Genomic DNA, 70,696 nt, shown 5'->3' on the forward strand with positions numbered 1-70,696 from the left:
AATGGTTTTGTGCAAAGTCGTCAGGAGTTCCACAATGTGAGGAGAGTTCTTAATATAATCCACGAGTGTGAAGAGTCCCCTGACACCGCAGTACTATCCCTCGACGTGGAAAAGGCGTTGGACCGAGTCGAATGGCCCTATCTCCTTGAGGTGCTTAAGCGTTTTGGATTTGGCGATTACTTTCGTAGATGGGTCGAAATTTTGTTTGATGATTCTTCTGCATTGGTATCTACTAATAATCTCATCTCTCAACCTTTTGAATTATTCCAGGGCACAAGACAAGGGTCACCAATTTCGCCTCTACTTTTTGTAATAGCCATGGAACCATTCGCTATTGCAATTAGATCACACCCCTCAATCCATGGTATTAAGATTGGGGACATGGAACAAAATACAGCAATGTACGCTGATGATACCATTGTATTTTTATCACATCTTACAGAATCGTTTCCATCTCTCTTAGAGTTGTTTATTCAATTTGGTACAATCTCTGGGTTCAAAGTGAACAAAGAAAAGTAATCTATTATGTTCTTAAATGTAAAGGAAAGGAAGAAACCTGTAGTATCCCACCCATTTGTGAACGCCACAGAGGGATTCAAATACTTGGGCATCAGAATAACCCCAAAGATATGTAATCTTAGTTCAGCCAATTATGAGCCCATGGTAGTAGAGGTGTCGGAAGAGATCACTTGGTGGACAACACTACCGCTTTCTTTACTGGGAAGAATATACACTGTAAAGATGACTATACTACCTAAATTTTTATATATTTCAGTCAATCCCGCTTGCCCCGCCTCCTTCTTTTTTTCCTAGGACCAGAAAGCTCCTTTCTAATTTCATCTGGAATAATAGGAAGCCAAGACTCAGACTCTCTCTATTATATTTACCTTATAATAGGGGAGGGCTACAGTTGCCAAATCTAGAATGGTATTATTGGGCTGCGCAGTTGAGAGCCACAATGTTTTGGTTTTCTAAAGATGTTTTCATGCTCTGGATAGAGATAGAAAAACTATCCTCAAAAGGTTTGTCATTGAATAGCTATCTATACTCAGCATCCTATAAAACATTAAAGAAGAGTACTACTAATCCTTTTGTAAAAAAAGATATTGTTGTTTGGCATGTAGTTCAAAAAATGTTGGGGGACTCCCCAGGGTTGTCCTGTTTCTCCCCAATATGGGGTAATGATCACTTCGCTCCAGCAAAGAACAACATGGGTTTTAAAGCATGGCTGAACAAGGGCATAGGAAAACTACAGGACGTATATGACGACTATACTCTAATGTCATTCAGTGAGATAAAGGCAAAGTTTGATATACCGCAAAAACACTTCTTTAAGTATTTAAAACTTAGAAGTTATATTCTGGCACACTTGAACAATTCAGTCCAACAACCTCCATTCTCCATCTTAGAAACACATGTAACAAAAAACTGTTTGGGTAAAAAATTCTATAACTTCTATATAAATTCTATAAGTTCTATAACATGTTGGTCGAAAACCATAAGGAAAACTCTGATAGTAAGAGACAGCAATGGATACAAGACCTACAAGAAGATATTACACTCAATGAATGGAGTGAAATATGTTTAAAAATACACACTCAAACCATCAACACTCATTGGAGAATTATACAATTTAATTGGATAATGCGATCATATATCTCTCCTGTACAACTTAATAAATTTGATCCTAATATACTTGATCTATGTTATAAGTGCAACAATCACCAGGGTACATTATATCACTATTTATGGAAATGTGAAGAGATTCAAAAATTTTGGAGCTCAGTCTTAAAGTATATCTTGCTCCCCGGGCGCTTTCATGGCTGCCCACCGCTCCAGGTTGGCATCTGTCTCTGAGTGTGTGACCCTGTGCGTGTGTGTCAACAGGTGCCAACCTGGATGGGTTAAAAGCGGAGGACCAAATCTACCTTTGGGTATAAATAAAGTCACTTAACTTATCTCTCAGATCACAACTTTCCCTATACCTTTATGTCCTGAGGTATGTATTTTAGGTATTTATCCAGATGGATAAATGGCTGTTTTCCCTGACGCCTTTCCCCTGCGTTCACAGTGGCACTTATTTTTGGTGAGAGTGAAGTCTCAGATGATGTGCTTTTTGAAAGTCTTCTTCTGTATGTAAGTCAGTCAGACAGGAATCTGATCACCACTTCCTTAAAAGAAGATATTTCAGAGGAGGACAGGAATGAGCTGGTTGACCTTTTGGACCGTTTAGATGTAACAGCACTTCCGACCCAACAGAATTTAAAAGGCATCCTCCTAAAAGTGGCACACAAGCAGTTGATCCAAAAGCCAAGATATGCATCAGAAAAGATGTCCTTAATAGCTGGTTCCTGCCTAAAAGAAGCTTTTGTGAGTCCACAAGATGTCTTGCACATGTATGAGGACAAAAAGCCAACAACTAAAAAGCTTTTGAAGTTACTAGATGCCTCTCCTTCAACTCAAGCAGAGAACCGAGCTTTCGTTACCTGCAACAGTACATAAGAGGACTGGATGATGCAGGTCTCAGAAGCATGTTAAGATTTGTCACAGGGTCAGATGTTATCTGTGTTAATAAGATTGAGATCATGTTCACTGCAGTAGATGGACTGGCACGACGACCTGTAGCGCATACCTGTGGTCCAGTTTTGGAACTGCCATGGACATATGCTTCCTATCCCGAACTACGCACTGAATTTGACAGCATACTGATTGCTAAAAGCTCCTATAAATTCAGCATAGCATAGGTTTATTATGCTGTGCTCATCTCATCCGAAGACAAACTTTAAAACAGATAGTAGTAGAAGGTTGATATTTTTGAACATCTGAACAAAAATGGGGTTAAATCAGCATTTATCTGTCTTTTTGTTTTTGGGCATACTGTTGGATGTTTTACCTGTTAGAGTAATATTACCACTGCAACATATAATGTGTTTCTCTGTTGGATGTGCACATAATGTTTATAGACAGAAGAGTATTTTGTCAAGTTTGAACAAAACAAGCCTGATACTTTTAACATGTTGATGAGTTCACAGAGACAGCAATGTGATACTACAATGGTTGATCTACATGTTACTACAAAATAAATTGAGACTGGCACTCATATCCCTCATTTTTTCATTGATTATAGATTGTACCTTCATGTTGGGAAACACAACAGTTTATTTTGTGTCAGGTTTAAATCTGTTTTATTTTGTAAAAGCATAAATTAAAAGGTATCAGGAAGAAAGCACAAGAAAGAGCCCTGGAGTTATGGTGTGCCCCCTCCCCTGAAGCACAAATCACAATGTACTGAGAAACATAACAACACTGAATTCGACATTCTGACATAACTTACATAACGTATGGAAACAAATTTAAATTATTTGTTGCTATATTCAGATGAGCAGGACGCAGCATTGCATGAACACTCCACTGTGTGGGACAGTAATGTTGCTCTCAGACACCTGACCTTTTTTGATAGTTTTAACTGTTCAAGAAATTAAAACAAAAACATCATGATTGTGATCTTGCTATTCCTCATAAATGTTCAAACTTAACCAAAATTAACAGTTGACAATATAGTCCTGCCTTAATACTCCAGAGATCGTGAGGTAATTTCTAAGTCTATTAGGATGCATGCTCTCAGGAAAAGATAGAGCTCTATAGCTTCATCTGCTGTGGTGGGTGAGTGTAAGAAGTTCTCTGCCATTAGAAGGCAACACATGCTGAATACTGTTTCATCACACGGGTAAGGTCCTCTCTGTTGGCATTCTTGTTTACAAGCCTCCACTGCTTCCCGAGAGACCCCTTTCAGGTGATCTTGTCCTCCAAATAGATGAGGGATGGTGTACATGAGAATCGGACGTCCACTTGGAGCTACTGCATTTCTGCTCATGCGGATGACATGGGTATTCCACAGATGTGCAACTCGCTGCAGTTCTTCCTGTATAGTAAGAAAAAATATCAAGGCCAACGTTGTTACTTACAGGCATGGGATTTTTTAACAGCTGCACTCTAAGGCCTACTGGCTGCAATATTGTGTAACCGTGGTGAAAACAAACAATAGCCCAAATGAGCTGGTATTGGCTCTTTATTAAAGCCAAACGTCAGGACTGCAGGTATTTATATCTATCCTACCATGGATACCGCTCTCTATATATTTATAAATGTTTGCATATTCATGACATTTTACATTATAACCTGGTTACATATTTATAACTATTCTACTTGACTACAAGCACCCTATCTTGTCACTTTTATTCAACACTTTATTTAGTCACTTGACACTTTTAAATAACGTTGTTGTTTTTGTTATGTTTTATGTTTTTTTTAGTGCCACCAAAATTTCTTTGTAGTAATACGATGACAAATAAACTTCCATGAATCATTGAATAAAGTGTGATTTTGATTGCCTGTTACGCATGCGCTGTCTCTGTCTCTGTCTCTCCCTCTCACACACGAGATGGAGCATGCATCTGTAGCCTTACCTGGATGATGGCCAGGCAGCTAAACAATATAAGCTGCTTTTCCAAGAAGTCTCCAGAGAAAAAGTCTTTGTCTTTCAGTTCCTGGAAACGATTCATCCAGTATTGGGCATGATGTCTTCTCAAAAAGGCCCACCAGCTTTGGATCCACTGATTGTGATTACTTGACCCAGAGATATACAGTAACAATTACAGATGAGGCGATGATCCGTACTCCATCGTAAGAATCTCTGCATTTCTGCCATTGTGACATTTTCTGTTTCCAAATCTGCGCGTATTCTCGAAGGTGTCCCCATCCTCCTCTCAACTTCTCTGATGAAATAACCAGCGATGATCTTGGGATTGTTGTTTGTTGAATAGGCATGAAGCCATATCATGAGTCTTGAAAAGCCATCAATTGCAATGTCAGAGTAATACGTCCAAGAGATAAACTTGTGACTTTCTGTTGTCAGTGGGTGGCGCTATGGCAATGACATAATATCGATATGGCAGTTTGTTCAGGAGCTGAGTGCGATCATGTGTGACGTTTGTTGCATGAGTGCATGTAAAATGTAGCAGACATGTCAATTTCCATTTTCTGGGTGAAACATCTAAGTATGACAGCCATGCCCATTGAAGGAAACTCAAGCTTTTAATAATATTTAATCACACATGTCTGAAGACTATTGTGAGCAATTTTCAGACCTTTATGATGAAATCTGTAGGAGGAGTTTGTTCAAATGTAATATGTGCTAAACGCCAAAATCACGTGTTTGAACCAAAATGGCTGACTTCCTATTGGGTTTAGGTCATGGGTCCAAGAGGATTTGCTGTTGGTCTTGACATGTTCTATGACTGTTCTAAGAAATTTCACGAGTTTTGGGCATGTTCAGGATCCATGTTATTTTGGGAGAACTGAAAAATAATAAATACTACAGATATAACAGGCCTGGTGCTCAGGCTTAAATGTTTAAACATCCAAGTATAACAGCTGGAAAGGAAAGACTGATAGAAGGTTGGCTTCTTTATCACCAAAATAAGTGAGTTCAGGCAGAGGCTTCTTCAGCTCTGCTGTGACAAAGACTGTTTCAAGAGGGCATTTCGGCCCATGCCAATAACTACACAATGACTTTTTTAATTGCTAAAAACTGTTATGATTCCTTTTGCAGCAAAAACAATTTTCCCATTTTGCTATGAATAAAGTATCATTCAATTAAACTTTGATTCAATCACTTGATTGATTTATGTTTTTCCAGAAATATAACACTTTCCTCCACCAACCTCCTCCCAATTATGATATCAGCAATAATATTCAAAGGTTTATTGTCATATGTGCAGTTAGAAACGTGTTTCCCTGTACAATGCAATTCTTTGCTTTGTTGCCCGCACTGGATGTCCAAATATAATAATAAAAGATAAGATAAAATAAGCATGCAACAACAATATTATAACAGGATTCTTAAATAAAATACAAATATAGAAATACAAATATAGAAATCTAGCCTGTGTACGTATTGGGCAGTAGTCAGCAGTAAGGTGGTTGTGCAAAATTGAAAGTACATTCATAATATACCATTCTCATGGTACAGCTTTGCCATGTTATCAGAAATTTCGATTAATGCACATCTTAACTTTGTTTATTCCTCATCAGTTTCTGATTAAAAAAAAGTGTTTCGAGTTTTTTTTAAACAAAAACGCAGAATAGTTCACAGTCTGTCGGATTATCTGATTTATATCTAAATGGCGGAAAAATATAAACATAGAAATATAAGATATGAACTAACCCTCGATGCCCTTAAATCGTTTCACGAGGGAGTAAAATTTTGGATATTATTCGAGCACAAGCAGTCGGTTGTCGAACAGAAAGTAAGTACAGACTCCCACTTGTCTGGAGGCACGTCAATGCAGCACGAGTCACGCGTTGTTTCGCTTTGAGAGCACAAATATGGCGGATGATGGAGAGTCACTGGAGTCTTGGCTTAGTGAGTACATACTTAACAGTTATTTCACGCCACTAACTCATGTTTCAGGTGTGCTGGTATATGCTGTGTTGCTGTATATATCTTTAATATTTTTCGGGCTTACGTCACATTGCTGTGTATGAATTTCAGAGTGCTAAATGTTCTGTGATGTCAGAGGAGGCTAACAACACAGCTAAAGGGAACATTGGGGGTTTTAAAAAGCCCAAAGCAATTTTGACATACAATTTACGCGTGTCTCCGGTCATATATTCCACATGCGTGTAAATAAGCGATTTACTCATTCCTGTTGTGGACGTGTTGTAGGCTTTAACATTTGCGTTGTAGTTGTACAAAGCACCAAACCTCTCAAAGTTCATACAAACTGGGTGTTGTTGTTCGGCAGGGGGAAAAAATGCCACCAGTTTCGAAGCGGATATAACCTGATACTAGTGCGTTCACTTAAATCTTTATCGTTTGTGATCACAAAGCTGCTGCCAGGGCCGGCCCAAGCCTTTATGGGGCCTTAAGCAGAATTTCATTTGGGGCCCCCTTACCATCACCTCAGCTCCAGATGCCTCATTCCATAGGCTACACTGTTATGTGTGTAATGGACCCACAACCATTTGCATTATTTGTAATCATCTTACATTATATAGGTGTCATTCTTGTTTTTAACCTTAAAGGGATAGCAAACTCATAAATATGGTTTAATTAACTTCTACATAAAGAGTGATGTATAAGTATGGCTCATTAATTTAACTATTTGAATCAGCAGGCTGGAGACTGCATTTATAGTAAACACGTTAAATAGTTTAATTTCTTTCAGATGTGCAATGGTGTGAAAAATGTTCAAAATCCAAATCCAAAATAGAATCAAATGACATTCACATTATCTTACAGAAAAATAAAGTTGTAATCAAAATTAAATATTTAAATAATAAATACAATACTTAAATAATTTTGCCCAACGGTGGCAGCAGCCAACAGGAGGCATAAATTAACCTAGTATTAGTATTTTGTCAAAATTATTATTTTTTTTTCTGGTGTAATACAATTTCGTTTAAATTATTCAATGTTATTTTAATTTCATGTATTTACTTTTTTATCACAACGTCTCGGTGCTCTCTGGGGCCCCCTGGTGGCATGGGGGCCCTAAGCGACCGCGTAGTTGGCATATGCCTTGGGCCGGCTCTGGCTTCTGCCCTCATTACATGTTCAAGGACGTAGATTAAGACTGTTCACGTGAAACGTGCGCTCGAATGCTCATTTGTGGTTCTCTCTTTCAGACAAAGCCACCAATCCCTCCAACAGACAGGAAGACTGGGAGTATATAATGGGATTCTGTGATCAAATAAATAAGGAGCTAGAAGGGTATGTCCACATTCAACAACCCCACTATGTCCTGTAACCTCCAATCAAAACGATCATGTGCTGTGGTAAATGCGCTGGGCTTCATGTTGCCTCTGTTGATGAACATTTGTATTGCGTCCTTTTATTATTATTATTATTATTATTATTATTTTCCAGTCCACAAATATCCGTCAGACTGTTGGCACACAAGATCCAGTCCCCTCAGGAATGGGAGGCGATGCAAGCGTTGACGGTCCGTAGCTCAGTCATTTCACTGTGGTTCTCATTCCGACGTCCAGAGGCGTGAAAATGATTCCGTTTGTCTTGCTTTGGAAGGTTCTGGAGGCGTGTATGAAGAACTGCGGGCGCAGGTTTCACAGCGAAGTTGGGAAGTTTAAATTTCTAAATGAGTTAATAAAGGTGGTTTCACCCAAAGTAAGTAACGGCAACGTTCTAAGTCCGTGTAACGAAGATCTTATTATCTGAAGTGATTCACTGAGTCATTGTAAGCTGTGCTTGTACTTTTTTTTTTTTCTTGGTTTTCCAGTACCTTGGAGACAAAGTGTCAGAAAAAGTGAAGAAGAAAGTGATAGAGATGTTGTACACATGGACAGTGTCTCTACCAGATGAAGCAAAGATTTGTGAGGCGTATCAGATGCTGAAGTCACAGGGTGAGTCAGACACGGCAGTTACAGCTCACAGTGTGCTCGCAGGTACCACTGTATAGTGATCTCTGCCTATTTATGCTAATTGTTTTCACCACGAAGCCCTGAAACTGTGTAACAGCTACTTTTTTTTTGTTATTTCCTTTTAGGAGTTGTCTCAGTTGACCCAGAAATCTCTGTTGATGCCACATTGATACCGTCACCTACTACACGGCCCAAGAATCCTGTATTTGAAGACGAGAGAAAGAGCAAGGCAAGGGAACTATTTTGTGGTGTTATTGTGGGAACCCTAGAGCTCACTTATGGCACGTCTCGCGGATGGATACAAATGTTGAGATGAACAGTTTTATTGGCGGAGCGTCCGTTGCAATAAACATTAGAGAGAAAGTGTGCAACACAACGGGGGATTCTGTGTAGTCAGGTGTGGTGCTCATGCAAGTTCATTCACTTATTTATTTATCGTCCAACACATCAGTAACGGGCCTCGTTTACAATAAAACAAAGTAAAAGATTAACAGAAAGTTTACGGTGGCAAGACGAGGTTTGCAACGACCAAGACTTCAGAGCTGATTACTCTTAAGCTGTGGGCTGATCTTTAAATCACAATTATATATGTACACAGTCTGTCTAAGCTGCAGAACCTATAAATACTTGTGTATTTTGTATCAAACGGGGCGCAGAGTAATAACTTACAATGCTGGCTGGAAAATGAACTATTCACCTTTATTATTATATTGATAGGACATCTTATCAGATATTTCTTGTATCTCACTCACAGCCCTCGACCTATAAGATGTTCAGTCAGAGGCTGTGACGTCTCCAGGAACACAACCTCTTTGCTGTTACATTACTTCTTGGAAGTTTTGATCAGAGGATTTTCTCGCTGTTCGTTTCAAACTTTAGAAGGTCAAAAGTGGTTGAGTCACGGCTAAATTTATGTGCGTCTGTGACACAGTTTGACTAACTCATTGGTTTCTGCACACGAAAACAGGTCACGGCCCGGTGTTTTCTTTGGGTTGACGGGATCTGATGAATGGATTAAGTCTGTGTTTCTTATGAGTGTGGGAGCTGGAATGGATTTACTGCTGGCTGTTTGAAAATACTGTTTGTAATAGTTTGTTTTTTTTCTTCTCCTCTTTTTAAAGAGATTATCAGAGCTTTTGAAGAGCAAAAAGCCAGAAGATCTTCAAGAGGCGAACCGGCTCATCAAGAACATGGTCAAGGAGGTGTGTCAGTACAAATTTCCCAGGTTTTCAAATCCCTGCATTTGGTTGGAGTTCAGTCAGAAAATGCCACCTGTTTTATGCGTTTCAGGATGAGGTGAGAGTGCAGAGAGCTGCAAAGCAGCAAAGCACACTGGAGGCGGTCAACAACAGCGTCAAAGTGCTTAATGAGATGCTTGTTCACTTCAGCCCAGATGACTCCACCGAAGGAGATAAGGAGCTCATTAAGGTTCGTTCTCTCTGATAAGACTCAAACGACCTTTTTGAATTGATGGACCCATTTTTTTTCCCGTGGTCATTGACCTTTCTGGAAACACTTACAATCCCAGCAGTGCCTAGTACAGTTTAATTTAGCTCTGTGTGAAAGTGGAATTAGATTAGATTAAATTAAATGAAATATGACAAATTCGTCCTTTTCTTCTTTTTTTTTTAAAGGCAGAGTTTGACCAAAAGCATCCAGTACAAAATAATTTCTTCTCATGGAGCTAAAAGATCCCTTTTAAAGCAATACTATGTAACTTCTCAAAAAGCCCATTATGGAGCTCCCCCTACAGGTTTGGAGGTAATGTACGGTTACGGTCTCTTGCTTTGTCGGCCTCTCTCTTTCTCTTCCTTGCTTCATCAGTCAACGTCTTCTTCTGTTTCTTCGGTGCCTCTGACATGATGATCATACTGACAATGTTGCGCTAGCTTAGCCTTATACCTTGGAGCGTGAGAGGGGTCTATTTGTTTTTGCGGTAGGTGTGCCAGAAAGCAAGTCGAAGTACTTCCGCTCAGCTCCCGGGCCGGTCCAGCAAAGTTGCATAGCGCAGTTTTTCCAACTCAGACCCCCGAAGGGCATAGGAGACAGGCCAATCGTAATATTAAAACTCATTCAAGCTGCACAATTTTTTTCAAACTGTTATTTTAAGGTAGAAATGTTAATTAGTATTGCTTTAAGCTCTGGGTCTTTTGCATTTTGTTTGATGGTCTAAGATCCAGGGTAGATCAGGCTAAAGGCCTGTTGAAGTGTGAAACATAAACATCTCATCGCTGCTGTGTGGCTCAGCTGCCTACACAGGGCAGCAGAATGAACCCAAAACCTTTTTGAAGTTGCACATTTTTTATTTATTTATTTATTTATTTTATTTTTTACTGGTTGTGGGTGTTTTTATTTGTGTCCTCCCAGCTGTTTGAAGCAGGCATTAAAAATCATTTACAGACCTTTAGAACTTCTCTCAACCATTCCTTATGGCTTTTTACTCCTTCCTTTTTACTTAAATTTAACAGATTTTAGAAGCCGTGGTGGAGATTAAACGTGACTGAGACTGAAAAGTTGGAAAGAAACGCAAATTACACAAACGACCATCATTTTTCTGGTGCGGCACGCCAAGGTTATTTTAGGCTAAATGCGTCCCCCCAGAACTCTGGTGTTAGACTGTGGTTTCTGTGTTGAAAATGCAACTTGATTGTTAAATATGTTTCAGAACAACTCCTTTTTATCAAAGATATTTAGAAGATATTTTCTGTGAAAAGCTGAAATTGATCTCCTGCTAAATTCAAATCATGCATTCATGCCAGAGATCCGCATTTCTCTGCGTGTCCTGTTATTTAACAGTTTCTCTCTGAGATTTATACGGAGAGTTTTCATTGTGTCTTTGTTTTCAGGAGTTGTACAGTGATTGTGACAAGCTTAGGCAGACGGTGTTTAAGCTGGCTACCGAGACTGAGGATGAGGACAGCAGCTTGGGTAAGAAAACCTGTAGTTTGATGCTCTTCACATTGATTACTTGCTCCTGCTATTTTTACTTGCTGAAAATGTTTTGAATTTCCCCCATTGGGGGATGAATAAAGTATTTTTCTAATCTATTCTATGTACCCCCCCACCCAAAAAAAACTTATTATGATCCTCCCCACTGATTGAATGATTTTAAAATGCACTTTTTAGGTGACATCTTGCAGGCCAGTGATGACCTCTCCCATGTCATCAATTCCTATAAGAAGATTGTGGAAGGGCACGCCATCAACGGAGATGCTGAAGTAGCAGGAGAAACACAGAACCCAGTCACACGAGGTAAAGTTAGAATGGCTCGGTTAATCTTAGGGTGCTTCCAGGTATGGGTGATACATCTGTACAAATCCAATGCCTGGTCCTCCCAGCTCGTTCACATTCTCAAATCATTGAAGTTTCACACCTGATGTTTGATCATCTTTCATCGCTCATGACATGATTCAAGCAGTATGTTTATGCATAGTAAAGATCTGCATCAAATACAACTGACACAACTCAAACAGGCATCAAATTAGCTGCCCCTATTATTTTCAGTCATAACCACACCAGAGGTGGTGGCCACACGATGGCGCTCTGGGTGCAGCTGCCCTGCGTCACTTCATTTTCAAGCAAAATGAAAATGTAAAGTATTCATACCTTCCCCGTGCAAGTACACCCCAGCTCCTGTCCCTTAGCAGCTTTTCTTCTCTGGTGCTTTACCAGTTTTCTTTTGGAATTTTCATGTTTTTATTTTTTTTTTTTAATGCTTTTACAACACCCAAACATACTTGTAAAATCAATGAGGAGATTAATTTTGAGGCTTCATTTGCAACCCATTATTCCCATCATTAAGGAAACTTAAATTGTTCGTCAGATGGGAAAGTCAAGTTTAAGTTTTAACTATGAATGTGGCTCAAAACATTTCCATGGTACACATTTTACTCTATCATATAAACTATGTTGGTTCGTTTTAAATCCCACAATATATGGCATATTTATTCCACCTGCTGTTTAAAGTGCTACTGAAAATGTCCCGTTTCTTGTAAAAACATAAAATGCACTAATATTCCATTGTGTTTGGGGTCCATGCAGTCATGAAACCACAGACATGTGGCAACTATGTAGGTGTCTGAAAAATGGATGTTTCCTTCAGTCTTGTGTCCTAAAAGCAGCAATGTATTAATTAGAAATGCACGACTACAATGGAGAAATCCGGTGACATCACCACAGAACACAGTTTGTTGACAGATTGGCTTTAACTTGTGCCGCATAGACGATCAGGACAATTGACGCCCTCGCATGCAGTCATCTGTGACTCAAAGGAGTGACGATATCTGTCTGCGTATGCAGGTTCCTGTGGAAACAAAACATTACAGACAGGGAGGCCTAAATAGTAGTTGACTTCATCTGGTTTTGGTACTATTTGCTGTTGCGTCTTAATTCATACCAAACAAGGGTAAACCAAATCTGGACCTGAGCTGGCATGTTCAAGCAGGGGAATCATGCCCGGGAACATTCACACTCTACAAATACTCTGGAATCTGAATTTATTGTTGGATTTGTACAGTACTGACGTCCTTTATTCTTTGGGTATCTAAACATACTAATGTTCAGATTAAGATTAAGATCAGATTTATTGGTCATCCATACACACGAAATTTGTCCTCCGCTTTTAACCCATCCAGGTTGGCACCTGTTGACACACACATGCAGGGTCACACACTCGGAGACAGATGCCAACCTGGAGCGGTGGGCAGCCATTCACAGCGCCCGGGGAGCATGGGGGTACGGTGCCTTGCTCAAGGGGCACCTCGGCCGTGACAAGGAGGTGGACTGACACCCCTCCATCTGTCAGTTCCACCAATTTTTGAGTGGCGAGAGTGGGAATCGAACCTGCCAACCTTCCGGTTATTGGACGACCGACTGAGCCACAGCCACTCAGTCAGCACTCCTATGAAAGCACCTTTTGGAATCTGTTGCATTGTGCAGACCAGACCTGCAAATGAACACTGAGTCTAATCTGAAAAAACATGAGGAAGCGCATATCCTTTTGATTATAATGGTTAATCAAAAACAGGATGTTGAGTTCAATGTGGAAGGTGTGTTAGGAGTGGTTAACTTTTAAGTAACTATGGAAATGTTGAATCGCAATGCCAGACCTCTGTCGTGTTTCCCTTTCTGATATGTCCTGTCTTTAAAGCCAAACAAAGTCAAAAGTAATATAATATAGTATCCCTCTGGCACCCAAATTAGAAATAGAAGGATAGAATAGAAATAGAATTATACTTTATTCATCCCCCAATGGGGGGAAATTCAAATTAGTCAAGTAGCTCAAAAAAAAAATTAAATTAGTGTGTATATGCAGGATTTTCAAATGTGGGTACACACTTAGGATGAGGTGATCCACTCCTTTCCCCACTGCCAGAGGCAGCGTTATCCTCGGTGTGCTGGGACCACTTCTTTCCCCTGAACACAACCCTGCAGAGTGCAGAAACAGAAAGAGACAGCATCTGACTATTCTACAGTCTGCGGTGGACACCGATTTTTGCTTGGCATGAGTTTTTAAAGACTGCACCATAGGAGTCCGAGGAGAGTGTGCACTGCCAATCAGTACACAAACTGTAAAAATGGATCCCCTGCATGTCTTTCTCCACGGTTTAGGTCTCACGTCAGTTTCAATGCTTCCTGTGGTTGGTGAATGTGTTTTTTCTTTTTTTTTTCTTCTATTTTTTAGACTCACTTCGGGGTTCTCTGCTCACTCTTGCTGCCCTTAGCTTTGAGCAATCAGCTAAAATGAATGCATTGCTGCAGGTCTTTAAACTTTGCATGACAGGTGGATGGAGACGAGTACATTCGGCATCTATTTGTTAAGTGCAGATGTTTTTCCTCTGTGTCTGATAGGCGCTGGAAGCACAAACCAATCAGAGATTCTCATCGACCTGGTGGGCCTTGACATCCAGAGCCCCTCCCAACCCAAGCAGGAACCTCCAGCATCTTCTCTGCCTTTTCCAGCTGACCTGCTTTGTGGCTTGGTAGCCTCCGACACTCCATCTGAGAGCGTTAGCGCACCCTCTGCAGCACTGTCACTGCTGGATGAAGAGCTGCTATCTTTAGGTATAAGGCGTGTTGTGTAGTTTAATCCTTTGAGTTTCTTATTTATTGTTTGAAGATGTCTTTATCTTTCGGTGACATATTTGTGTCCATTTACAGGCCACAATGAACCTGGCCCTGCACTTAGTGACTCAACACAAAGAAACCAGAGGAATTTTCCATATTTACAGGTATGGAAATTAACACCAATACATTCATATACAGCTCATGTTCTATCTTAATAGAAATAACAGTGTATTTTATGGCCATGCATTTCAGGGTTCCAGTCAAGATTTGGGTGTTTTTGACTCCAGTATGCCTACAGTTCCTACCCTCCCGACTCCTTCCCTCTTTCTTAATGCCCTCCCTACAACAATAGCCTCAGTTGATCCCACCAGAACTTCTACAACTGCCTTAAGTTTCCCTGATCCTGTCTTTCCCACGCCTCCAGTGTCTACAGCATCTGATTCTACAATATCAGTCATATTCCCACAACCTCTCAGTTCAGCACCGACAGCCAAGGCCCCGGCTGCTCTTCCTCAGTCGTTCAGCATGACGTCACCTGCTCCTTCAGCCACCTCGCAGCAGGCGCCCACTTTACCAGGAGTACTCCACTCGCCATCATCCTTTCTCAGTCACACTTTACAAGACCTTGCCATGTTGGATCTTGGCAGTAATGAGTGAGTAATACATGTGCTCCGACATAAAAGCGAGCAGGCTGGGCTGTGTAAATTATTGCTCTTTGGCCTCTGTTTTGGTAAAATCTCAGTAAATGGTGCATGTTTTTGTCTTCTACCTGTGCTCAATGGGATTTTTTTTTTTCTTTCACCATATGAAATTTTAAGTGCATGTGAAGCAGTACTTTCTAAATGGGTGACTGAAAATCTCCCTTAACCCCTTATTAGAAAGTGAACTTGAGTGAACCTACAGTCTCTTAAAAAGCAACGTTTGGTTCATTGTCACTAAGCAACGATATTTGCACCATATGGTAAAAGTAGATTTTGCAATACAGCGTAGATCATGTTATTTTATCAGGGGTACTTTGTGTTGTCACATTATAAGACACCAGTGGAAGAGCTAGAAGTGTCCTGCAAGTGGAATACTGCTGGAGGATGCTCGGAGTTGTGTCCAAAACATCTGTCTCCTCTGGTGAAAGGAGCCATTGAATTTATCCCACAAGTCAGTTTCACTCCTTCTAAGCAGTTTGGATCCCATTATTAGATGATGGGCTTAAAGGGTATTTTTATCCAAGGCCTGCCAAGGAGTTAAAACTGCAGTTGACAAACCAGCAGATGATGTCACAGTGACTGCTTCCAATTCTTGTATACAGTCTTAAAAAATTGAGGTTTTGAATGCTCCTGCTACTCTCTTCCAGTCTTGTTGGCATCTCCACCTCATCTGCCTCACTGATCACAGCAGGGATGCAAGGATTGTCTAATCCTTCAACTACCAAGAGCCAGGTAGATGACAGCGCTCTGTTATGCTCTCTGTCCCCGATTCTTCCTCTGAGCCAAGCCAGCCCAGGCAGGGGACAAGAGGAGTCCCTGACTCATGTGTTTGTCCCTTTGGAGGCCATCAAGCCAAGTGAGTTCCTGGAATTTCTGTATGTTTTAGTAAGAGTAATAGTTCATATGTTTTGTCGGTTTTGATATTCAGAAAGGCTGTACTTATAAAACACCAAGCATGTTCACATGATAGTAGGAAAAGAAACAATTATTGTGTTAGTCCTACCAAAATTATGTCCAATTGAGCTTTTCAAAATTTGGCCAACAAGCCCTTACAAAGGGGTTGGGGATCAAATCATTCTGCATGCATATGATTAACCAGACTCAAATCATCCTAGTTGCTCTGTACGTGCTCCAAAGTTTCATCTTTTTGTAAAAACATTAAAGCACAAGTGTATCAATGCAGCCGAATTCCCATTAAAGCTGCCCTCTCGTTCATTTTTCTGTTTATTTAGTCAGAAATTGGCACTGAAAAGGAACCCATCAGGACTAATTGTCAACCTGAAGCATTTTTAGTCTCCACGGTCCTGTCCCTGCATGTACGATGATCTCCCACAGAGAAAGTAAGAGGCGGCAGAACGTCTTGAATGTTTTCTCACAAGCCCACAGCAAACTTACTTAGCTCGATTCTGGAAATCAATTCTGCCCCCATGCATGTATACTGGGACAAAGAGAGTGGGTCAGTTAAATGGCCAAGTCAAGCTGTAACTGACTTACCGTCTATGGTTTGGTGGATGCAGGAGTAACCTGCTGAACACTAGATCTGCATGAACACAATGCACATCCCTGAATCGCCATCGACCAAAATCTAACTCGTATTGATGTTCTTTTATACCCTTAAAAATATGCTTTGTGCTGTACACAAAAATAAACAGTGATAAATAGTGATAATGTTGGCAATTAGGTTTTCCCTGCAGAGGCTTTCAAAACGTTCTGCAATACTACAAAAGCCATCAAGGTCCCTGCCTTTGTGAGTTGCACTGATGCAAAAAAAGACCTGCAGCAGTTCAGACAAGGCCGGCCTAATATAACACATAATATCCATCATCTATTAGGTCAGTAGTTGAGTGCAGTTCTACATGAGAAAAGGACTTTTTATCCTGAAGTCACAAACTTGGTAATCAGTCATTTATCTTTGAAAGGCACGTGGATTTAATAAGACATTGCTTCCGATTTCAAGAGCTGTCCACAATAATAATGTCTGTTCTCTTCTCACTGTTCTAAAAGACCCGATAACTAAAGAGGTCCAAATATGTGAGATTGATTTCTGGTTTTAAAACTGAACCTTGGACTTTACTGCCACTGAGTGGTGAAAGTGACAAACTTGCTAAAAGTTTTTACCCCATTTTATTCATTGTGTGCTCATTGTGGTCTGAAGGCAGCCAGAACAGCGAGAGCAACACAGGTTCTATATGTAATCTAAATGGATTACACTGAGCCATTTGAGTGAGATAGTATTATTCTACTCGTAATTACCTTTTTGGTTTCTCCTGTCTGTTGTGCTTTTAGGTAAAGTGTGCCCTGTGACGGCATATGACAAAAACGGCGTGCGAGTTCTGCTGCATTTTGCCAATGACTGTCCACCCGGCAGGCCTGACGTACTAGTGATGGTGGCGTCCATGCTCAACACAGCCCCACAGGCTGTCAGGAACATTGTTCTGCAGGCTGCTGTGCCCAGGGTAAAAAACAAAAACTGGTGTGCTGTCACAGTACGGAATAATTGAAAGTACTGCCCCCTCCATAATGTTTGGGACAGTTGGCTTCCCAGGTGTTTGTGCTTAGGCAAGGCAAGGCAAGGCAATTTTATTTATAGAGCACAATTCGTACACAAGGCAATTCAAAGTGCTTCACAGCTACATAAAATCACAAGAAGGCAATAAAATCATTAAAAAGAAATTAAAAAAAATTTTAAAAAATGAATGGAAAAAAAAGCAATGAATCCCACTCGGGTTTTTTACAATTTGGAGCCTGTACCAGTGTTCAACCTGAGGAGAGAAGCTGTGCCAATGAAAGTCAAGGAAGCTATTATGAGACTGAAAGCAAGAATAAAACCATGAGAGACATCGTCAAACCTTAGGATTACCAAAATCGACTGTCCAGAGTGTCCTTAAGAAGAATGCACACAAACTGTGTGTGTGTGTGTGTGTGTGTGTGTGTGTGTGTGAGAAGAATCCTCACGATGGTAAAGAAAAATTCTCAAAAGCCTGTCCAATAGATCACAAACCGTCTTCAGGAGCTAGGTGTGTCTTTGTCAGAGACGACTATCTGCAGAAGGCCTCATGAACAGAAATGCAGAGGCTGCACTGCAAGATGCAAACCACTTGATGGCCACAAAAACAAGAAGTACAGAAAAAAATTAAAGGAGCCTGCAGAATTCTGGAAAAAGGTGCCCTGGACAGAGGAGGGCAACATCAACCTCTATCAGAGTGATGCCAAGAAGAAAGTGTGGAGACGATAAGGAGCTGCCCAAAGATCCAAAGCATAGCAGCTCCTCTGTTTAACATGGTGGTGGGGGTGTTATGACATGGGCATGTATGGCTGCCACAGGTACCGGCACACTTATCTTCATTGATGACGGCACTGCTGATTGGTAGTTGCACAATGTATTCTGGGATGTATAAAAAAAAAAAAAAAACCTGCATTATATGCTCAAGTTCCAGGAAAGTTCCTCCAAACTCCTTGAGCAGGAGTGTCATCCTGCAACAAGATAATGATCCCAAACAAACTGCTCAGGCAACACGAGAGTTTGTCAAACTAAAAATTGTCAAATTCTTTGATGGTCGAGCCAGTCGCCTAATTTAAATCGAGTTGAGCATAACTTCTATATACGGAAGAAGAAACTTAAAGGGCCAATTCCCCAGAACAAGCAGGAGTTGAAGGCTGCTGCAGTAGAGGCTCGGAGAGCAGCACCAGAGAAGATACTCAGCACCTGGTGATGTCATGGCGTCTGAAGGATATGTAACAAAGTAGACTCCTTTATGGTACCTACTATTACTTTGTCCCAACATTATGGTGCCCTGAAATCAGGGGGACTGTGTATGAAAAGTGTTGTAGCTTCTACACGGTGGAACTGAAATATGTGAAAATGACTTTAAAGTCTGGAATGTGCACTTTAAACATGTCTGAATTGGTTGATTTAGAATTTCACACTGAGGCGCAGAGGGTGAACTGAAAGAAAAATGGGACTCTGTCCCAAACATTATGGAGGGCACTGGGATCATTTTAGGCAGATACTCGAGAAATTAGCCTAAAAATGACACTTTGATGGGTTTTCTTTCCGTTATTTGTATATGAATGTTTGCTCTAACTTTCCAGACGATGAAAGTGAAGCTGCAGCCACCGTCGGGGACAGAACTAGCTCCTTTTAATCCAATTCTTCCTCCTCCTGCCATCACTCAGGTCATGCTGCTTGCCAATCCTCTCAAGGTACTGCTCCGCCTGGAGTGTTTTCTGTGTTCATACCGTTTCTTTACTGTTTGCATTAAGCATTGCTTTCATTGACAAGGCATTGCTTGTTGAATCTTTGTAACGGCGGGCCAAAGAAGACAGTACAGGAAGTCTCTCCTGTAGGCCACCCCAGAACACATCCAAATCCACCACGCCATACTGTGCAGCTCTGAGTGCTGCTGGACCCAGGGTTGTGAAATAAGACTGAAATTCATCTCTTGGCACATGTGTGAAACCTGGAATGGCCTTGTAGCTTTCTACAGAGTCATCTAGGAATGCAATGTGACAAGGATCAAACACCCTGACCTCCTGCAGAAACCCTTTAGCCAAGCACGACCTGCACAACACCTCGCTCTGGTTCACATCCTCTTTTCTGAATCCAAAATGCCTCCAAATAATGGAGAATGACTTATTTTTTTGCCACTAAATCCATCGACTGGGCAGATTCTGTACCGGCCTTATCTTCCGCACTCATGTTTCTCTTTTTAATTTCCCCGCTGTGAATTTGTTAGTTTGCGTGTCTCCCTCTCCCTCGGATGTTTGTCATTGGCTGAGTTCAGCTGTACATAAGGGCAAGCGTAAAAATGATGTTTGCGACTGCCTGAGCTGCACATGCGGGGAAAATCTATATCGTTGAATTTGCAATATTAATATCTTGAATGTTCATATCTAGATATTGATACGATAACGGTATATCGTTCAGCCCTAGTCTCAAGGGCAGAAGTCTTACTGAGCTGAATAACCGGTAATATCTTGAGTATTGGCATGATACGTGGTGTTGTGAGGGCACATCCTGTGTGTTATGAAAGCTTCTGAGAGCTCTCAAAGTCAGCTTCTTTATACGTTTGTGTTTTGCAGGAAAAGGTTCGGATGAGGTACAAACTGACTTTCACACTGGGAGAGCAGCCGTTCACAGAAGTGGGGGAGGTGAATGACTTTCCTCCTGCTGACAGATGGGGGTCTCTATCGGCATGCTGACCTCTTCTTTGAAAAATATTTTGTCATTGCACAGCAAGCTCAAAACAATGGCTTTTCTGGAAAGTTTGAATGCATTAAAAAAAACTTAAATGGAGCTCGAGGAGTTGGACATGGCCCGCTGAAGAAGACATCCAACTTTAACCGGTGAGATACAGAAATAGATGATGAAAACGGTTTGAACGTGGACAATGGCTGTTGAAGTTGTTATAATTATCATTTCCTCTAGTTCTCCTGTGTTCCAGTCATATCAGGACCGATTGGGGGGGGACAGCTACTAGGCAGACTTGAATAAAGCAGAAATGCATATTAACTGTGACACAGTGGGCATATGAACATGAACCACAACCTGATATTTACATGAATTCTTCCTGATTATGTGTTAAAGATGGTATACATGAACAGTGGGTTGAAGCAGACTGAAGCCCCGCTGTTACTTTGATAAAGGCCCACGTACACTGGTTCATACAGAGTCGGTCACAGTTGGTTGGCCTTTTCCACACTGGCTCACAGTTACTGCTGAATACATTTGGCTTTTATACATAAGCATACCTTGTACTTTTACTTCGCACTATATTTTTAGGGCGTCAGTATTGTCATGAATGTGTTATTCATTTTTGGTTTGGGGAGGAAATACGGGATCTTTTACTGTGCTGTTGTGGTATTTCAGCAAAGCTTCTTACGGCGGGCAGTTTGGTTTGATTGTCTTAAATGTTACTAGGTCTTCAGAAATGCAATAATATGCTCCATTATTAAGCAACCCAGAGGTGGGTTCTGATGCATTACATTTCTGTATAGAAATTCCTCCTAGATAACCCAATGTGCAACGGACTGCATCCTCTGTTCCTTGAATTGTCTGGGGCACGGATCAGCTTTGTATCTGTTAGGTGGATGTGCTTCATGAAGTTCTGACCCACTTAACCATTTAAGACAATAGTGTATGTTGTTTCGAGTTAATATCGCTGACATACAGACCTGTACATCTGTCCTGCTCCAGATGTGACATGATGTGAACACTGAGCTAAAGGGATTTGAGTTTTCTTAAATCTAGTGTAATTCTTTTTCTTGTGCTGGAGATTCATGTTTCAAACTAGAAACTAATTTATTTGTTTCAACTTTGAGGAAAATACAGTACATCGGTGGTAAGAACTTAGTGGTCGGTTGAAATTCGAAGAACCACGTGCTTGTTTTTACGGGAGCCGATTAGTGTCATGTTGAAGGTTCTCTACGTATTTCCTATGAAAGTATTTATTTAAGATTGTTAAATGAACTTGTCATTGCATATTTTTCGAAAAGCAGATTCAGTGCATGGAAAAATAAAATATGGAATTATTTGTATTACATTTCTCACCTACCTTTCCTCGTTTTCTTGTCATTGCTGATGTACTTTCATGTGGCTGTCAGTCTGGATCATAATCAGACTTTTAAACTTGGGATTGAAGCACTTCAGGGTAAAACTAGACCATGACTAGTAAAGGTTCTACATTTAATGCAGAAACTGTTTCTCCTCCAACTTTGAACAAAGAAAACTTCAACTCCATATTACCGAAGTCATGCAAGAAGATCTGGCAGATGTGTAAAATAAAACGCATGATGGTTTGACACATCGTAAGGAGGGGGTACTATCTCTGGCAAAGAGAAAATACAGCCAGAAAGGTCTACCATAACTCATATCCCTGATTAACTTTTGAAAGGAAAGAGCACACCTCTCCATATTCACTAGAGTGGTGAAGCACAATCTTAAATACATGTGAAAGAAAACTTGTCGTTTGAACACACACTGTGTTCCAGAAAGTGCAATTTTTTTTCTTGCAAAGGAAAAATACAGCCAGAGACGTCTACCTAAAGATGAAAACCTCTTACTTGAAAAGTTAAAGCTCATTTGAATTGTGTCCAAAATAAAACCATAGATGTTTGAAGATGTGCTGCGTCGTGGAAGAAGGGACATGAATGATGTCACGACTGTGAGAAAAATAGAAACTAATATGGTCAGTTGTTTTTTTTTCCAGTTATCAGACTAATGAAGCATGGAATGTTGTTTGCAAAACACAACACTTCATGTGTGAACACAGATCGGGGCTCACACAGAGGGTATGACTGACTGCACAGTATGAGCATATGCACCTGAAAAGCGCTATAAATGCAACGCATCAGGCCACTACCATTATCAAATCAAATCAAATCAAATTTATTTATATAGCACATTTCATGTACAAACAATTCAAAGTGCTTTACATAATATAAAAGCACTGCAGCAGGGACTGGAAGAAGCATTAAAATACATAAAAGAATATAAATAGAAACAAATAAAATAATTTAAATTAATTTAATTACAACAATGATCATTTTTACCTTTAAGGAGGTGGAGTTTTTCGCCAGTAACGGCACCTGAAAAGGATCTCAATGTTTGAATTGGAAACGTGGACGAATTGCTGTGGACAGTTTTGCATTTATGTGTATTTCACGTCTCTGAGCTTCTTACAGCGTAATATTGGATCCCGCTTCTTGACAGCGTTGGACGGTATGATTTGTTTCACGATCGATCTACATTACATCATTGTAAAAAAAATATATATATTCGTGGCAACAGCGCTTCTTCTGCCGGGAAAATGGATTAAAATGCGATTGTCTTATTGTTGCCGTAGGCGTTCTCGATTCGGTAAAATGAGTACAGTTTGACAAATTAAAGCATGCGTTTCGCTAAGAGATGCGATTGGCTTTGCAAAACCTCACAGATAGAACATCAACACCCAAACAACTATTTAAAAGATGTAAAAGAGCTATTTTTCCCTTTACGCGGCGAAGCGCGGTAATGTGGCTCTGACCTCTGGGTCTGTGCGCGCTCCCGCCTGCAGGGATTACGCTTCTTATCGCGGATAAGCACCTTGGCACGACATCCTCCAGACACTGGTTTTTGCGGGTGAGTCCTGCGCTTTTTATGACTGGTCGAGTTGCGACTTGTTGTTGTTGGCAAACTGAAGGCGCCTCTCAGCCTGAATAAAATCCCATGCTCACTCCTGCTTACTTGATCTAAGTTCCATTTTTAACGCTCGACGTAGCGATAATACTCTTTTTCAAAAGGAGAAGTGGACAATATAAAGATGTGAGGATGGCTGAAAATCTCCATTGAAAAAAATACGAGAGAATTATCTTCGAATGTTGATTTAAGAGGAAAGATTAAATAGATTTTAAAGCATCTAACCCATGACCTGCAGTTACAATAAATCACCCGTTCATCACATGCTTAGGCATCATTTTAGCAGTACAAAAAAACAATCCCTGCTGAGAATGATGATAAGCCTTTAATTAGTCCTCACGAGGAATCTCAGGAAAGGGAGGATAGGCCTTCCACTTTAAAAATAACAGAGGTAAAGATTGCAATGTAGGAAAAGAGACAATGTGCATGGGTGGGTATGACATAAAGTCTAAATGTTGAGAGGACTCTGATGTTTTCAGTGTAGATTCAAGGTTTGCCAGAATAACATTGTTCAATCAATTTGAAGGAAATAGGCAATAAATCCATTGTGCTACACTGCAACTTCATTGTTATAATGAAATTAATTAAAACGGACATCTTTATAAAGCTCAAAAGGAAATGTTCTACTACTACTACTGTTGCAGCAGATCATTGTTTTCTTTTTCATTAGTAATGAACTAACAATCATTACTGTAGATTTGTACATAGCGAACGTTTGTTCACTATTTTTATTTTATTTTATATTCATTTTATTCTATTCTATTTGCTTGTTTTTTACTACTTTTATTGTTTTAATATCTTTACTGTATGCTGCTGCAACAAAACAATTTCCCAAATTGGGATTAATAAAGTATTTATCTATCTATGAGCGGTTGTTGCTTGTGGTTATTGCCGCTGGTAATGACCTCCTGTGCTGGTGTTTGTAGCAGGAGAGCTGAAGAAGTCTCTGACTGAACATACTCCAGAAGCTTCCTTCAGAGTCTGCTCTCCTGTTATTCTGGTTGACTCCCAGGTATCTGTTGTCCTCCAGGATCAAAATGTTGTTTGGCTTCTTCCCGATCCGCCTAAAATCCATATTCATCTGTTCTGTTTTGTTTGTGTTCAACATGAGGTGATTGTCCCCCCACCATGCCAAAAAGTGGTTAACCACTCCCCTGTACACAACCTTTTGCTGATCACTGATTCATCCACAACTGCAGTCATCTGAGTTGTTCGGGAAGCCCGAGGTACACGGAGTGAAGAGAGACAGAAACCAAAGAAAGTACAACTTTTGTATTTTATTCATAAATTATTAATTAAAGTGGTCAAATCAATCGCCCTGTCACTGACTCGAGTTGTCAGTGAGAGAAACTTCTCAACAAATACGTTTGGGAGGAACTGGAAGAAGCTCACTGACTCTGAACTTTTAGGCTTTTGTGTTAATATTGGAAAGGTATGGAAGTTTTTCTGTGCCATCAGAGTTTGAATACGAATTTCTAATATTGAATTTTTACAGCATCAAAATCAGACTTTGAATTTGAAAAACCAACAGTGGGAAAAAAAAAATTCAGTGGAAAAAAATTCAACTTCCATAAGTTCAGTGGAAAAATTCCACTATTTTTTTTTTTTTACACTGTTGGTTTTTTAAATTCAAAGTCTGATTTTGATGCTGTAAAAATTCGATATTAGAAATTCGTATTCGAACTCTGATGGCACAGAAAAACTTCCATAGTAAGGAAATTCGCATGTTGACAGAGACAGTAATAAACAACGCTGCAGGAGTAAGCACACGTTTTTGACTGAAATGACATAGTAATAAAGTCGTACGTATATGTATATCATAAATATAAACAGGAGGAGAGAAAAGAGCATTTTGACATAGGTGCAGACATCTCGCTCATTTGTATCACTGCAGGCGTCGCAAAGTGGCGCGCCAGTAAGCGCATGCGCAGTAGGTCGGACGCAGACAGACTAGCCTCAGCAGCAGCAGTAGCCATGGCAGACGAGAAGCCGAAGGTGAGGGCCGGGTTTTGTATGAAATTTTATTTTTCTCGGTGAATGTAAGTTAAAGGTGGGAGCGGTACAATGGAAAGCAGGCTTTGGGGCCAGTTTGCCACAGTTATATTGTTAAAAAAAGGCTTATTTTCGAACACGAACAATCGCATTCGCTAGCAAGCTAGAGGGTGATATTAGCATAATAAGCTAACGCGGCTAACGTGTGTGAGTCCATGGCAGATTGAAAGAAATGTTTATCATATCGTTTAGCTACAGTCATTCTATACTATGTTGTGAGTAGCGCTAACAATCTGCATGTACTTTGAGGTGATTTAGTTATTTTATATCCAGTTGACTGGAGCAGGAACTGAGGAGATGAGTTAACCGGTAACCCGCAGTGTGCAAATGAAGCGGGCCAAAATGCTATGCTCGATCTAAAATGGATAAATAAACCCTTTCAATGTGAAATAGTTTGATTGTACAGCTCGAAGCATGTATGCCTGGATGTAGGATTTTGTTGAAAGTGATGGTTATAATGTTGAAAGTGATTAGGCCGCTGATCATCCATGTAAGTTGTAGGCCATTAACAATTTACATGCTTATGCTAAAGCTAACGTTTGAAGTTATAATTTCGCTCCTCTCTGCGCACTGTAACTACATCCGCTTGGGACAGTGAGACGAATCAATTTACACATTTTTAGCGAGTGATGCTTATGTCCAGGCTGTATGAAATGTTTAAGTCTGTATCACCCGGACCCGGATGGCTACGCAAAAGTTTCACCCAAAATTGTTAAAGCAACTCGTCTCTGTTGGCTTGTTTTGTGTCTTCAGGAGGGAGTGAAAACGGAGAACAATGAGCACATCAACCTGAAGGTCGCAGGCCAGGATGGCTCGGTGGTGCAGTTCAAGATCAAAAGGCACACTCCTCTCAGCAAACTGATGAAAGCATATTGTGAACGGCAGGTGAGGCTGCTTCACACTTTCATTGTCACTTATAATAAATCATATATGAATTCCTGGCCTATAGACAAAATTGGGTTTTCAGTTATGACACAAATAGATTTGGAGTTGGACTGGGGGGGGGGTGGATGGTCTCAGTCGGTGGGAGTTTACAGACCCTCTGTTTCATGTGTGTTTTGATTTAATGGGAATTTGTCAAATCTGCTGTAATCAACTGGAGACCGAACTTATTGTAATGTTTGGTTTAATTTATTGAGTGACACATTTTAACACAAGCCTCTCTCGGGGCACATTGCATTGAAAGTTCAAGAGTTTACAAATTTACAGTGGGGACATTATATGTTATGATCCGTTCTTAAAGTTCTTGATCACCTGTTTGCCCATTAGGTGTGTTTTTAACACTATATCCCTCCGTCTCTCTGATCAGGGGCTGTCGATGAGGCAAATAAGATTTCGATTTGATGGTCAGCCCATCAATGAAACAGACACACCTTCGCAGGTAAGGTTGCACAGGCTTGGTTAGGACAGACACACTTCATAATAACTTTACTGTTGTCTTGAACTGAGGTTTGACTGATATAGAAAACTGAGCCTCACTGTTTGGATTCCAAAACGGCATTTATTCTATAAGCTACTAATGGGGTGTGAAGAAGTTCTGCTAGAACTCCGGAACGCAGGTGATGTTACATTTAATTGAAAAATTCCTGCATTTATTTTGTCATATCTATTCGATTCTTTCTAGACTTGCAGTTGGGCTGGGATCTGTCTTAGCTGTCATAGGGTGAGAGGCAGGGTACATCCTGCCAAGGTCACCAGTCCATCGCAGGCTAACACAGAGTCAAAGACAACCATTCACACTCATGCTTAAAGCCCATATTGAGTCACTAATTAACCGTACATGCATGTCCTTTGATTGGGGGAGGAAACCATCAAACTCGCACCAAACTCAATCCTGTATAGGAAGATCACACAGAAAAGCCTCTGTGGAGAAGCCTTATTGCCGTGTAGCAGCGGTGCTAAGTACTGCATAACTGTATCACCGTTCACTGTGATTTATTTTGAGAAATGCTTCAAAAAGTATTAGTAAGTAAGTACGATTAAATGTTAGTCCCTACCTGGCTCTTAATATTTTATTTTATAAGACAACAGTTTGATTTGTCCAGATCATCTCAATTAACTTGCTGTGTAATTGCGTTTGCGTGTTCTCCCCGTGTATGCGTGGGTTCTCTCTGGCTACTCTGGCTTCCTTCCATCGCCCAAAAACATGCATGTCAGGTTAATTGGTGACTTTAAATTGACCCTAGAAGTGAACGTGGATGGTTGTTTGTCTCTGGGATGGACAGGGTGTACCCTGCCTTTCACGCAATAACAGCTGGGTTGGGCTCCACCCTCATTTAGAATAAGTGGGTATAGAAAATAGATAGATGTAATGGTGACTTAAGAAAAAAGCTCTGTGTAAACTTTGCACCTTGGTATGTTGAGCCCGAAACCAGAGTTTTTCCTATCAAGAGGTTGGCGTTGGCTCTCCTTTAACCCCGACAAGATCGCCATGGCGATTCTGGCTTAACACAGGTCCTGCTCCTGAGCAGTTTGTGTTCAGAGCTCTAAAATGACTTCTTTCTTTTCGTGATCCCAACACAGCAAAGCCAGTCTGAAACATTTAAATCAGCTCTTAATTTGAAGAGTTTTTCTTTTCTCCAGTAGCCACAATCTGTGTGATGAAGAGTGACACATAGTAAGTACTTTGTCATGTTTAATTGACCCCAAAAATAGGCCAGTATTATTAACAGGAGTAAGCGTTGTTAAGAAATTAGGTCCTAAATATAATTAAAGTCAACTAGTTCTAATCAGATGAGACAGGCAGGTCTTTACCTCTTTTCTTTACTTCTTTACCTCTCTTCAAAAGTAAAAGTGGTCTTTTAGCTTGTTAGTAAATGTGGTGCACATGAGAGGAGATTGAGAAGTGGGTATACTTCAATAACTGAAAAATAGGTGTGCAGCACACCACTGGTTTGAACCAACTTGAAAGCGTTTGATTGTTGTTTAACAGAAGTCTAATTGCCAGATAACTGCTAGAAAACAAAAATGTGATGGTCTTCTTAAAAATCAGCCATCAAATTAATTTCTTGCTCCAATGTTGACATTTTAATCGCCAAATCTAATCATAACGCAGTGGCCTTTTTTTCAAGGTTTCCTCCATGAAATGGCTTGTACCCTGAACTAAAAGCCAACCGTGGCTGTGCTGACTTTGCTTCATTGTACATCTCTGCTGTGAGTCATAAGACGAGCACGAGGTTTGATTTGGACATAAATCAAACTTTGCAGTATCGAGTGTTGCCATACTCTTGTTTTCTACAAAGCACACAACTAACTCACAGAGCACCTGAGAAGAGACGGGAGACGGTGCCGCAGCTGCGAAAGGATCTTGGTTTACTTTGAAGTTGAGTCACGTGTTGAGACTCTGTTAAATGATAAATAATTCTAGGTTTTTTATCTCCACAGCTGAACCTGCTCAGAAGAAGCACATGAATAATGTTTATAACCCCTTTCTCTCAACTCTGACCTGCTGACATTTGTAATGTTGTCTTGCAGCTCGAAATGGAGGATGAAGATACAATTGATGTGTTCCAACAGCAAACCGGAGGCTCTCCTCTTTAAAGACTGTTTCCTATGAACATCCCTACCTCCCCCTTTTTTTTTTTTTGTCACCGACTATCTTTGTTATACCCAGTCTTCAAATGCTCACAGCCAGAGCTCATACCATCCAGTGGAATACTTGTACAAAATGCTGAAAGGCAGCAGGACAATTCGTGTAGTCTTTTATCATTCTGACTCTTAATTCAAATGTTAATATGTCTGAATTGTGCAGTGTAGACAACCCGCAAGCAGCAGTGGCTGAAGATATTAAAAGATTATTTTTTTTCTTCTTCTTCTTAATCCCCCCCAAAGTTTGAAAAAAATTCCACGGTCCTGGTTTTTGCTTTTATGCTCATGTCACTGGGGTTTTGATTCAGATAGAATTTCTTCATTAAGTAAGCCCTTGTTTTAATTCCACTGACATCTGTTGTTGTTATAAAAATGTATTATTGGAATAAATTGAGTTTTTTGTAAAGATGTTCTGGTTTTGTTTTTGGGTATCCACATCCGAATATTTCCATGTTATAAGGGGCCGCTGCATTGGTCTCAAAGCTCTCTTACTGCCGCCATACTGTTTTAAAGTTTGAACTTGGAGTCATTAAACATGTTTTCAGTCTTTAAAAAAAAACAACTGACCAGTCTTTGAAATATTTAGTGAACTTTTTAGACTTTCTTAATCGGATTGAGCTCCGTCTCACTGAGTTGATAGATCTTTATTGATTTAAAAAAAAGTTTGAACTCTTCTCTGGCAAGATGTATTATCATCCTGAAAAATGACATCACCAAACCAAAAGTAAACCTATTGTAGAACTAATGACTTCCATCTCCCTCGCTCCATGACCTGTAATCGACCCCATATCACGAGTTTGCTTTTTTTAATTTGACCGGCATTCATCTTAATACGCCTGATTGGACCTGCTCCAAAGTCCCAACGTGGTCTCCTTGCTAAGTGCAGATTAATAATTCACCACTGATTCATCATCCACAGTCCATGCCTGCTTCTCTTCAGCCTGCTGTAACCTTGTTTTCCTCTGTTGATGTCTCAGTGATGGTTTACGTTTGGCTTTTCTGGATGTAAACCCTTCAATTTAGTTTGATTTTTTTTTCCATTCTTTTCAGTATGTTTTTTTTTTTTTAAAGAAGCTGAATGAACATCATCAAAGTGTGATGATTCCATATTTTTTTCCAACGGGCAGTAGAATGATTTCACAATTTATATTTTCTTTTTCACACATGAACATCATGATGTGATGTGATTTTTGAAAAAAATTAAATTTGGGCTTATTGCCTGTTGTCATTGGTATCTGACAATGAAACAGTTTATCCAGCAGGACATGGTTATGCAGCTTCATAGAAGCTTAACATTTAACTAAGGCGAGCATTCCACACATTTGAGATCACTTGCCTGAAAAACGTTTGAGAAAGACCGGAAATACGGAGTTCTTAACAAACACGAACTTCAAATGTGTCACTTTTATAGAAATATGCATAATAATGAACAACTAATTTATCAAGGTTAATATATTTTCATTATTATTGATATTCATATCTATATAGTATTTCTTTTCACTAGGTTTGATCATAAATACTAGTAACTCAGCAACCTTTTGCGATGTAACGTAAGATTTATTTTGGAAATCCAACCGGAAGTAGAATGTTGTTCTCCAGCTCGTTTCCTACTCCGAGGAAGCAGGTGGATGAAGATTACTGAGAAGCGTTAGCTAGCATAGACAATGATGAGGTGGTGAAGTACTGTTAATAGAGGTGTAGTTCACGCGTTTCCCGACAGTTCTACTAATACTGTACAACATTCTGTGCAAAAAATGACGACTACCACGACATATCAAGGGATGGAGCCCGGTGCTAAAAGCAGTTCCAGGTAAAAAGGCGTCGTTCAGACCGTTATAAACCCGTTAGCTACCATGTAATCGACAAGTTCAGGATCCTCTGACTTGAACCCCGATCATTTGAAAGATATTTTTTTCTTTCTAATGGCTCACTCACTTTTGTAATTGATAGATTGGAATTTGTTTGAAAAAAAAAATGGGACTGCAGACGACCGACACATGTCGGCACCACACCTTTGGATTCAAAGCGTTGTGATGGAACATTCCCATTATTGACGTTAGCTTGCTATCTAAGCTAGATGGGCTGCATGCAGCCTCCTTTTGTGAGCATAGTTGGCGGTTACTGACAGGGCATCTCGGTGATAATACCCCTGTAAGCCTTTATATTTGACATGGTTTGTTCTGTCATTATTTTCTAGTATTTTTTTATGTTTTTCGTGCCTATCGTTCGGAAAACGAAAGCCACATCAGCTCGCTCACTCCAGTCGGGTGGGGCTTCCGCAGATTTCAGATCAGTTATAAAGATGGTTAGGTGGGGGCACAATAGGTCTGCCCCTTATTTTACCCGATTAAAGCATGTTACCGATGGCCACATCTGACACTTAGCATATATACATATATATGTGTGTGTGTATATATATTTTTATATATATATATTTATATATAATGCAAATAAAAAATTAATAATTTTACTTAATTTGTAAATCAGCTTAATACCAGTGTGTATATTGCAAAAACTGCCCTATACCAGTATATTTACTAAAATAATTAACCAATCTTCACCTTATTCATTTTTTAAATTTTTTTCTAAAGAAAAAAAGAATTATTGGTAAAATAACTGAGTCTACAGTGTCTTATTTTATTTTATTTATCCCAGCAGGACCTTTCAGTTACCGAAGAGCGATGTTGTCTAATACAGCAGCCCAGTAGGCCTGTCGCAGCCACATGTATTTCCATATCACCTGACTGTCATTGTTTTTGACTGCTATCATATTGCCTCATTAAAAATGTTTTTTTTTTAACAGTAAAAAATAAAAAACAGATGGATGACACATTAGCACTATGTCACTATTTCGACTTTCTTTTCCATAGTTTTAGGTTCACTGAAGCTCTCTTAATCATCATGAATGGCACTTAAGACATGCAACTCAATTTGATCTCCTTCTCTGTGTGTCTTGAACCACAAAGAGACCACTCTGTCAGCAAAGAAAGATATTGTTCTGTTTTGATTTCCTTTTTTTTTCAGGAAACATGTAAAAGCAAAGGGCTTTCTTTGTGTTTCGTGGTAATGTGAAGTTCTGACATGAAACCAAACCATGTTAGATGAGAGAACTCAGAAGGATTTATAAAAGAAGTACAGCTGTAAAAGGAGATAATAGCACCAGTCTATAAAAAAATTTCTGGATAGTCAAAGAAAGACAGCCACACCCTTTTGCCGTTTCTGTTTGCAAAGCTTAAAAGACAGTGGCGCCACTCCTTTTGCTGTGCCTATCCTTTCCAGGTGCATAAGCTGGCTGGATGCAGGGAGGAGTGCATCCTCTGAATGCAGGGGAAACATTTGCTGGTGTGGGAGGGCATCGCCTTATAACTGCTTTACTGCGTGAGAGAGAGGCATCCAGCATGTGCTCCCGCTACTACACGTGGGGAGAAAAAAACAAAAAAAACCAGCTTGAATTATTCAGCTTTAATAAACTCTTATCATCTCTTTTTTTCCAGGGTTTTGCGCCCACCTGGTGGTGGCTCCAACATTACTCTTGGTGCAGATGAAGAGAAGCCTCCTGTTCGGAAAAACAAGATGGCCTCCAGCGTCTTCGCCGAGCCAGAGGACCCTTACGCTAATCGAAGGAACAACCCACCAGGTACAGAGTGCCTTAAGTCCTAAAATTTGTTGTATTCATGCAAAATTCTTCCAACTCACTAAATTCTTCCAACTCCTCACATTGTCGCATTCCTCAGATTTTCACAATTCACCCCAACTGTGGAGTCACACTAACTTAAAACCAGCGCATACAACTACTGATAACCAGGGGAATGCTGGGAAATATTAATACTTGCATTTTAGAAATACAGTGTATCTGTCTGCTGGACCAAACTCACAGTTTACCTCCAAAGGCTTCTCAGAATCTAGAACAGATGAAACTGCTTTCTGCCTCTTTACCAATTCTCAAACTTGTTGAGATGGGAAATTATGATATTGAGTTGAGCTTCGTCAAGTCCTTGTTCGATAAAAGGGTTTATTATAGAATGTAATCTGTATATTTGCAAAAGGAATATCAAGTTTGCTCATGGCGGAGCCATCGTAAATCAGATTGCCTTTGTGCCGTGGCTTTATCTTTTAGTTTTTTCACTGATGGGGTTTTCCAGCCCTTCTCTCGGTACAATAATACACAGATGACACATGAAATAAAACACAAGACGAGATAAGATGTACTTTATTGATCCCCGTAGGGAAAGTCAGTCGTCCACCAACTCACAAAACAAAAACAGACATGAGACACATTACCACATTCAATCTCAGGGTCCATCTGAAGTTCCTAGTTAAGTTCTAGTTGAGACTCAAACTTAAAAGGATGAGGTGGGGAAAAACAGTAAAAATATCCAAGACTGATGCTACACACTTAGCTTAAAGAGTCCGATGGCAGGTCTGACAAACAATCTCCTGAGCCTCTCTTCTGGATTGCAACCATCCATGTCTGACCAGCCAGCACGTTGTGGAGAGGGTGCTCTTTATTTTAGCACTGCTCGCACCTTCTTCAGTGTGCAGCTCTCCACCACAGAGCTCATCGAGTCCAACCCCTGTCCTTCTCCCTGATGCTGCTTCCCCAGAAGACTGTGGCATAAAAAAAAGGATACTCGCCACAACTGACTGGTCGAACGTGTGACGCACCTCAGCCTCCGGAGGAAATACAGTCGGCTCTGTCCTCTCTTATACAGAGCCTCTGTGTTCCAGGACCAGTCCAGCTGGTGGTTTAAGTGGACACCCAGATATTTGTAGGTCTCCATCACCTCAGTGTCCACATTCTAGATCTGCACTGGCTTAGGAGAAGGCTCAGTTCTGTGGAAATCCACTACCATTTCCTTTGCAGTGTCCAGAAGCACATAGTTCTCATCACTCCACTCTGATGGCCTCTATCAGCTGTCTGTACTCGTCTTTCTGTCCATTCCTGATGCATACCACAATCGCCGTATCATTTGAATACTTCCAGATGTGGCAAGACCTGAAGTTGAACACAACAGGCTGAACAGGAAGGGAGCCAGAACAGTCCCCTGCGGTGCCCCCGGTGCCGCCCACAACCTTGTCAGAGACGCAGTTCCTCAATCTGACAAACTGTGGTCTAGCTTTCAGGTGGTCTGGGATCCAGCACGTCACAGTGGGTTCCACAGCCATCTTTTAAACACGATGGAGCCTGTACAGGACTGCATCTTATACACCCAGGGTTCCCTGTATGCAAACTGGGTCAGGTCCACTGCGTATCCCACTTGAAGTCTAAGTACCTTTAGAAGTAGCCGCTTCAGAATCTTCGTGATGTGTTATGTGAGGGCCACAGGTCTGTAGTTGCCTGAATGCCCAACCTTGGGCACCGGAACAAGACATGAGGTCTTCCACAGAACCGTTACCCTCCCCAGCTGTAGGCCAGTTTGTCCAATCTGTTGAAGAACAGATTGCACCCACTGGCTCTGCCCTACAAACTTCTCCGGTGTTGTTTTCCAACTTCTTTCTATAGTCGTCCCTTGCCTGGCGCAGTTCCCTCTTCAACTCATGCTGCACCTCACTGAGCTTGACTTGGTCTCCATCTCTAAATGCTTTCTTCTTCTAGTTCAGAAAAGCTCTGATGTTTCTGGTTATCTAAGACCTGTTGTTAGAGAAGCAATGAGCAGTCTTGGTTGGTACAACAGTGTCTCTGCAGAAGTTGATGTAATCTGTAGTAACATCTTACATTACCGGGAATAAAGCTGGTGCTACACCTGCATAGTGCTCAAACAAATAGGGAAATTGACTTTTTAAACTTAAAAGAACACCTTTGGTGCGTCTGTGCTCAATAAGCTTTAATAATAGTCTGAGAATGTATCGAGGCAATAAATTAAATATGGTAATGTGGACAATAAGCTTATAAACGTTACCGTTGTTTGCCACAAAACTAGATAACTGACTTCCTACTAAAGATCTGTGAGAATAAATATAAACCTTTTGTGAACACTTCTTGATGTATTACTTTGTAGAGATTTATTTAAATCTAAATTACTGAGGAGCAGAACCAGATTCCTGAATCCAGCTCAAGCTGCAGTTAACATCTCAACACTGTAGTCAACACACAGCTGTGTTGGTCTGTCACCATAACGGGCGCTTTCATGGCTGCCCACCGCTCCAGGTTGGCATCTGTCTCTGAGTGTGTGACCCTGTGCGTGTGTGTCAACAGGTGCCAACCTGGATGGGTTAAAAGCGGAGGACCAAATCTACCTTCGGGTATAAATAAAGTCACTTAACTTAACTTAACTTAACAATTATTGTAGAGATAATCGTAACCGTGCCCACGTGATGATCGTGACTTCATTCATTCTTATGAAAACGACCTGTTGACACTGGAGTTCTTCAGTGTTAGGAGTTTCTTCCTTCTAATGAAGTCATTTTGTTGCGCTCGTGTGTTCTGCTTTAGACAAAGTATGACTTCCTGGTCCAGTTTTCTTTAGAAAGCCTAAAAAAACATCTACTTCAAATTTATGTTCCTGTATTATTTTCTAAGGCTTACAAATGAATTTTAGCTGAAATGATCAATTCTGAAATGCTCCTTTGATATTTACACACTAATGTCGTCTGACTTTGACTCAGCAGCGTAACAGAAGCCTGTTGTGCTGATTCAAACCAAATGTACTAAAGACAGAAAAATAACACATTTCACAACCACACAAAGTTTTAACTTTGCACCATTTGGGGAAATTTCCAGAACTCCGTGGCACATTTGTTCAAACTTTATTTTTTGTAGCTTTAACTGTGTCTAGCTTGGACACTCTCATCACAGGAGGGGTATTATGTATTACGCAATTCCCCTTCTCTTTGAAAGCTGCAATTACTAACATGAAGACAACACAGCACAATGATGCGGAAACTAGCTTTTTTCTAAAACATCTTCAGGTTTTTTCAGAGTCACACAATGGACCTGAAGTAACATGATAATATGCTTGGAGGATATTTAAAGACATTTTGTGTGGGCAGAGTCTTCATGTACATTGGAGCTTTCATATATGACATTTCCTTCTTCTTTCTTCCTTCTTTTACTTCTCTTAGCCATTCATACTGACAAGCCTGTGGCTCTGACGGTATTTTACCCGATCGAGTCTCATTTCTCCTTCCTCATTTTACTTCTCCTGTTTGTTTGGAGAAGTAAGTTCAAGCTTGATCCAACGGAGCCAGGTTGTCTGCTTCTTTGTCAAGCTGTTTCTTTATAGCCACTCGGTGGCTGCTCAACACAGAGAGCGCCATTGGCTGTGTTGCCTCTATCTCATGCTGACATTACAGCATTATTATCCTCTTTCCCACATGTTACTGTGCCAACGCACCACCTTTGTTAACGCTTGGTGAGCACTCTTAGTACACTGTCTCACTATTCAATGATGTCTGAGTAATTTAAACGTATACAAAGTAGATATGTATGACAGACTTGATTACTGACTCCAGTGCACTCGCTCAGTGGACTGTGTGGATGCGTTTCAAGTGAGTTGAAAAGTTGAAAAGATCCAAGAAGGTCCAGGAACAGGCTTTCAGTGGCTGGGTGCAAGGTCTGCTAATTAACAAGCCAGCATTGTGCTAATTTTTAATCCTCTTTTTGGCACAGTTATTAGTTCTAACAAGTTTTACTTCTGTTAGGAACTGAAGAAAAAGCCCCCACAGTAGGACGTGAGAGCTTGGCATTATTCAACATGACCTTTGAAAAGACTTTTGTAAGAAGACCCTTGGTGTGACCCTTGAACAAACTCCCCTACTCATTTCAATTTATTCTAAAGTACAGGGCAAATCGAAAGATAATGTGACAATGAAACTTTGTCACAAATGTTAGGCATAATATAGGTCATAATGTCAGATCAGTTCATCAGTAAACCACAGTTCTCAGAGTAGCTCTCTTTGTTTGGTCCCCTTTCACACATGTTGCCTACTTGCTTTAATTCATGAGAGACTGAAACCCAAGACCCTTTTTTTCATGGCCGAAGTACTTCAGAAAACAGTCTGTACACTCGGGACCTTGTGAAAACTCTGTTGGACTTAACTCAGCAATTAGAGAAAACAAGAGTAGAGCCCTATAATTTCTGCACGGAAATCACAGAATCTCACGAATATCACGGAATTTGACACAATTTGAATGAAATGCTATTTTCGTGTGGAAGAGGAACGTATGTCTGAAGAAAACTGCACAGAGGAAAGCAAATCTGGGTGGCACAGACTGAGCCCCTCTCCCTTCAAAACAATGTAAGCATGGCAAAGCGGCTGCACACGGCTCTGTCTTTGGCTATGTACACACGTAGCCGGGTATTTTTAAAAAGCAAACAAAGCAAGGCTGCTCAATTCATCCATTGATAAAATAAATTCACAACTCTACGACATAAGAATTCATAAAAAATCATGTAGAATATAGCATATACTTTGTTGTCTACAGTAGTAGATCAACCCTCATCTTACTTTGAAGCTCCCAGATCAAGAAGTGACGTCAACGCAGCTTTAGCAGCAGAGAAGCTATTAGGCTTGTGTTGATAATAATAAACTCCTGGACTATGTACAAACTTCCAAATGCATTGTTTTGTGAGTACAGACCATATTTGTACTACTGTAGAAGTTTGGTGTCATGGCATGTGATATTAGTGTGGTAATTTTGGAGATACTGCCAGGGTCCGTTAGCGCTTGTACTAAGCTATTCGGGATAACTCAGTAACTCAGCTGATGTTCAGCCAATATCGAAAAAACTTCGGGTGGGCTACTTGGCTGGATGTCACGGTTCAAATGACCCTAGGGTGAATCTACTCCGAACTATCACTTTAAGGGTACAAACCCAGGTTTTCATATGTTGCTTCTACTCACTTTTGGTTTAAAAAGTAAATGACATGATGCGATATGTTTATGTTTCACTTTTAAAACCTGGTTATTTTGTTATTATGCCTTGATGTGTCTTGATAAAACTCACATGAATCGACATGTATTTTCTATTGTCTGTTTATGTGCCCGTCTCCTCTCTCTGATCCACTGTGTCTTCTTGCTCCTCCAGGAGGAAAGCCCACAGGTGTGCTGTGTGGTGAGCCCTCAGCTCCCCTGAGGAGAGGTGGAAACCACACCGCCAATCACTCTGGAGATGCTCCTCCCACAGTAAGATCATGCCTCAGATCACAAGTTGAGGAAAAAGTGAAGCGAAACCTGAAGCCACACAAACAAACAACATAACTCCACATGATTTATAGTATGACTGTTTTTCTCTGTCACTGCTTACATTTAATTAGCTCGTGCAGTGGTGGGCCCCCAGGCCAACGGCAGCGGGTTCTGCATGGTGCTGTTTGGAAGCTAAAACTCTATCATTTACAGTTATTCACCTTTTTATGGACAGTTGTTTAATATCACATCAATTGAGATTCTCTGTCTTTACATTTTGCTGTCACTTAAAGGTACAGCATTTGCGTTAGCATTGGCGCAAAGAAGTAGAACGGAGCCAAAATGAGACGGGTGAAAGTAACCATAACTTGCCCTTGCAAAATAACTCTTGCATAATAGTTTCATCTATTGAGGGAAAAAACTGTTCAAGGTTGTTGTGTCACTGGATGATCTAGTTCTTTCTTAGGAAGACTTCCTTGAAGTCAGTTATGACTTATCTTATCTTTTTTGTGTTAACTAGGGTTAGAGATACGACTCTCTGTAGGCTTGTTTTGTCTCAACTAGTCTTTTAAAGAAGACGTACTGTGCCACTTTTTCACAAGCTGATACAGTTTCCCTGAATTTATTGTCTGCGACATGGTGCCTTAGCGCCTGCCTCTTTGGGATCTGTACTACTGAATAACCCTTTGGAGCACGTCATCTGCAGTTTGACCAAAGGCCGCTGATATGACACAATTTCCTCTTTCAGACACAATCTAAGTTGTATATTGAACTGGTTCAAATGCTTAAACTACGCACTCCAAAAACTCTATACCTCCCTTTTTGTCCACTCCTGTTTACATTTTCAGAAGCTAACATTAAGAACTGTTGCTTACACGGCCAATATGTTTGATTTTCTTTTAATAGCAGTTACCGATGCTGTACTTACGGTGCTGTTTGTGAGTTGATAGTGACTTCAAACAGCTAAATATATTGTCTTTACCACAGGAAAAAGGTGATTTTTTTTTTGTTTTTCCATATTGTGGAGGAGATTTTTTGTAGAGTTCTCCTACTGCACTGGCGGCCACATTTGCCCTGAAAGCACAAGCATGCTTATACCCAGAAAATTTAGCCTCGACTTTTACATTTGCAGTTTCCGTACAACAAGCAGGCATCATGCTGATAAAGTTGCATTTGCACGCCAAACACAGCAAAAAAAATATCTTCTTCATGTGTGTACATTTCTTTAGCCTGATGGAAGGAAGTTGAATACTGACATCTTCTTCTCTGTATCCTCTTCTTGCTTTAATTAGGATGGAGATGACTCTGTACGTGATAATGGTAAGCATACAATCAGCTCCTCCCACACCTTTAGATGCTTGGATGGCCAGATCTATCTCCCCTGACAGATTTCTGCAAAGTCAGGTTTAACCTAAAAACCTGTAAAAGAAGGAAAGAAGGAAAGATGGGGATGTGATAGTATTTGGTTGTCAAAACATTTAGTTATTTTCAGAATGTCGAGTCCATTCTTTTTCAAGAATGGTTCAATAAATATTGACTCGTCTTTGGCAGCAGTAAGGATGTAGATATTACTAGTTATTACTTGTGGAAGAATCGAGCGGGACAATACCAAACTTTTTGGTTAGTTTTGGATGCGAGGCAGCTGAAAGCGCAAAATTCAGTTTAATTCGATTCAATCAGACTTTAATAATCTCCAAAGGGAAATAATGTTGCTGCAGTTTGAATTGATTTAAAGAATATGCCCTTGTTGTAGACGGATACAAAAAATAAAAATCATAAATCGGCTGGCAGATTTGTAGAAAGTTGAAGTGTAGCAGAGAGGAAGGTTTAGTAGAAATGTTCAGAGGTCGCCATCAGTGGGTTTAGGTGCTGATGCATGCAGCATTGGCAGGAACAACACGGACAGGAACTCACAACCATCAGTTCAACCTCTGGGGTGCAGAGACTTTCCTTCTCAGTGACCAGGATCACACCAGCTGTGAACAAGCACTCCTGATGTCCCAGCTGTCCTCGTCTTGGGTCAAAGTTTGTCCATTTTATCTGCCGGTGATCTCACACTGGTCAAAAGAAGACATGGTTTTATCACCTTTTTTCTCCATTCCCTTCTTGGTTCGCATCCCAGACGTCTCTTCGTCAACTCATCTTGATTCAGGGTCTCATTCCAGGCACTACCAGGGCTTTAGAAAGCCCAGTTATAGCTGCTCCAACAGGTTGGATGTGAAAAGTTGGCAGAGTTACCAGCAGAAGTCCTTCCAGGAGCACGGCTTCCAAACCATTATTGAAAAGGGGTTTCACAAGAAGATGGCAGAGAAAGACAAGATCAACCTTTGTCGGTCCCACAGTGGGGAAATTCACAAGCACACAATCGCACACAGTATGTCCAGAACTACTGCAGCAGGCTGCATGCCTCTAGGGCAGTGCCACTCTGGAATAAAGACTATTGACTATCCGCCTTTTGACTGACTGATAGTCTCTTATTGTGTGGTTATACAGTAGATTCCCAGAAAATGAGCCTGCCAAGCATCCAAAGGGTCTTTTCTCTAGACTGAAATATAACGATTATTCTCTTGTTTGTGTTTGCAAATGTGACGTATGCATTCATTTTTGTGTTCAGTAAGCTGCGCTGCAGAGCCGGAAGCTGTTCCAGAGCAGCAGCAGCAGCAGCAGCAGCAGCAGCAGCAGCAGGAGGAGCCCCCTCAGGCTGAGGAACCCGGTGCACCAGGTGCAGGTGTACCATCTGGCCGCCGAAATCCCCCAGGGGGCAAGTCCAGCCTCATCCTAGGTTGAATGCCACACACCTTCCTCGCCCTTACCTCCACTCATCTCTGAGCTTTTTTCTTTTTCCCCCCCCAAACAAGAACCCCCAGCTCATCTCTCTGTACCACAGGAATCATCCGATGTCCAGCAGTCTCCTCCATATCCCCAAGTGCATTGTTTTGATACCTCTTTTTTTTTTTTAAAGGATGTTTTTGTACTGTTTTTATTGTTTGTTTAGTTTGACAGAAGCACTTTACGTATTCTTATTGTATGGTTCAAAGTTGGCCTTTGCCCCTGAAATTAGACCTGCCAGGAACAAGGCTCACATTTCTCATAAAAGCCTATCATAAATCTCCCCTGACTTTATTGCAACAGCAGAATCTGAAGGTGATTAAACAAGCAGTTTGTAGAACACAAGCAAAGAAACAACCTTTTGCATTGTGTGTCGCCCCCCCCTACCCCCCACCCCCCCTGCATGCATGTCTGGTCTGTACGAATGTGAGAAGAAACTTAACTGTGAAGATTTTTTTTATTATAATTATTATTAATTTAACCTGTTTCATTGTTTTTTTTTGTTAAACTTATTATTATTTGTGGAATAATTGTTGTACTGTTGTTGCATGAAAAAGAAATCTTTTTACTGACTCTAGTATTATGATCCACATAGAAGCCGCACACATTTCTGTAATGGTGCTCTGAAAGCTGTCGACAGTCTTCAGATGATCAGATGTCAGGCAACAGAGTTGGAGCAAGCCTTTTTTTTATATTGTAGTCACTAACCTTACATTACGGTAACCCACCGCCCCATGTTTTTATAGGTAAATTTACACTAAAGCGCACATGTCTGCGTGTTAGGCTTCAGTATCAAACAAGGTTGGGTTTCCAGATTGCATCTAATAGACACTTTTTTTCTTTTTTTTTTTGCAATCAATGGAATGTTGTTGGTCCTGACTTCTAAGTGTTTCTGGTAAACCCATCTTAGATTGACAAGTGACCTTATTACAGCCCAGCCTTCCTTTCACTGCTATTCCCCGAAGACATTTATTATTAGTGCATACAGAAAAATCTAGATGAATCCTTTTGTATGTTTCATGTGACAATATCAAAACCAAAACACCCTCCTGCTTCTGTACTGTTGATGACCGCTGCCTCCACCAGCTGTCGTACAGGAAAATTTACATTTCAGGTACCTGATGTTTTGTCTGTGGTGTATTGTTTTTCTAGTACGTGTTGTATGGCGAGACATGTCTGTTTGCATCCTATACCAATTCCTGTTGCTGGATGTAAGTCACTGCAGAAATCTGAATACAAGAAATGGCACAAGTGGAAATTAACATTAAAAATCACTTTTGATCATGGATTTCTTTCGCAGTTTGTCCTTTACGCATCTATGTTTTCTCACTTGTGCGTCACTTTTAGATAACATTTTAATAGACTTACCGCTTGTGTTGATGTCATGAGGATGATTACAGTCATTTTATGAGAGGAAAAGAAGGGTAAATATGTCTCCATGAGAGTCATGTTAATGCCACCATATATTGTACTCAAACAACTATCGTCTTTCTTGTTCCTCCGGTTTTTTTTGGTTTTTTTTTTTAACACTGTTGCGTGTTTTAAGGCAGGCATTGCCACAGCGAGCCTATCGCGCTTCGGTTAGTCATACCGAAAGTGAAAGTAACGTTAAATGAGTCTGAGTTACTACTGGGCAGTTCAGACTCCAGTTTTCCATCAGAGGGAACACAGTGGTGACCGTTTAGAGGAGCTTGTCAGGTAAGTTTCACCCCCACACGGACTGTTTACGTCGTTCCTTAAGGCGACGTGTTGCAACACCTCGTTCGGAAACTTGTTCCGGAGGTTAGTGTGTCACAAGTCTTTAGGCGAGTAGCCCAGATGTTAGTGAATGTCAGTGAATGTATTATTTATGCCGCGTTTTTATTATTTTTTTCATTCAACCTAAACTGAATTTGTGTCCGCGTTAAGCTGGCCTTTTCATACGAGTCCAACATGTCCCACCGTTCTCCAGAGTCGGAATGAATCCGGGAAGAATACGTCTCAACCCAGGCTGTCTGTCACTGCTTAGGGTTAAGCAAAAAAATCAAACGTGTTTGATTAATCGTACATTTAATTTGAAGAGTTTAAAATATATATATATATATTTTTTACAAATTGCTCAGTGACGCATGGCGATGAGACTGAATCGTACCAAGATGGGAAATAATCTCCGATTAAAAAAAAAATCTAGTTTTAGTCTGGTCGATCGTGACCCTGCAATCCCTCGAGTCTGCGCAAAATCTTTGGTCTGTGACTTAAAAATAAGTGACATTGTCTGTAGATATGAGAGCCATGAAAGCCACTCAAATAATGCTCCTCCTTCTCAAATGCATTCATGACAATGGTGGAGCAGAGTCACCTAAATAAAGACAGAAGTGTCCCAAATACAAAAATCTAATGGTGAATGACACCCCATTTGTGCATGTTAAGATAACTGCTTGTTAATACGATAAGTGTTTTATTACTTTGCATGTCTTCCAAAAGAGAAAACAATCAGACGCAGGGTAGCAAAACATTATGGGCATGCGTAAAACCACAAAGTAGCAATTCTCGACAAGTAGGACAAATCGACTGAACACCGGCTCTTTCACGAACCCTATATGAATCCTTAGCCTTAATGTCCATCTGATATGGTGTCCTCTTTGTCTTTGCTTCCTCTTTTAAGCACGGCTGACAAAATGTTTTACCTGTTGGAGCTCATGACTGCATGCGAAAAAAGTTCTTCATGAGGTTGTAGTTCCATTCAAATGAGACTAATTTTACTCTCAGATTCAACATGCAAATGGAAAAACAAAGGAACCTGCAGTAAGTCTGTCCTGAAATAACGAGTAGAGGTGCTGATAAGAGGGGGCCTTTATTGCCGACACTGTCTGGAGTTATAGATTAGTAATAGATTAGTCTAGGCCTTTGGAAGAAGTTTTATGGCACAAAGGTGCAGGATATTTTGCTCTATCTTCATCTTATCTGCAGCCATAGTCAGAGCAATTTTGTTGTGGTGCATTTGCAATTTTGGCTTTGTGGCATTAATTAATGGCCTCTAGGCCCCCAAATGCATAGCCAGCTGTTTATTTGTTTTTACAGTAATTACAATTTTTTATCACAACTTGGCAGCATCATAACAGAGTATGTATAATTAAAAGCTACACAGAAGTTCCTGTGGCAAACCTTTGTGTGCGTGTAAGTGCACGTCATACTCTGTTGATCACATTTCTTCTTTTATATCAGTTGGAATAAGTTATAATGATATGTTTTGAAGGCACTGGGCTGTACATACAGCCAGCAGGTCCATGTAGGGCCCATACATAGCCGTGGGAACTAGGGGTGCAGGGGGTGCGGCTGCACCCCCTGCTGAATGTGCATTGCGAGATGGTGGGGAGCTAACAAAAATGTATTTCATGAAAACCTATTGTACAGTCACCTCCAATCGGGATTCGAACATGCGTCTCAAAACACAAACGTTCCGACTCAAGCAACGGAAGCACGTCTCTGACCAACTGAGCCTCTGCTCCGGTCGATACAAAGTTGCTATTGACATCTGTAGCTACTCCGTAATGCAAAACAAAAATACAAAAAACAAAAATAAAGTTAAGACTCAGGACTCGCGTGCCGCGTGTAGGCTCATTCCATGAGGAGGCTGAGAATGAGACGTGGTTTATGATATTATGGCACCTGGTTTAAAGCTGCAGTCTGCAACTCTTTTTCAAGCAAAATGCCTGGAACTGTCCGGGGATTCTGAAAGTAGTACATTAAATACCCCAATACAAAAAAAATGAGTTCTCTAGGTCCCCTATATGTCCCGCTAGGTCCCTCCAAAGCCAGCAGGTTTGTTTACAAAATTGCAGACCGGACCGGTAAAAGGTGACCAATCAGGTTACGAGCTGGGCTCTGCTGCCTGTCAATCACCGATTGTGCACGCGCGATACAAGGTAGGCTCGTCCCCACGCTTATTTATCTGGACTATTGAACTTCATTACGGGCTAGTCTACTTACTGTGTCTTCCATGATCGCAAATGACAGGTGAGTTGATGAATGAGGAGTCGTGTAGGCGCATCTGGCGTGCACGTCTACGTGCACGAGTTCTCATGTGTTTTGATGGGGCGGGACAGGAAGTTGAATAACTTTTTATTTTTCGGTTAAAAAATAAGCATTTCTTGCATTTTGCGACTACGGAGGTCACCGTTTTCAACTTCAAGCGTTCTGATAGATCATGTAAACTCTTAAAATGCCAAAAATTAGGACTTTACGTATGACAACAACAAATCCTGCAGACTGCAGCTTTAGTCCAGTAAGTTTAGCCCAGCAACATTGTGTTTTCTATATAGCCTAATTTTTTTTAAATGCTGTTAAGCCAGCTGCCGCCGAGCAGTAATGTACGCATAGTTATTTTTTTGAGTTTTGAGTTATTTTCGACGATGCTGTTATTGCGGCTACCACCGCGCAGCATGTAGTTAATTCTTAATTAGTTCTGTTAGTGATTACTTTCGACTGATGCTGTGTGAGCTGACGTGGGACACATCACACACATGAGTTCAGTAGGCCTAATGTATAGGCTACCCTTGTTGCCATGAATTTTTAGTGCTTTAATAAAATGCAATATTTTACCAGTTGATGAGGCTGCATACTTTTTTTTGAAATGGTATGGGTGTTTGCATTGACCATAACGAGGGCGAAAAAGCCGCCACTGACCTAAACTGTGTGTTCAGGACACGATTAAACACAATGTAACAACAGGAACTTAAACAACGTTCTAATATAATTAAAGCTCGCGACAATGTTGCAAAATATGCGCCCTTCACACACGAGCACGGGTAGAGTTCCACGGTCAGATTGCAGGAAAGGCCCCGTTTTTTGCTCATTAAAATATTTCATTGAAGGAGATATATACAGCTATTTATTGTATTTACATAATATTCTATGTAAATAGAATCCTCCCACACCCTTTGTTATCAAGGAAAACCTTTTCAAGTTTCTCAAAAAGGCATAAGTATTCACTGTATAAGATACATTCATATTTTTCATGAAGTTTAGTTTTAACCTGTAAATATTTTCTATTAAAATTGTTATCATTGGGTTTTAATGACAAGATGAGGTTTCCTCATAAGCCCACAAGGGTTTCTGACATCTCCAGCACACATTCCTTTTTTGTTTTTAATTTGTTGTGTTTTATTGTGTATTTTTTTTATATATTTGAATGAATAAAATAAAATCTGCAGTCGCACAAATTTACGCCGCGTGAATTTACCCAACCCCCCCCCCCCATAGTTTCCAAAAATTTTGTGGGAAACACTGGAATGTGAACATTCTTTTACTTTGTGTGATGTGTCTATCTGTGTTGCCTTTGTAATGATTTAAAGTGATACTCCGGAGTAGATTCAACCTGGGGTCATTTGAACCGTGATATCCAGCCAAGTAGCCCACCCGCAGTTTTTTTGATATTGGCTTACAAATATGGTCTGTACTCACAAAACGATGAATTTGGAAGTTTGAAAATAGTCCAGGAGTTTATTATTATCAACACAAGCCTAATAGCTTTTCTGCTGCTAAAGCTGCGTCGACGTCACATCAGAGAGCTGGGAGCTTCAAAATAAGATGAGGGTTGGTCTACTACTGTAGACAACAAAGTATATGCTATATTCTACATGTTTTTTTTATGAATTTTTATGTTGTAGAGTTGTGAAATTATTTTATCAATGGAGAAACTGAGCAGCCTTGCTTTGTTGTCTACAGTAGTAGATCAACCCTCATCTTATTTTCAAGCTGCCAACTCCCAGAAGTGACGTCGACGCAGCTTTAGCTGCAGAGAAGCTATCAGGCTTGTGTTGATAATAATTAACTCCTGGACTATGCACAAACTTCCAAATGCATCGTTTTGTGAGTACAATATCGAAAAAACTGCGGGTGGGCTACTTGGCTGGATATCACAGTTCAAATGACCCCAGGTTGAATCTATTCCGGAGTATCACTTTAAGGCTTAGGGTAACCCTAACCCCTAACCTTTCGAGTTGAACTTTGAAACCCATATGGGCAAACACAGGTGAGGCCACCGTGGAAACTGCGGACAAACCCACTTGGGACCCTTATCTGCAGCCTAAATTTAAACCTTATGGGCCCCACATGGACATGCTGGCTCTCAGATGAAGTTATAAGAGTGATTGAAATTATTATTTTTTTTTTACCATTATTTTTTTGCTATCTATGATTTTGAAGTATTGATACCTCTAATAGAGTTGTTTAAACATACACTGGATTTACCTTTGCAAATAATCCGGGGTGGCATCGGCCATGTTCAGCGATGTTATGCCCCCCCCCCCCCCCCCCTCACACACACACACACACACACACACATACACACACACAAACACACACAAACAAAATGAGGTCAGCTGACTATACTGAATGAGCAGGTCGGCTTCCGGTAGATTTTTGTCTTCCCTGATGGTATATTCCAAGATTACAGTGCCAAAATTCGTTACTCTCAAATTGTGAAAGAGCGGTCCAGAGAGTGTAAAATACTGTCTTTGCACTCGAATTGAGCATCACAGACCTCATTTAGGACATCTCTGGGGAAAAAAATAAAGAAAAAAAGAGTGAAACTCTCGATGGAAATTAGTGTTGTGACTCTGCCAGAGTTTATCCAAACAAGGCCAGTGTGTCTCTGACTCAGAGCTAAAAGCAGTCAAACAAAATATTAGAGTGCGTGACTTTATTTTTGGTCAGCGAGTTTGTTTTTTCCGACTTTGAAACTCTCATTTTTATGCAGCAGAGTGACGGTCTGTTCCGCGATTCCGACCGCGGAGTGTCTTTTTTCATTTGGTGCCAAGGTTCCTAAGTGTTTTCGACCCTTCATCTTTTAAATGAAAGGCCCAGAAAATTGGAGGGATCACTGAGTGCCCCTCTGATGTCTTCAGCTTGTACATCAGATTTCAGTTTTTCACAACCAAGTAACGAGGAGCAGCATGACAATCATCCAAAGTGAATGAAAATGAAAAAAAAATAATTGAGCCAGAAATGTTGTGGGGGCCTTTCCCACTTATTTCACCTACCACACATTTCCTGTCAATGTTTACTCAATCTATCTTATAAAGCCAAAAAAGGGAAACACAGTGCAGACACATCTGCAAAGTCCCGACAGTAATACTTCTGCAAAACATACAAGAAGTGCGCCGACAGACCAGGCCACCAGGGCCGTATTGTCCATTGTCTTCCATGAAAGACCAAAAAAAAGATTACATTAGATTGAACACATCTGGAAAGAAACAGCTGTCACGCTCTGCAGACTGTCCCTCCTGACATTTTGTCTCTCTAAGATGCACCGTTTGGATGACCTGTTGTAGGGTCGAGTGGGCTCTGAAGACCCATTCTGGCATGTCCCTCCGGACACAGCTGCAGCAGCTGGATCACTTCTATGGGAAAGTGCTTTTGTGAGGGGGTCATACATGTGAAGTGGGTCAAAATGAGGAGGAAAGTGGTGAGATAAGATGTTGAGTCTTATTTACACTGCACATATCTTCCCTATCTAGAAAAATAACTTCAAGTGAAAAAGAACAAAAAACCTGAGTGGACTTTCTCTTTCAATATGACTTGTTTGTCTTGTGATGTGGGTGATGTGGAGTGGAGTGACCTTGCCAGCGGCGTGAATTCCTTGAATTCATCTGGTCGGACTGGTTTCTGTGTGCGTTCATGCTGACGTTCACAGCACGTAAAACAAAGCACTGTCGCTGAAGCAAGCTCTCTTTTTGCATTATAAAAGTGAAAAGGCAAGTAAATGGGAGGTCAGAGCTCAAAGCACTTCTGTTTTACTTTCTGTTTTGAGTTTACGCGCGTGTACTTTACGGAAAGCCCCTGAATGGACCACCACTTCCACTTTGTCAATGACTGTCACATTACATAGATGAAAGGAATGTTTTCCCCCCTGATAATTTTATCCAAACCGAATCTGCCCAGTCTGGTGACAAACTAAGAACCAGCTCCGAAAGCTTCACATGTTGAGGAAGAGGCAATTCTTCTTCGGTTCGGAGCAGTCCACGAAGTTCTCGTGCTGGATGCTGAGAGACAAATCGGAGCCCTTTGTCCTCTTTTAATGAGAACGAGTTTCTCTAACCTGGTTACAGTGAACAGATTATTTTCTTTTTCAGTTATTCTGTTGTAGATTTGCTGAAGTGTTTGATGTCATCGTCCTGTTGCGTGCGTGACTCAGTTTCAGCCAAGCTCCAGCTGTCGGACAGATTACCTCAGATCTGACTCGAGTACTTTGGTACAGAGGAGTTCATGATCGACTCAATGAGGTGGCAAGGTGTGCAGGTCCCGTGGCTGCAGAGCAAGCCTAAATCATGACTGCTTCGGACCGTTGATACTGTCACTGTCATGAACATTGGCATTTAACATGCATCACTGCTGATGTCTTTCCTCCTTGGCATTGTGTTAACACACACCTGAATGCTCAAGACCAGCAAACTGACAAAAACTGACAAAAACTTTCTCAATACCCAAGTACGCAAGTCCGTACTCGTGTGCTTACAAGTATGGACTTGTCAGAAGTACGGACTTCTGAGCACACAAGCACACAAGTACGCTCATTGTGCATTTGGAACGGAAGCGTCATCATCGCTCGTGCCGCACTGCTTTCTGGGACAGCAAGCTGTCTGAAGTCTACACAAGTCACCACAGAAGCAAACTCGATAAAATGGGCGGAGCAAGCGCACATCCGGGAATGTGGAGCGTACTTGTCTGGATGCATACTTTGAATTGGAAAAGTACATGGTCCTTCGGTGATGACGTTTCAGAAGTACACGAGTACGCAAGTACAGACAAGTACGCTCATTGAGAAACGGACTTCTTCTTTTCTAGAGGTGCTCACACCTGCTGATGATCAGTAACTGAAGTGCGTCTGATTACCAGCACCTGGCTGTGAGGTACCCTCTGAATTTCTAGTGAAGCTATAAGGGTGTGCTTGGATTTTCACACACCTGGCTTTTCCACATTTTGGTTTAGTTTAAAAAAAAAAAAAAAAAAGGTTTCAGTAATTGCACAGTGGAATATGTCATGTGTTGTTGTTCATCTGAGGTTGCTCCCAGGTTTTGTAGTCTTCCTGACATATTCAACTTTAGAGCTGATAGAGGATGTTCTGCCTTTTTCACATGACTGTAACTGAAGGCCACATTCAAACTGATATGATTTACACGAGTCATTCATTTCAGTGTCATTTCAGAAAAGGAAACATGGCCTCCAGTGGTACCTCCACCATTTTCATTTTCCTCATGTTCATTGGAAAATCGGCCCAATGTAAGTTCAGTCGAGCTATAATATTTTCATAACCTGATAATTTCACGCGTGATGTACTTGTGTGACCTCCCTTTCACTTTTTTATTCCTTTCTTTTTGTACAGCTTTTGTGGAAGTGCACTGTGAAAGTACAAACGTGGGGCAGTATCAGCATCAGTCCACGCTGTCATGTGTCGTCAAACCCTCACAGCACCAGACATCGGATTTTGAAATCACTGCGGTCATTTGGAAAAAGGCAGGAGTAGCCGATCCCCTGTTGTATTTTGACCTGAGGGATCTGAAGAAGGCACCAGGCTACAGCTTTGCTGTGGACTCCTGGGACAAGAAGAACAGGAACGTGTCCCTGCTCATCGCCGACACTAAGGTGGCAGACGAGGGAGAGTACACTTGCACGGTAGTCACTGACATCGGTGATAACAAGCAGACCACAAGCCTCAAAGTTTCAGGTGAGACTGACGGATGGATTGTTTTTTTTTTTATTTCTTTATTATATGGAGAGGACGAGGAGAATTATCTTTCAAGAACAGGGAGCTTTCGTGGCCAAGCAAACCGGTCTTCCTCTTAAATGATACCATCCATCTCACTTTTAATCTCTGTTTCTTTTCGACAAAATGACCTCACCAGGGAGCAAAATTTGATCCGCTAAATATCTGCTAAATAGTAATCAGATCATATTTTCATACATTTTATGGGTTTCATGTGATTAGCATCATGGTGCAATGTCCAGCACTTTGGTCATGTTTGTTTCCCTCTTTGCTTTTACAGCTAAATACAGCACACCCACAGTAGAGCATGTCGCTGAGAAAAACAACAACGCTTTGATCTGTAAGTCTCACAGTGGCTACCCAGAAGGCTCTCTCCACTGGGTGGACGAACACCAAGGGGACTGGACCAAGAGCTCCACATTGGAGGTGGTGAAGATGGAAAATGGTCTGATTGAGCTCATCAGCAGGCTGCCTTTGCTGCCAGGATCCACCTTACCCTCATATACCTGCATATTGTACAACTCCAGCAGCGTCAAAGTGGATGAGACCACATTCCTAATGTCATCACCAGAAGGTACGTGTTTACATATTAACAGGCAATACTTTTGACAGTCATTTTCTGGCGTGCCTTAAATTCAGTGTACATAAGCACAGTGTGGTTTAGGGTTAGTCAACCCAGAGCCAAGAGCAAATTGCCATCGTGGGAGGTTGGACTCACAATCTATGTATGAGTATCAATGTTTAACTATATTAAAAAAAAACAGGAGGGAGTTTTTGCTTCACTGAAAAGGATTTGGTTTCTCTTTATTGTAACCTGGTGGTTTTGTTTATGCATAATTAAAGAAATCTGCTGGCTCAACTGCTGCAGGCTTGTTGGGACACAAATAAACAGTAATAAACAGAATAACAAATCGATCCTCGCATGCGCCTGGCATGATAGTGCAGTGCAGATAAGACAGGGCAAGGTTCCTCATGATGTGGACAAGCTGTTTTTTTTGTTTTCACCTTGGTGGAAAAACTCATCAACAGGATAAATCACAGCCATCTGAGCTGTCAGCCAAGCACAAAGATTAGTTCAAAAACACAGTGGTGCAACAATGTTTCTTGTTTACTTTCATTTCTGGTCGCGCGGTTAGTGCTTCTCTCAGAAATAAAATGTGCTGTGGGAGTAAAAGGAATGTTCATGTAAGTTCCTAAAGTAGCACGAGTATGCATACCTCATTTGAACTATTACATCCTCTTCTCTTTTGTGTCAGGCCTTTGAGTATGAAAGCACTAATCGTACTCTTTAAATTGGATTAATTTAGGGCTTGACGACCAACACCCAAAAAATTTGACTCTGACTTCCAAAGTCATTGCTCCCGTCGTGGTCATCGGATCGCTAATTGTGGGGTTGCTGCTTTTGTTGGTGTTTCGTATAAGGCGATCTCGACGTGAGTACACACACACACACACACACATGTTGTTGTTTGAATTTTGTGTCTTTTTAACTAAAAAAAAAAACATCTAATATGAATTAAAAACAGTTTTTAGTTTAATGTAGTTATTTCTGGATGAAATATGAAATAATATTTATGAACGAGAAGATAAGATCACACCTGACGTGAAAGTAAAAACTAAGGATGAGACGCTGCTGTAAAATGAATGCACAGCTTTAAAATGGTAGATGAGTGCTGGGTTGTATTGCTTTTTATTATATAGGTTTATGTAAAAAATAAATAATACGATTGTCCATCCATTTTCTACAGTTATAGACGGATTATAGGGATAGTTCGCCTCTTTTGACATGAAGCTGTATGACATCCCATATTAGCAATATCATTTATGAACATCTTCTTACCCCCTGCTGCGTCCTGTGAGCCGAGTTCCAGCTGAGTTTTGGCGTTGATGAAGCAAAACGCTTTATTTTTTAAGGCCCAGCCAAAACGAGGCTGGAACTCGGCTCACAGGACGCAGCAGGGGGTAAGAAGATGTTCACAATTTTTTTTGTGGTGATTTTTCATCCATCGAATAGAAAGTTTCAATAGATTTTTAACGCGACACCCGAATACTGACATTGTCACTTGTCGTGTGAGGATCTATTACGTCGTCTTTGTAAACAAAGACATGTAGGAGGAAGCTGCTGCACAGAAACTAGAGGAACCTGCTGAATGCCTTAGTTAGTGACCCTGAGGATGGGAAAGTACCTTCCATTGTAACACGAGATCAAGCAGTTTCTATGGTTTCAATCATCAGACGGCATTTTCCAAAACGTCCCACGGGATATCTCTCAAAAAGCTGAACGCAAAGCAAGTTGAAATTGTGAAGTGGTAGATATTTAGAGGGGACGTGCGCTCACTGTTTTTGCTCTTGTCATTTTTTTTTCAATTTCTAACAGAGGCCCGGAGGCCCTCTACCACACCCCTTATGGGTACGTTTATCCCTGGCCAAGCTGGGGCTGCTGTTTCCACTCTTTTCTTCCTCGGAATGAAGGGACTAATATTCACGTGAAGATCTGAATGCGGGTTCAATCTACTGATTTCTGTGTCAACTTTTCTTCGAGCTGTTTCAACGTGACTGAAACAGATCTTAGAAACAATCTTAGATTACTGAGTGGTGTTAAATCGCTTCCTTTTTTTCGGCTTAACTGCTCAGAATTAAATAGGAGTCTTTTGGGTCCCCCCCCCCCCCCCCCTCCCCCTTTCTTTTTGACTTTTCCCACATTGTTTAACAACGAAACACAGCAGTCAGAACATCAATTCAAAATCACTCAGTCTGAGCATTGTTTCAACATGTATTCAGCTGCGTTGTTTCCTTACAAATCACGCTGAGTCACATCTTCATCACTGACCAAGAATCTCTACTGTCCCTGGACTAACTGGGTATCAGACTCTACAGGGTTTACTCTGTGTGGAAAGATACCGTTTGTAGTACCGTGATATCAGCGTATCGCTGGGTATCACAGTCACTATAACCTGACTTACATTTCACTTGGGGTCTGTCTGCGCTTGATTATCTTGAACTTCCTTCGTGTGGTGATGGTTTCACATCCGCCCATCATAACAAGAAATCTCACGTAAAGTTCTCATATTTTCCAGCAGGTCAGCATGAAGCAGTTCAGACACGGGACATGGACGTCGAGGAAGGTATGTATATCAACACCACAGCGATTTGACCGATTGCGTTTAAAATGTGCACACAGATGAACACTGCAGGTCTTTTCACGTCTGGGTTCTGACTAATTTGGCAGCAAAAAAACAAAAAAAAAGGCGTTCCTCTGTGGTGATACACACATCACAGACAGAGGAGGCTCATTGACTTGTTTTGGCCCTTTTCTGTCATCTTGGATCTTTGATGCTGAACGGAGTTTCTTTTTGGGAGGGTATGGTGACAAAGGTGGTGTTTTCTCAGCAGGAGCGTCTGTTTTTGTAATTACGGTGTTTTTGACCGACTTCTACTCGTCTCGGTGCTCTGTCAGCCAGCAGTTTGTTTTTTCCTATTTTTTCAGTTTGTCTGCGAGCGCAGGCTACTGCTTCTTATTCTGTCTCCAGGGCTTAGGGCTAGTGTCTGGTGTTGCAAAGCGGTGCTACAGTAAAATATGGTCCATCCCCAAACAATCTGAGTTGGATTTCTCAGCTGGTTATAACATAGACTTTTTAAAAAATATATAACTTCATAGATTATCTTTTTGGCAATTATGTTGATGTCTGTAGTTGAATTTCACTCTTAAACATTTCAAATTCAACATTTTTTTATTTCAAAGAGCACCTTTAACTTATAACAGCTTTTTTCATCAATTCAATTCAATTCATTTTTATTTATATAGCGCTAAATACAACAAATGTCATCTCAATGCACTTAGATAATAAAGTCCAATTCAAGCCAATTGGAATTCAATTAATTGTAATCATAATTATTTATAAAATAATCCAATTCATTCATATAGACCCAATTCAAAAACAATTTCCTAGCTAAGGAAACCAACAGATTGCACCGAAACTTGTCTTCAGTCCAATCTCCCGTCCTGAGCGTGCCTGAGGCGACTGTGGAGAGGAACGACTCCCTTTTAACAGGAAGAAACCTCTGGCAGAACCAGACTCAGGAAGGGTGGCCATCCGCCTCCACCAGCTGGGGTTTGAGAAGAAAGAAAAGAGGGGAAAAACCCACTGTAACACCATTCAAAGGATATCTGTTGGAACAGGGAAACACCAGTTAATGACCACAATAATGTCACATATACATAATGTCATTTGAGAAATTAAACGGGGGAAAAAGAGAGTAAAGTGAGGAAAGGTGTGACATAAGAGACCCCCCAGCAGGCTGGGCCTATAGCAGCTTAACAATGGGATGTTTTAGGATCACCTGAGCCGTCCCTAACTATAAGCTTTATCAGAAAGGAAAGTTTTAAGCCTGGTCTTAAAAGTGGAAAGGGTGTCTGCTTCCCGGACATTTACTGGCAGGTTATTCCCCTGATGACTGAAGGCTCTGCCTCCCATTCTACTTTTAGAAACTCTGGGAACCTCAAATAAACCTGCAGTTTGGGAACGTATCATTTACTGAGGCATTGATATTAACTCTGTTTCCAGGTGATTCCGGAGAGGCGAATGAAAAATGTTAAGACAGCGTGCCCTGGAGGTAATTAAAAAGTTTTTGCAAATGATTGATTGATTTTCCTCTTCTTAATGTGTGCACCAACGCTCATATCAAGACTAAGAATGCACTTTATCAAATGCCTAAAATCTTTCTCACGCTCTCTCTGCAGGTCACACAAATATGCCACCTTACCGGCAAGCTCTGAAATCAGCACTTCCTCGTATGACATCCACGCTGTCGTACCTTTTCTACTGCAAACAACTGTGTATAACCAGGAATAACTTGTATCACTGATTTACCAAAGAATCTGTGAGCTACCCATTTATACAAGCTCACCAGCAAAACAGTTTAAGAGGCACTGAGTCAAGTCTAAATGAAATGATAAGGAACATACTGTTTTTGTACCATGCCAAGAGCAGCTAGAAGACGAGAGGGTTGCCCTCAGGCCAAGGGATGTTAAAACAACCACATCAGGTGCAAAATAGACCCAGCTAAGGACCCCAAGTGAGATCACTGAAGAGCTCCAATCAGATGTCTTGGTTGTGTGAGGAAATGGTTGAAGATGATACCTCTTTGTTCTTCTTGTGTTATGTCAAAGTCAGAAGGAAGATATCGAGTTCAGATATTTGCTTTACTGTCACTACATATATAGGCTTAATGATGTTTCTCCAAACCAGTTTACTGATATTAAACTGAATAAGCATGAGGGAAAATTAGCAGAGGGGGCGGCTTCGTGAGGCTTTAAAAAAAAATAACTGAGCCCATAGCATTAGTCACTGAATAGTTCATGGGTTGTGTGCAAATCTCATGAGATTACCAATTTATTTTTTTTGTCAGATGTAAAACAATTGTTAATAGAGCTGTTTAATGTCCTCTCTGGGGAAAGGTCACATGGTTTTTGGAAAGTAGTGTGTGGGGTTTAAAAGGACGGGTATTTCTGTGTTCCTGCTTCGTTATGTAACTTTTGGCAGAGGGACGCTGCATCGTCATTACTGTTTTACTCTCATCTGTAATCATATCAGACATGTCTTTGGTTTTGTTTTTAACTCATCTGATAACAACCTCCTGGGGAAAAAAAACTTGTCACACCTGGTTGGCCCATGCTGACGAGATATTTGTTCTAGAATCTGTGAGGCAGTGGAGCAGGTCTGTCACATGCTGTGACACCAGTAGAAAGATGAGAAAGCTGAGGATTAATCTCGTCCTCTAATCATTAACTTTGCATAAAAAAAAGGCCAATGCAAAAATTTAAAGGATTCTAACTTTCAGTTTTTATTATTTGAATTCTCACACAGATATAAATAATACTTTTGTATATAATGTATAAATGTTGCATTTTGCCCCCATGTACGCATCATGTCGAAATAAAATGCATGTGATTAATGCTCACTGTGGAAGTGAACACTTTTTGTTTTGTTCAGTGAAAGAGAGATTTCTTCTTTGTTTTCTGCTTACTCGTGTAGAGTTTATTTCACTCCTGGCAGAACTGCTTTGTTTCCTTTAACGGCACAAGTCCAGCTCCACTTTTGTGATTTTTATGTCAAACGGACACAGGAAATGTCCAACAGAAATATGAAACCTTACATTGTGTTAGAGATGTAACACATTGACTCTGTTTAATGATTCAGAGTGTGCTGTTTTTCAGAAACACATCACTGGGTTCTGTCCTTTCTGTTTTGGTTTGCTTTTATGATATAATCTGTTGGCCACCGTCTTCTTCCTGTTGTTTTTGATTTGTCATTCTTTTGTTCTTCTTTTGCTTTCTCTTCTTAGTTTTTTTTTTGTCTCTTTCCTGAAATATGGTAAATGTTCGTGTAACCAAACACACACCGATGAACACCTTTGCTGTGTATCCAAATGATAAATTCTGAAAAATTATTCACTGTGTCAAAGCTTTTTTCTTTTTTGAAGTTTGACCTAAACCAAATTTATGTCCAATGAAATAGAATGAATGCCACAGATACTATCCATTAAGATTTGTGAACATTCTGATACTTCTGAGAAGTAAAGATCTTTACAAATATTTTAATCCTGCCATCTACGGGACAAATAACACGGCACGGCATGGCCATATGGAACAGTTGCTTTGCTAAATACAATATTAGTGGGTTTTTTCCCTTTAAAGATAGATTTTGAAGTAAATCTTTCATTTTGATCAAAATAGAATTGATGGTATCAAGTGATGCAAGTTTCTTTTGGCTTGTGTGTGAACAATCAATTCTTAAACTAGTCTCACGCCTGTCTTTTTCCTCAGATGTTAGATTCAGTCCTCCAGAATGACAAAACATCCTTTCAACAACACAATGAACCACAGCCACACTCAAGTGCCTCGTTCAACTTTCAGAATCTATTGCTAAACTCTCTCTGGGGCAGGACTTGTATATTCAAAGGAAGCCATTCCACCCCCACTTCTTATTTTAATTCCTTATTGCTGGGATCTGCATCTGCAATCACTTTGCAACAAGCTTGAGAAAGCTCCTGTGTTGGTGGATGAGAAGTTTACTTATACAAGCAAGGGGATAGATGTGCTCTATGGTGATTTGTGAGACGTTTGCTCAAGGCAGCCGTTAGGCTTTATTGTGTTGAATGCACTTGAACATGTGACAACACTGATCACCTAACCTGCACAGAACCTGATTGCACCACCGTCAATGAGGGTTATTTGAACCATTGAATTACAATAAGACAACAAGACACACAAACACAATGCAGTCAGTCACGAAGGAATCTGTTTATGAGTTGTTTTTTTTATATATCCAATTCACCTCTTGATAATTGTTTTATTTTTGGGGGAGATATGTTCTCATATACAATTTTAATGTGTGGAATGGTACAATAAGATCATGTTGATGCATAGAATCTTTGAGTGTGGGTTTTCAGGCTTCGTGTTGGTTTAACAAATGAAATGTAGGAGACTCGTGGATCTGCTCCAATTGTTGATGTCAATGATACCTGAGAAACATCTCCGGTGACCAAGTGTGGGCACAGTGACTAGTTTAAAAAATGTTAAAAATATTGTTCAGTAAATGTTTCATGTGGGCAGCAGCAATGTATTTAATGGAAGATATTCCAAAATCCTCCTTTGATTGTAGCAGCCTGCATCTAAAGCCAGATCAGCAAAGTTTGATAAGCAGCTGTGCACTTGAATGAGATGAAGAATGTCTAGACTAAACAAAAGATAGATTCTAGAATGGATGGCACCATGCAAGCGCCAGCCTGCTGCAGTAGCTTTGGACATGTTACGTCTTTTTATCATATTTATCAATGAGCTCTTTTTCTGCACTTTTAGTCAAATCTCCATTATTTGATCAAATCAAACAAAAAATACTTGATTAATCCCAGAAGGGAAATTATATTGCTGCAGCTTTAACCATGATTAAAGATAGGCTATTGTTAAAGATAGATAGCAAAATGGAATATACATCACCTGACAAACATGTAAGTTTAAGTGTAGCAGAGAGGAATGCCAAGTAGAAATCTTCTGAGGTTGTCATCAGTGGGTTGGAGTGAGCTTTTTCTCTATTTTGTTCCTGCTCTGCTTCCGAGACATCTCCCCTTTATCTCATCTTGATTTCTGGTCTTATTCCAGGCATTACCTGGGTTTTGGAAAGCTCAGTCAGCTGCTCCAACAGGATAACTACTTTTCTGTCGCCATGGTTATGCATCATAACAGATGTGAAAAATTGCCTGAGTTACCAGCAGAATTCCTTCCAGCAGCACATCATTCAAACCAGCATAGAAAAATGTTTCAGAATTCTTGTGTTTTCACAGAAAAATGCTAAGTAGAAAATCTCAAGAAGATGCAAAGAAAGACACAAAAAACTGTAAAAACTGTAGGCGCCTGGACAAACTGGTGAAAAAGGCCGGTTCTGTGGTAGACAGAAGGCTGGACCCTCTCAGTGCTGCGGTGGAGCAACGGGTGAGGAGGAAATTGTATTCTGTTTTGGAGAACAATAAGCATCCTCTCTACAGCATCCTGGCAGGACAGAGGAGCAGCTGCAGGACTGAGAGGTTCAGGAGGGCCTTTGTCCCGACAGCCATAAGGCTTTTTAACAGTGACATGTTCTTCTCAAATTTATTTATTTGGTCATTTATTATTACTATTATTATTATTATTAGTAGTAGTAGTAGTAGTACTAGTATTGCTGTTGTTGTTGTTGTCTACTATATAATGACTGTAAATATTAAAATATTTTTGAGCTATTCGACTAATTTGAATTTCCCCCACTGGGGGATGAATTAAGTATTTTGAATTAAGCAGGCTGCATACCTCCAGTGTTGTGCCATTCTGGAACTATGATATATAACCATGGCAACAGGATCTGGGGTCCGTTTCACGTAGCAGGTTCAACCAACTCTGAGTTGATCTACTCTGAGATAGAAAACTCTGAGTTTTCGGTTCCAGAAACGCTGATTTGAGTGAGGTTAATCAACTCTGAGTAAGTTCACCTTGAGTTTAGCGCGTGCGCCACAACTTTAAAAAGCCAGCATCAATGGAGCCCCGATTCGACGAGTCACCAAGGCAACGGGGAAGAGGCGGGGCTACGTTTTTCACCAACCTCGAATTGGAAATCTTAATGCGCTCATACGGCGAGTTTCCATACGTTTTTAGAAATAAGTGCAACACCGCTGCAGCAGCAAAAGTGTAAGTTTAAATGTAGTCCTTTGCAATCACAATAATATTACAGGGAAAACTGCTTGAATGGTAGCCCATTCATTTATTTCATTTAGGTGCAATCCCGCAGGGGAGAAGCGCTCTTGGCAGCAGTTTAAGATGAAATATAAAAACATTGTTCAAACAGGTCAGACCTCGGCATGGAGGTACCTCATTTTCATCATGTTTTACACTGTAAAGTAAATATTAAGTGGCTATTTGACTGTGCAGTTATTTTATTCCCAACATAACGCTGTTTTCACACACATAAACTATGTCTTCTCATCTATACCATCCATCCATCCATTATCTATACACCGCTGAATCCGTCAGTCGGGTCGCGGGGGGGCTGGAGCCTATCCCAGCGGTCAATGGGCAAGAGGCGGGGTACACCCTGGACAAGCTGCCAGTCCATCACAGGGCCACATAGAGACAAACGAGACAAACAACCATACACACTCACAGTCACTCCGAAGGACAATTTAGAGTCATCATCTATATCATGTTCTGTTAAATAATTAAGCCTATTTAAACTAACACAGACTTCTACTGAGCCAACAGAAAGAAGGTAGATGCCCGTAAAACGGGTGGTGGCCACCACCTCTAACGGGAGGGCAGTGGCTGAGGGAATCCCCGGAGGGAATCCACCCCCAAGACACAAGTATATATTTTATATAAAATATAATAGGCCTATATATGTCTTTTTTAAGCCTATTGTTACGGGTCTCGGGCACGATGACCACAATAACAAAAGGAATTAAATCTGCAAAATAAAGGTGGAGTCTTAAGAGCAAGAAACACTGTAACACTCGTCTCTTTCTCCAGTTTGCGTCTAAAGGGAAACAGGAAGTCCGTCCGCAATAGGCAACTGGGAGCGGCATCTACAGTGCCAAATGTTCCGCTCACCAAGTTCTCTCCTTTACTCAACAATATCCACACAGGTCTATATTGATCAATGTAAAATAATTGCTTTAATTATCAAAATATATTAACACACACTAAGTGCTTATAAACCTTTGGTCTCTTACTTAATCCAATAATACCAAATGTGGTTGCACATATTTGGGTGCACCACACGCTCCCCAACAACAAAAGTGGCTCCTGACACTTGACTTAAATAACTCAAAACACTCCTAAAACTAATAAAGTCTCTTAACAAAAGTCTCTGGAATGTCACCTTCAAGTGTCCTTAATCTTCCAGTTTCTGGTTAGTTCAACAGCGACAAATAACGCACGAGGCTGGTAGGTAAGGGTTAGGGGTAAGGGGGGAGGGATAGTGGGATTGGGGATAGTGAGAAGAGTAATACAGAAAAGGATATGGTAAAGGTACGCTGACAGCATTTACTGAGGGGCAATGCTGGTAGGTTGGCTGACCCAAGGATGGGTAAGTGAAGACCATGTTGGGTCGTCTCTGCCTGGTGGACTGCCTCAGACGGGGTGGCGACTCTGAGTGGTGATCCTGGTTTGGCTCAGGACTGGGTACCGGCTGAAAACCAGCCGCAGGTCCAGGACTGGGCTCTTGAGTGTGTGCTTCTTGGTGAAGCTGAGGTACTTCCCAGTCATTTTCGGGTTGAGGTAGGTCTGTGTCTTGTTCATCTTGTCTTTGGATTGCTTGTTCCCCTCCTGTAACGTTGTCTCTCTCTTGCTCAGGTTGAAGGTGAACTCGTTCTACTTGGCTTGTCCGATTTGGTCGAAGTCTGCTTTGTACAGTTGGATGTTGGCTCTCCTGCAGATATCTGGGTACACGAAACCAGTATGGAGGTTCATCTTCCTCTGAGTCGCTGGCTTCAGGACTTTGAGACTTTTCCGGTGTCTTTGGTCTTTCTGAAGATTTATTGTTTGTCTTACGTGGCTTGTCAGCTGGACTTTGGACAATATCTACTGGCAAGTCGTTCACTTGCAGCAGCAAGTTTCTGTGTAGAGTGCGGCTGGGACGGCCTCCTGTCTCTGGGCTCACCTTGTAGACGGGGTTTTCTCCAAGCTGCTCTCTCACAATGTAGACTGTTTGTTCCCAGTAAGGTCGTAGTTTGCCAGGGCCACCTCTTTCCCTTAGATTACGCACAAGTACTCTGTCTCCTATCTGTAGTGTTACTCCTTTGCACCTTTTGTCATAGTTTGCTTTACCTTTGGAGCTTGACTTTTGACTGTTTGCGCTTGCGATCCGATATGCTTCTGTCATTTTTCCTTTCCATTTTTGTGCATATCCTTGTGATGTTTCTGTATCGTCTTCTGCGATAAGGCCAAAGAGAAGGTCTACTGGGAGGCGAGGGTGTCTGCCATACAACAGGTAGTATGGAGAGAAGCCAGTGGCCTCATGCTTAGTACAATTGTAAGCATGGATCACATGGGGCAGGTGTTCTTTCCAGTTTTGTTTCTCTTTCTCTCCCAAGGTACGGAGCATCTGTAGCAATGTGCGATTTAGTCTTTCAGCAGGGTTGCATTGAGGGTGATAAGGGGAGGTCCTTGAGTGGGCAACACCTGCAAGCTCTCTGAGGGACTTGAAAAGTTCATTTTCAAATTCGCGACCCTGATCATGATGGAGCTTGGTGGGATATCCGAATCTGGGTACGAAGTCATTGAAAAGACGATCTGCTGCTGTCTTTGCAGACTTATTCTTGGTGGCGTAAGCTTGCGCGAACCTGGTGAAATGGTCCACTACAAGTAGGATGTATTCAAATCCACCTTTGCAGGACTCCAGATGCAGGAAATCAATGCAAACGAGTTCGAGTGGGGAGTTTGAGGTTATACTGCCCATTGGTGCTCTTTCGTGTGTTGCTGGCTTTTTCTGCTTTATGCACGGGCACTTCCGTATGACATATTCCTCAATCTCTCTCTTCATGAACGGCCAATAGAATCGCTCTCTAGCCAGACTCAGGACTTTCTCCACACCAACATGGCCCATGTTGTTATGGAGATGTGTGAGAGCGGTCTTTTTGTAAACAGCAGGCAGAACCAGTTGCTTGCGTGCTGCGGTCTTTCTGTAGAGAAGGCCGTTCTCTATGTACAACCGACCCCACTCTCTCAACAGTCTTTTTGTGTCTGTGTCAACTTTGGCTTTTTCATCTTCTGTTAGTGTTACACCTTTCTCTTTCATTTCCATTACTTTTCCAATAGTTGGATCGGCTCTTTGTTCTTGGACTAGTTTGTCATGACTGATGGACGGCAGAGGTTCTCTGATGGACGGTCTCGGTGAGACGAGGTTGAGAGCTGCAATCCACGCAACATCACCCTGCTCGGCTCTTCTGCTCCCTTCCCATACTGCACCTACAGCTTCCTCTGACAATTCCTCTGAACACCCTTGCATGAAGACTTCAATGTCGAGCGGACAACGGGACAACACATCTGCGTCTATGTTGACTTTTCCTGGACGGTATTTTACATCAAAGTGGAAATCTGCCAGTTGTCCCACCCAACGATGTCCGACTGCGTTGAGTTTTGCAGAGCTGAGGACGTATGTCAAGGGATTATTGTCCGTAAAAATGGTGAAGTGTGGGGCGTAGAATAGGTAATCTTTAAATTTGTCGCAAACTGCCCACTTGAGAGCTAGAAACTCCAGTTTTCCGCTGTGTAAGTGGTAGTTTTGCTCGGCAGGTGTTAACGTACGTGACCCGTACCCAATCACTCTCATCTTCTCATCCTGCTTTTGGTAAAGGACCGCACCGAGGCCTTTCTGGGATGCGTCTGTGTGGAGTATAAAAGGGCGGGTGAAGTCAGGGTACGCCAACACTGGTGGCTGGGTCAGCATGTCGATCAAGCGCTCGAGGATCTCTTGGTGTTCTTTGTTCCATTGCACTGGAGCTCGAGAAGATTGCTGTGGACACTTTGCTTTGCTTGGTTTTGGAGATGGTGTGTCAGACTTAATTTGGAGTAAGTCATACAGAGGTTTGGCAATGCGCGAGAAGTCTTTCACATATGTCCTATAATAACTCAGGAATCCCAAAAGTTGCCTGACCTCTCCAACTGTTTGTGGTCTTTTATGTTTGAGCGCCTGTACAGCCTCAATGTCTTTAGGATCCACTTTCACTCCTTCTTCCGACACTAGACGACCGACATATCGTACCTCTTTTCGGAACAACTCACACTTCTCGGGCTTTAGTTTCGCTCCATGGCGTTGTAAAGCTTGGAGGACTTTCTGCAGCACTTGGACATGTTCATCGAATGACTTGGAGAAACAGAGCACATCATCGAGATAGGGGATGCAGCACTCGTCACGGAGCAAGTCAAGCATTTCTTCCATGCTCCGTTGAAAGGCTGCTGGTGCATTTGACAATCCAAATGGTATCCTCACCCATTCGTAGAGTCCCCACGGAGTGGTGAATGCCGTCAGGTACCTGGAGCCTTCTGCGATAAAACCTTGATGGTAGGCCTTACCCTGGTCGAGAATCGAGAACCAGCTATAACCTCCAAGGGAGTCTGTGAGGTCCTGAATCCGGGGAAGCGGGTGCCTGTCTGGGACTGTTTTGCTGTTTAGGAGGCGGTAATCAATACACAAACGTAAAGATCCATCCTTCTTTCTCACACAGATGACTGGGGCTGCATAGGGCGACCGAGATTTAACAATCCATCCTTTGACTATCAGTTCTTGGATATACTCTTTTACCTCCCTGTAAAGGGGTTTTGGGATAGAGATATAGGCCCTCTGAGCTGGCGTGTCATCTTTGAGTCGGATTTCCATTTGTAGTGAAGAAATACAGCCTATATCGGTACTGTCGCGGGAGAACGCCCCACACTCTTCTATTAGTACTTTTTCAACTGACTTTTGCTGGTCTGAGCTCAGATGACTAAGGTCGACTGGGGGTAACCAGGATTCAGCAGGGGGATTGCAGGGAGGAGTGGTTTTGCCTTCTTCGACTGCGGTCACTGCTATCTGTGTGGGCTGAGTTGCGGACTGCTCTACCATGTCAGTTTCGATAACTTTGGCAACATGTTGGATGGTACCTAGGGCTGTTCTCCTGGGTAGGATTACCTCACGTTTTGAGTGGTTGGAAATGGGGATTTTCACAAAGGGTCTTTGGGGGTTGTTTATTCCTAAAAGCCCATTTCCTACACTTAGGTGTCTTAAAGCAACGTTCTCTTCGGCTGGTTCATAAAGTACAAGGGGGTCAGAGGTGTCAAAGTTCTGGGGCACCTTGCACCATACTTGAACTGCTTTGCCAGCTGGGATGGTTACATTGTCTTTGCCAATTCTCAGCGTGGCTGGATCACAGTCTGTCATTTGTGGCACTTGGATGAAGTTAACCATGGCCACTACCTGGTTTTCCTCCATTCCAAACGCTCTGCGCAGGAGACTATAGAGTACAGCAGTAGCTTCTTCGTCTGACTCTTGTCTTTGGATAATTGTTCCTAGCACATTAGCTCCTACTAGTGGTTGTGGGAGTGACAGTTGGCTGACGAGGAATGGGGCTTGTACAGTGAGGTTGGGGTTTTCGTGACCAGCTAGAGTGACCGTGAGCTCGACCCACCCATCATAAGGAACTGCTTGGCCATTAACTGCGTAGACCTCAAGCTCATCATTTAACAGCTCCTGAAGTGGTCTCACTTGGTAGCTAGGAATGTATCTTTTGACCCACTGTCTGTCAACGATGCTCACTTGTGACCCAGAGTCAAATAACACTGTTACAGGATAACCACCAATCAAGCATTTAAGGAGACTTTTCTTACCGACCAGAGGAACTTTGCATCTTGTGGGACTCTGGCAGGACGACACACAGTGTTCTCTTTTGTGGTGTTTAGACTGGCTCCTCAACTGCTTACTGTGGCGTCTGGTGCGCTGAGTCGTAGCTTGTGCAGAGGCAGACTTTACTGGCTGGGACTGTGGTTCTGCACCAGCCTCTGGCTGTCCCTTGACAGAGGCCGATTCCAGTTTCCCTGAACCTTGGGACGCTTTAGACATCCAACTGCTCTGTGCCCTGACTCGCCACACACAAAGCAATGGCTACAATCCTGCAGATTTTGTTCAGTGCACTTCTGACAGAGAAAGGTTTTCTTTTGGGGTGTAGTGGGCTGGTTAGTCGATGGCTGAAGACGTTGAGAGGAAGGGTTGTAGGGGTTAGCAGCTCCACGTTCCATTAGAGTGGCCACCATGTTGGTTAAAGTCTCTACTTGTGCAGCAAGTTGCTTGATTGTCTGTGAGGTTTGCTGTTCTTTGGCTATCTTGTCTTTTGTTTCGATCACTGCACTATGAGCTTGCGTTGGCTTGGGGCGAGTAACTTGGCCTAATCGTCGCTGGTGCTCATTCTCGTCGCTGATTATCTTTGTGACCTCACTAAGAATCTCTTCATCAGTGACATTACTGTTTGAGGTGAGTGGTCTTAGTCTTTGTCGCAGGTCTGCATACTTAACTCCCAGGCCTTGATAGATTGTATGAAGGAAAACTTCCTGAATAGTTCTTGGATCATAGGAAATGTCCGTGTTGGCATGTTTTGACTGAAAAATAAGTTTCTGTTTGAGTCCGATCATGCGATATAAAAATTGCTGAGGTGACTCTTGTTCAGACTGTCTAGCACACATTAACTCCTGGAACATCTCAGTTGTTGCCTTTTCTCCAAGGTGTGATCTGAGAAAGCCCTGAAGTTCGGGAAGAGACAGTTCATCTTTGAGCATGAGCATGTCCCTGAAGGTGCCAGGTTTAACAATTCTTAGCACACCTCTCACAATTTCTGCTTGTGCGAATCCTTCTTTTATCCCCTCATTGATCTGCTTTATGAGACTGTTGTAACTGAGCTCAGAACTACTGTCTCCAATTTGCCCTCCAACCACTTTGTATTCTCTTCGGGACAGATAAGCAAGATCTTTGAGTGTGACTGGTCTCCCTGGACACGGTTGTGAGTCACTTAGACGGCTGGGTGTAGCTGGTGATCGGGGTGCTATGGTTTCACAGAGTCTTATTCTTTCACCCAGTGTCTCATACGCTTTCCTCAACTCCTCTACTGATTCAGATTCTGTGTTTGCATTTTCTTCAGGCTGAATGTCTAGTTGATTGTCAGTTGTTGATGGGTCTGGGAACATATCAGATGGGTTTGGACTGGGTATGTTTGGTGTTGCAGCTCCATCAGCTGATTGCACAATGGGGCCACTTGTTTGGATCACTTGATTAATCAGATCATCCAGCATTAGCAATTGACTCATACCCTCATCCTCGAGTTGCAGCAGAGTTTGGGATTGCAGATAAGAAGTGACATAGTCCATACAGCCCTCTTTATCTCCCTCACTAAACTGTACTGTGTCCCTGTTTTCTGTAGCAAGGCTCTTTGCTAACTCGAAGAGGTCTCTGCTGGAGAGTGTGAACAAGCGTCCTCTGATGCTCCATAACAGTTCTTTTCGTGTTGCCGACATGTCGCTTGTATGGTTTTGGTTTTGAATGTTGTATAATGGCTCTGTAGTGACTGGCACGCGCTTTGCTTGACTTACGACAGTGCAGTTCCACTTTGAGACAAAGATCCTTTTCCACTTTGACCTTCCCCCTTGGACACTCACTGGTTGACTTGGCTGATGCAGCGGCCTGGTCACTGTTGCGTTGTGGTTCTGGTATCACTGGATCTTTCCTCGATGTCTGAAGAGGAGAGATCCCGGACGAGCCCCCACAATTTGTTACGGGTCTCGGGCACGATGACCACAATAACAAAAGGAATTAAATCTGCAAAATAAAGGTGGAGTCTTAAGAGCAAGAAACACTGTAACACTCGTCTCTTTCTCCAGTTTGCGTCTAAAGGGAAACAGGAAGTCCGTCCGCAATAGGCAACTGGGAGCGGCATCTACAGTGCCAAATGTTCCGCTCACCAAGTTCTCTCCTTTACTCAACAATATCCACACAGGTCTATATTGATCAATGTAAAATAATTGCTTTAATTATCAAAATATATTAACACACACTAAGTGCTTATAAACCTTTGGTCTCTTACTTAATCCAATAATACCAAATGTGGTTGCACATATTTGGGTGCACCACACTATTCATACAAATATTTATTTGTCTTTTATGTCTTTTTTTTCTTTTGTCCCAACACATTCTGATGGTGCCGCTCAAAAAGATAATTATCTGTAAATGCAAAAATCTATGCGCGGTCTGAAAACCGACTCCGACGAATATTTATTTCTCTGCGCAATAATGCTGCACCTTCATCCACGGGATCGTTCTCGAAAGGACATGTTCGTGAAAAAACTCGCCTCCTACTGTGCCTAATGGACTTATAAAAGTAGAAGAACTCGCTCTGCTGACTGAATGAATGAGGAAATCAAATGTCGTGTGTGGCTGAAAGAGGGCGGAGACAGAAAGAAACTCCAGGTTTCTTGAATAAAACCTGGTCCCGACCAGGTTAGGTTCAGAGAGTCTGTTACTCCGGTAACTGACCGTGGGGTTAAGTTACCTCTCTTTGTGAAACAGAAAACTCAAGGTTTCCCTCATTTCAGGGTTAACCTACTCAGAGTTTTCACTAAACCTGCTACGTGAAACGGACCTCAGCACTTCCGTGTGGGAGCAGCTGATTGAGCTTTCCAAAGTTCCCAAGTTATGAGACCCCAAATCCGGAGGAGTTGAAGAGAAGACAATTCAGGATAAAGAGTAGGAACAAAATAACGAGAAAGGATGAGGTTTAAATCATTTCTTTCCTTGACTGTCATTGGAAATGTGAGATCACAGGCACACAAAGTCGACAGGCTTGGAGCAGAAACAACTCAATAACAAGATTTTAACCACACCTCTCTTTGTACCAACACAAGTTGATAAATTGATTTAAGAAAAAAAACAAAAAAACTGCACAAAGCCCAGATCATCACCAACCCACACATAACCACATCAATTTCAAAGGCGGACAAAAGTGAAAACGATCAAACAAAAGATAATCTAACACAACACGCCTTGCCAACGGCTCTATGAGGTACACAGTTATCTGTCATATTGCACAAGATCCCTCTGTCACTCTCAGACCTGCAAGAGGAAGAGATTTTTAAATATGAAATACTGTGTTCACTCTGTTTGATCGTGTTTGGCGGACATGTTCATAAATGCAGAGGTCCTCTAGGTAAAGGAACAACTACATGTCCAGTCATGTAATATAGAATAGAAAATGGAAAAATACTTTATTCATCCCCTGTGAAGGAAATTCAAATTGTCATGTGGCTCAATCAAAATGTTTACGATGATTGTATATTAGAATAAAAATCCATCCATCCATCCATTTTCTATACCCGCTTAATCCGTCGGTCGGGTCGCGGGGGGCTGGAGCCTATCCCAGCGGTCATCAGGCGAGAGGCGGGGTACACCCTGTTAGAATGAAAATAATATTAATAAATTAATAAAATAAAATAAAATAGATAAATAAATGTGAGAAGAACATTCCAGCAGTCACTTATGGCTGTGGGGACAAAGGACCTCCTGAACCTCTCAGTCCTGCAGTGTGACCAGGTGTATCAGAGTTTTCAGGCTCAGTTGTGGTGTAAAGGTAATGAAGAGTAGGTGACAAACCGAATGTCTAAGTACAGGGTTCACACTTCGATGAAAGGCAAGGCAAGGCAAGGCAATTTTATTTATAGAGCACAATTCATACACAAGGCAAAGTGCTTCACAGCTACATAAAATCACAAGAAGGCAATAAAATCATTAAAAAGAAATAAAAAATTTAAATTAAAAATAAGAATAATAATAATAATAATAATAAAGATTAAAAAAAATTGAAAAACCCATTAAAAATAATCATTAATTAATTAATTTAAAAGTGAAGAGTGCAGATAAAATACTTTCAGGTGTCATATACACAGCTAAATAGAACTGTTTTCAGCCTGGATTTAAGATGAAAGAGTGTTTTAACCTTGACACGGTTTTACCAAGTGTGTTAATCATTCCCTCATTTACACACATATTCATACAGTGCGTCTTATTCTAAACATTCATCTTCTTTTATTACACACACACACATAAAGTTATATGGGGTTCAGTGTCTTTCCTCTGGGCTGAGGTCAAACTTCTGACCCTCTTGATGGCGGACACCTGCTGTAAGCCATGGCTGCAGGTTTAATTCTGCACAAGTTGAAGTTATATGAAACTCACTCCTCAGTGCACGATTCAAACCACAGCTGGCTATGATTGGAAAACATTTGGCACAAGTTGGTTACTTTGCACCTGTTAGACAGGATTTACAGCGACTTACTGATAACGCTGTTCCTGTTGGTTAATCATGAATTAACTCTTAACTTGCGCTGTTGTAACTTGTACGGTACAACAGTGTTATTGTGATCATTTATAAGACAGCACCACTAGTTAGTAGTTTACAGTAAAGGGCTGTTAACCTTTAGATTTATACATTTCTTTACAATATAGGATTTTTACGTTAAATAAACTATTGATCTTCATAAACATTTTTTTTTGTAATCTCAAGAAATCAGAAATCTATATAAAAAATGTTAGAATAATCCACGATAACATAAGAAGACAAAGTCAATTTTCTCAACGTTCAGAAATTAATTTCAGATAATATGAATGTGAACAAAGTGCACTTGAGAATGCTTTTGTAAGACACAAATCCGCATATTATTCTTATGCATGATATTTCACTTAAACAATGATAACTTCTGTTTTTAATTCTGTAGATTTTCAATTTTTAATTGCATGTCAGGGATTAAAAGTTGCACTGTGTTCATCCTGTTTAAAGTTTATGTGAGCACCCTCAGGCTCTCAAAGCTGAAGTCTTCACTTTTCTGAACTTGACCTTTAGCTTTCAGTCACCGTTTAAAAAAAACAACGAATAATA

The 70,696-nt window shown here is 41.1% G+C and overlaps 4 protein-coding genes and 2 long non-coding RNA genes across 10 annotated transcripts; 5 read left to right on the top strand and 1 right to left on the bottom strand.

The window, feature by feature from the left end:
* Positions 1-6,364: 6,364 nt before the first annotated feature.
* Positions 6,365-21,753, top strand: gga3a (golgi associated, gamma adaptin ear containing, ARF binding protein 3a). The gene is made up of 17 exons (XM_075462610.1): positions 6,365-6,424; positions 7,690-7,774; positions 7,931-8,006; positions 8,090-8,188; positions 8,301-8,424; positions 8,568-8,671; positions 9,564-9,644; positions 9,733-9,870; positions 11,289-11,370; positions 11,569-11,694; positions 14,293-14,505; positions 14,602-14,672; positions 14,761-15,161; positions 15,857-16,065; positions 17,496-17,665; positions 19,302-19,412; positions 20,292-21,753. Exons 1-17 carry the CDS (start codon positions 6,388-6,390, stop codon positions 20,409-20,411), a joined length of 2,247 nt encoding a protein of 748 aa, XP_075318725.1. The 5' UTR covers positions 6,365-6,387; the 3' UTR covers positions 20,412-21,753.
* Positions 21,754-23,086: 1,333 nt separating this feature from the next.
* Positions 23,087-24,641, top strand: LOC142378293 (uncharacterized). The gene is made up of 3 exons (XR_012769600.1): positions 23,087-23,328; positions 24,312-24,397; positions 24,497-24,641. It is a non-coding gene; the product is annotated as an uncharacterized LOC142378293 (long non-coding RNA).
* Positions 24,642-25,280: 639 nt separating this feature from the next.
* Positions 25,281-29,434, top strand: sumo2a (small ubiquitin like modifier 2a). The gene is made up of 4 exons (XM_075462611.1): positions 25,281-25,380; positions 26,191-26,322; positions 26,747-26,818; positions 28,912-29,434. The coding sequence occupies exons 1-4, from the start codon at positions 25,309-25,311 to the stop codon at positions 28,975-28,977; spliced, it is 342 nt and encodes a 113-aa protein (XP_075318726.1). The 5' UTR covers positions 25,281-25,308; the 3' UTR covers positions 28,978-29,434.
* Positions 29,435-30,630: 1,196 nt separating this feature from the next.
* jpt1a (Jupiter microtubule associated homolog 1a) lies at positions 30,631-42,266 on the top strand. Its single transcript, XM_075462618.1, has 5 exons — positions 30,631-30,835; positions 32,520-32,662; positions 38,054-38,151; positions 39,444-39,471; positions 40,766-42,266. The coding sequence occupies exons 1-5, from the start codon at positions 30,780-30,782 to the stop codon at positions 40,936-40,938; spliced, it is 498 nt and encodes a 165-aa protein (XP_075318733.1). The 5' UTR covers positions 30,631-30,779; the 3' UTR covers positions 40,939-42,266.
* LOC142378296 (uncharacterized) lies at positions 33,239-42,790 on the bottom strand. Its single transcript, XR_012769601.1, has 3 exons — positions 42,349-42,790; positions 39,408-39,570; positions 33,239-38,199 (listed from the first exon to the last, which is right to left on the bottom strand). It is a non-coding gene; the product is annotated as an uncharacterized LOC142378296 (long non-coding RNA).
* On the top strand, positions 42,570-57,175 carry LOC142378294 (uncharacterized). Of its 5 annotated transcripts, none has more exons than XM_075462612.1 (9): positions 42,570-42,678; positions 50,168-50,241; positions 50,345-50,686; positions 51,006-51,299; positions 52,033-52,158; positions 53,103-53,135; positions 53,803-53,850; positions 55,291-55,339; positions 55,467-57,175. In XM_075462612.1, exons 1-8 carry the CDS (start codon positions 42,593-42,595, stop codon positions 55,320-55,322), a joined length of 1,035 nt encoding a protein of 344 aa, XP_075318727.1. In that variant the 5' UTR covers positions 42,570-42,592; the 3' UTR covers positions 55,323-55,339; positions 55,467-57,175. The 5 variants fall into 5 exon arrangements, with proteins under 5 accessions (XP_075318727.1, XP_075318729.1, XP_075318730.1 ...); XM_075462614.1 differs by having other exon boundaries at positions 53,806-53,850; XM_075462617.1 differs by having other exon boundaries at positions 42,590-42,678; positions 50,157-50,241.
* Positions 57,176-70,696: the final 13,521 nt, after the last annotated feature.

Source organism: Odontesthes bonariensis, chromosome 4, assembly GCF_027942865.1.
Source record: "Odontesthes bonariensis isolate fOdoBon6 chromosome 4, fOdoBon6.hap1, whole genome shotgun sequence".
NCBI lineage: Eukaryota > Metazoa > Chordata > Actinopteri > Atheriniformes > Atherinopsidae > Odontesthes > Odontesthes bonariensis.

What these genes read in the sequence shown, in the direction of transcription:
- gga3a (XM_075462610.1), top strand. Translation starts at nt 6,388, where the DNA reads ATGGCGGATGATGGAGAGTCACTGGAGTCTTGGCTTA. An exon ending in ACAGAACCCAGTCACACGAG is followed by an intron (nt 11,695 to 14,292) that starts GTAAAGTTAGAA and finishes TGTGTCTGATAG; the next exon opens with GCGCTGGAAGCACAAACCAA. An exon ending in TGAAGAGCTGCTATCTTTAG is followed by an intron (nt 14,506 to 14,601) that starts GTATAAGGCGTG and finishes GTCCATTTACAG; the next exon opens with GCCACAATGAACCTGGCCCT.
- sumo2a (XM_075462611.1), top strand. Translation starts at nt 25,309, where the DNA reads ATGCGCAGTAGGTCGGACGCAGACAGACTAGCCTCAGCAGCAGCAGTA. An exon ending in AAGCATATTGTGAACGGCAG is followed by an intron (nt 26,323 to 26,746) that starts GTGAGGCTGCTT and finishes CTCTCTGATCAG; the next exon opens with GGGCTGTCGATGAGGCAAAT. An exon ending in AAACAGACACACCTTCGCAG is followed by an intron (nt 26,819 to 28,911) that starts GTAAGGTTGCAC and finishes GTTGTCTTGCAG; the next exon opens with CTCGAAATGGAGGATGAAGA.
- jpt1a (XM_075462618.1), top strand. Translation starts at nt 30,780, where the DNA reads ATGACGACTACCACGACATATCAAGGGATGGAGCCCGGTGCTAAAAGC. An exon ending in TCGAAGGAACAACCCACCAG is followed by an intron (nt 32,663 to 38,053) that starts GTACAGAGTGCC and finishes TTGCTCCTCCAG; the next exon opens with GAGGAAAGCCCACAGGTGTG. An exon ending in TGACTCTGTACGTGATAATG is followed by an intron (nt 39,472 to 40,765) that starts GTAAGCATACAA and finishes TTTTGTGTTCAG; the next exon opens with TAAGCTGCGCTGCAGAGCCG.
- LOC142378294 (XM_075462612.1), top strand. Translation starts at nt 42,593, where the DNA reads ATGAGTCTGAGTTACTACTGGGCAGTTCAGACTCCAGTTTTCCATCAG. An exon ending in CGTTTAGAGGAGCTTGTCAG is followed by an intron (nt 42,679 to 50,167) that starts GTAAGTTTCACC and finishes GTGTCATTTCAG; the next exon opens with AAAAGGAAACATGGCCTCCA. An exon ending in TCGTATAAGGCGATCTCGAC is followed by an intron (nt 52,159 to 53,102) that starts GTGAGTACACAC and finishes AATTTCTAACAG; the next exon opens with AGGCCCGGAGGCCCTCTACC.